Raw genomic sequence first — 60370 nt, 5'->3', positions numbered from 1 at the left:
AATGGTTAAAATGTGTGTGTGTGTGTGTGTAGCACGTTAAAAAGGCATAGCCTACGTATGCATATATACTCCAGAATCAGAAATTAGAATCAGAAAGGGATTTATTGCCAACTAAGTAGCCTATCATTTACAAGGGATTTGCCTCGGTTGTTGGTGCCTCCATGAACATATTAAGTATGAATATGAAATAAACAAACAAACAATAAATACAGAAACAATGCCTAGCCTACTTTTACCCATTGGCTTGTAACTGTATTAACCAACCATTCTGCTGAAGCCTCTGTAGGAGTTTGTCGTCTCAAAGTAGGCCTACATTATAAAACCAAGGGATTTTTATTTTTTGTCTTATATTCGCTCCTTTCTTTTGCGTGTGTTTTCTTTTTTATGTGTGAAAAGTGCTGTTAAGTTGAATTAAGCTGTGTGTGTGTGTGTGTGTGTGTGTGTGTGTGTGTTTTACTGCTGCTGTGTTTTAGTCTTTAAGCTCTCTATGCACTTTTCTGTTAACAGTGTAACATTCCACAGAGATGCATTTGAAGTATTAAGCTGATGATGAAGGGAACGACTGCAGCATGGGGTGTTTTACTTGTTTCAACATGCTGTGTATATATATTTGAAATGAATAAACACCCGTATGCATGAAACTTTCTGATTTCATTTAATGTGTTTCTCATCATCATCACAATTTATTTGAAGAGCACTTTAAAAAAAAACACCACAGTGGGCCAAAGTGCTGCACAGAAGAATAAATAAAAGACTAAAAATAGACAACTCACACAAGACGTAAAATACAAAGAACATGAGAAAAAATAATACCAGCCATACAGTAAAAACAAAACAACGAAATCAAGTAATTGCCACATCATACAAAGTGTCAAAAGCCATGGAAAAGAGGTGGGTGTTAAGAAGAGATTTAAATACAGAAGCCTGTCTAACACACAGAGGAAGATCCTTGTACAATTTAGGAGCCGCAACAGCCATGGATTGAGAGCATATACATATACTTAGATATTGGGTGACCATTTCACAGTTGTAAACTTAAACATTCTAAATGTGCCAAAGTTGACTTCCTGTTGCAGTGTGTGTGAATGACGTCAACTGACAGGAAGTCAACAAGTGGCCAGGATGTTGCCTAGCAGTGGAATTCCATCGAAAAGTTCTCAGAGATGTAGGGTAGGCAAGTCCATTATATTAAGGGATTTAAAAGCAAATAAAATCATTTAAAAGTGGATCCTAACATGTGCGGGCAGCCAGTGGAGTGAGGCAAAGAAAAAAAAAGTAGGCTACAATGAATGTGAATTAACATTTCTGCACTGTAAGTGTGCCAGCTGCAGTCCTTGGTGAGATGTTGTGAAAGCAGTTCAGGCGATTTAAAAAAGTTTACAGACAGGAGACAACAAGACACCATGAAGACAGCTACAGCAACAAAATAAGCTTTCTCAATACAATGCACAGCAACAGGAAGTAGCAAAAGATTAGTACAGTAATACATCAACAATGTCCACTATTCAGTACATGTAGCCAATGCAAGCAACACAAGCAACATAACACAGCCAAACAATGGACCTTTTTCACAGCAGACATGTTGACTTGTCATAGTAGGAGAAGCACAGCTGAAATTGATAACCTTAACGATGGCTCAATTCCATCAAGTGTCCCAGTAAGCTATTTCAGTGCGTCAGCATGCACAATACCAGGGCCCACGCCCGCCGACAGGGGGGGACAAACGGGTCTGTTGTCCCGGGCCCACAGTAGGGGGGGGGGGCCCAGAACTGGGCCCTCATTAAATTATGGAAGAATTAAAAATCTTTTTTTTAAATAGGCCTATTTGTGGAAAAAAATATGTAGCATAATATTTGAATTACATAAAAGCGTTTTATTTGTTTTCTTCCTAATTGTCCTGGAAATGGTGGTCAAGAACCCCCCCACCCCCAACATAAAAATGGTTTGGCCACTGATCAAAATTTGATATTGTCACTATATTTTGTCAAAATGTACGGTCAGCACAAGTCCGGAGCTCGGAAAAGGAAAGAAAAGAGAAGAAGAAAATAGAGGCCTTAGAGATTTTCTAAACAAATATTTAAAAAAAGGTGGTGACGGTGAAGCTGGAACTGTCAACGTAGAGCAAGGTAAGAAACAGCGCAGCCAACGTTTACGAGCCTTGTAACGTAACTTAACAGGCCAGCTCTAATGTTAACGTCCATTAGCTTGTATAAAAGCCTGACACAACACGTTAACTTTGACAGAAACAGTTGAGTTTGGTAGCTCCATCAGTAAGACAGAGAGAGATCCAGCTGCAGTCAGGTGACAGAGAGAGTGATGCGGGAGGGGCCCGCTGCCCCGCAACGGAGGGACAGAGTCAGGCTACCCGTGAGAGAGAAGAGAGAGAGATAGAGAGAGAGTGATGCGGGAGGGGCCCGCTGCCCTGTCGGAGAGTCTGAGCAGGATGGATCAGAGACTGATTACACACTTAATTTCAGTGAGAGATGTGAGGAGAGGAAGAGCAAGGGAAAAGGAGAGATCTGGCCGCGAGGGGGGGGGGGCCCATCTAAGATCTCGTCCCGGGCCCAGGCAAGACTGTCAGCTGGCCTGCCAGGGCCTCTCCTAAGTGGAATGCAATGATTGAGATTTTTCTTGGCGCAGCTACCAGAAGACTTCCAACTTTCAGACAGGTTGCTCACGTCACATTTACGTCGTCTCTCTCAGTTGGAGGCTGCGCAGTAACGCTCAGCGCTCACCGGAAAAGTGCTTCTAATATCCTTCACTGGTCTCCGTCCAGGGTGGAAGAAGAGATCCTTAAAGGTGCACTATGAGTTCCTGCATGACGTCACTTCTGTTGACGTTCCAAGTAAATACCAAACAAAACCGAGCGAGCTCGCCCCTCCCCCCATGTTTCCGTAACTGTCATGACTAACTGTCACTAACCCCCCAACCCCTCCCCCAACCATCTTGTCGGTGATTGGCTGGAATGTAGTTTGTTGTATTTTGGTGCACAGCCTGTGCCCCTAGTGTTTGTTTGACGTTTACGACCCCTGTGTTGTCTCCTGAGACCGGGCTTTTTCACAGTGTGTTCAGGGGGGCAGGCAGCTAGCGGATCAAGGAGAGATACCTATGATTTGAGACAAAAATGAAATCGCTCTGAAACCATGCAGAAACTCATAGTGCACCTTTAAGTAAAATTACTTGTACCACACTGTAAAAATACTCAAGTACAAGTACAAGTTAAAGTCCTGCATTGAAAATGTTACTTAAGTAAAAGTATGTAAGTAAATGTACTTAAAGAAATAAAAGTAAAAGTAGTAATGCAGAAAGATCCTCCCAACAGTTGTGTGTTTAATGGTCTAATCATTTTAGCTGGACTTGTAGGCTGTTATACTGTTGGGTAGTTTAATTTATAATAAAAATCATATTTGACCAACTGTTGTCTGTATTTTTTGCTGCTTTTAATGTCTTTTGTATCCCTGTACAGTGTTCTTGAGTGCCGAGAAAGGCGCCTTTAAATAAAATGTATTATTATAAACTACATGTGTTTTGTGGGCAAGTCTAATGTGTAAAGTAACTAGTAACTAAAGCTGTTGGTTTTTCTTCTTTTTCTTTCTTTATTCCTTGGTTGGTTATATATTCTAGTCTGTTGACTATGTGTTGAGGATGTCAGAAACGTTGATAAAAGGGGTTGGTAATGTAATGGATGCTGATGTTGTTGTTGACGATGGTCGTTGTTGAGTATATTGTGTCAACTTTGTAGGCTGATACGCACTTTTCCTACCGTAGGTTACTTTGCCGCTGCTATCCATGCTCCTTGTATTGGTATTTATTTGTCCTCGTACTTGTATGTATTTATGTGTCTTGTATGTGTTTATACTTGCCGCACACCTAATCGCCCTTTGGGGACACAAATAAAGTTGAAGTTGATGAATGTAGTGGAGTAAAAAGTACAATATATACCTCTGAAATGTAGCGGAGTAGAAGTACAAAGTGGCATTAAAAAAAAATACTCAAGTAAAGCTCAACATGTGTACTTAAGTATAGTACTTGAGTAAATGTACTTCGTTACATTCCACCACTGAGCAATACTGATTATATAAATTTTGACCCATGCAAACATGCAGAGCAGCAATAATGCAATAAGCAATGAGACATAGGGAATACATGCATGTGTAACAGAGTGACGCAGTGTGGTGTTGTAGCTGCAGGTTAGCATCAGCGTCATCAGATGGCAACTTCTTGACAGAGATAAACTGTTAGGTTGTTTTGGAAAAACTGGATCATTTGGAATTTCGCACGAGAGCATGCTGCGTTCATGTACTCCTGGGAAATTCAAGCTTCTGTATGTGAGAACACATACACTTTTGGAGAAATGAATGCTGTAGGAATGCCAATATGTTTACATCTCTTATAACCAAAAGCAGTGTGTATTTTTTCACTACTACCACTACTACTACTACTACTACTACTACTACTACAGGTAAGCTTCCAAGTTTTCCTCTATGCCAGGGGTCTTCAACGTTTTTTAGGCTAAGGACCCCTAAGCTGAAAGAGAGACCGACTAGGGACCCCCTACTAGTTTGCACATATATTGTATACAATTGAGTTGCATATTAAACTGGGCCGGATGGATGTAAATGAAATGAATAGATATGGATTATGTATACATAATGTTTTATTGTTAAATATACATGTGGAAGGCACAGTGAATCCCTAAGCTGTAACTGTATTGCTACCATAGTGGCTATACCTTAGTAAGCTTATGTTCAATGTGTAAATGAAATGTTTTATTTTCACAAACAGGCCAATTTAACTTTGCTATCAATATGTTGGATTCATATTGATGTACATTTTTAGACATTTTTAAAAACATAATTTGTCGGCCCCTCCTGCATTAACTCTGAGGACCCCCTAGAGGTCACGTACCCCCTGTTGAATACCTCTGCTCTATGATATATATATATATATATATATATATATATATATATATATATATATATATATATATATATATATATATATATATATATATAGCCTAAGTTTTAACATTAATACACTGGTGGGGAATTGAAGATTTGTGTGATTTATTTAAGCACTTTAAAAGGCATAGGTAGCCTCTAAACATAGTCTACTTTTACTCATTGGCTTTTAACTGTGTTAACCAACCTTTCTGCTGAAGCCTCTGTAGGAGTTTGTTGTCTCAAAGTAGGCCTACATTTTTTTTCTAGATTTTAGTTTTTAGTTTTCTTTTATATTATCTCCTTTCTTCTACTCTGTTTTTCTCTCTGTTGTGTGAATAGTGCTGTTAAGTTGAATTTAGTTGACGTGTTAACCGCCATTGTTTTAAATAAATGAATAAATAGAAGTAAATCAGCTTGTTAAGCCGCAAAATGTCTATTGTGTTTTTATTTTTCGGCACGATAATAGAAGAACTGACATTCTCAACGTCACGTGAACGTAGCATTGAGTGGGCGTTTCCACCTGGGCAGTTGGGCGGAGCCAAACGCAGACAGGTGTAGTGCTCAAACCTGTTGGAGGTGAGTCTCTCCTCCCTGTGCGTGACAAACCAGCAGGTTTCTGTCTGGTCAGGACGCGCTTTATTTTCCGTTTCTGCATCGGCTCAACTATTATTCCCACGGCTTCCCTTCATCTGTTTACTTGTTGCTGTCTCTGTGGAGTGGTTCGTCCAGGTGCTGCAGAGGACTTTGCACTCGCAATGAACTTAATGCAGTTTACAACTTGCATTAAACAGCATTCAACTAGTGGACAACAAGTGGAGGAATCTTGATCCTGAAGCATCATATATTGAATATTGCGATTTGAAGAGAAACACCTGTCGCACCTGCCTACCCGCTGTGGACTTTTTAGGCTTCCTGTCTGAACGTCATGCAGATATCGACAATGAACGCTTGATAACAAGAGTTGAACTTTTATACCGCTCAGAAAGGAAGGTTTGATTTTTTACTAACTATGGAGTTGACGGGGCAAAGGGCAAAGTGTCTGGCGCTGCTCTTACTAGTTGGTGAGTTTTTTTTCTGTTACATTGATTCATTAACATTGACACTTCACAGCTTCATGTCACCTTCAATGTCCGTGCTGTCATTTCTCTTGCTGTTTTGTAAGCTGTGGGGGTCCAGGAATGACAATATAACAAACAAAAGAAAGATATGTAGGCCTATTATCTTCTTGTAACCTACTTTTACGCAATGTCATTCCATTTTCTATAGAGTCACTCATATCCCTATAACGTTTAAATAACATTCATAACATTGGAAGGACAGAAAACAGAAGTAAGTAAACCGCTTTACAGTAAAACGAAAACAGGAAAGATGGAAATATATAGTATCTTTATATAGTGCTTCCTGGTAACTTACATTTCCTTTCATGTTGCTATAACAACACTTTAATATTCCTATGTGCACCTCAGTGAGTCTATAGTCACTTTTGCTTTTAAAGGAGTAAATCCTATTATATCTATATAATATTGGTTACTCATTGAATATTGATCCTAGTGACATGGTATGTGGACACCTCTAATCTGGGTTCATAGCGTATTTCTGCCTCACTTGTTATTTGATGTGTGGTGGTGTATTTCTTTTCCTTTGTCTGGAGATAAATGACCAAATATTAAGGATGATGTTTCAACGCTCCGGTTTTTCTGTAAAATTGACTGTTAACCGACCGACACTGATCTGTTTTGTTGTCTCATCTGAGAAAGGGGCTGCTAAAATAAGATTTTTGTCTTCATCCAGCTCCTTTTCCGATCATGGATATGTAATGTACTATAGAGAATCATCCATGGTTGGATTATAAGATGTGTCTATTTCCACGAGTATAATTAAAAACAATTTGAAGTGAAGTGAAGTATATGGACAGCCATGTCTTAGGCCTCTTAGTTCCAGCGAAGGGATAATCTGAATGTAACAGCATAGAATGGTGTTTTTAGACAGCAGTGCGCTTCCAACCTTGTGGCAACAGTTTAGGGTAGGCCCTCTCTTTTTTTTTTCAACCACCTGCTCATCAGCTCCTGTGCATAAAGCCATATAAACTATAAAAGTTTCCTTAGGAAGATAGTTTTCCCAGTTTGGTGTGGAACAGTCTATATCCACAACGTCCCACTTCCGGGATTGCTCCGGTGCCGCCGGAAATTGCGCCGGATGTCCTTTTCAGCCGGATGTCCCCCACCTTCCACTTTCTTTGTGTTGGCATTCTAAACTCCGGTGGATTTATTAGTACTATGGTTAACTGCTCCTCAGATCTCTGCAGGGTAAACCCAGACAGCTAGCTAGACTATCTGTCCAATCTGAGTTTTCTGTCGCACGACTAAAACAACTTTTGAACGTACACGTTCCACCGAAACAAGTTCCTTCCCGAGGCTATTTTGCAGCGGCACCGTCATTGTGTCTGCGGCTTAGCGCCGTCCCCAAGATGATTGTGATTGGTTTAAAGAAATGCCAATAAACCAGAGCAGGTTTTTCCTCCCATCCCGGAATGCTGTGTGGACTACCCAGACCGTTCTGCGCAGCGCTGTGGAGGAAGGTCTGGAAATGTGAGACTAGGTGTGGAAGAACTTAACTGGCCTGCACAGAGCTCTGACCTCCTGAACCGCACAGTCAGTGGTGGTTCTAGACCATTTCAAATGGAGGGGCCAGGCTGGGGCCACATTTTAGGGGTACCAAATATAATAATAATAAGTGTTACAAACCACCAACCCTCCATAGGTTTGGTTCTACAAAAGATTAATGATACAAATTGTTACGTGCCTAGACATGATAAGGACATAACACACATATAACAATTATATAGTATCCCCTCTTTGAGGATAAAGCTGGCCACGCTTGCATTAATACAGATGCTTTTGGAGCCAAATGTTCAACAATCACTCATGGGTGTAATGTTTTGCTGTCCACTAGGGCTGCACAATATGAGGGGACATTCTCATGTCAGGGCACTTTCAAAAACTACAACATAAAATAAAATTCAGCGTTGTTGAATATCGCATTAACGATATTACTTGTGATGAATAACCCGATATTAAAGTGTACTCATTTCTGCTGCTTTCAGTATTCTGCTAAAATACAACAAACTGCTTGTTGAATATAAAGCACATGAAAGGAAATCATTTCTAACTTTCTTTTATTGCACAAATTGAACATTGAATTGACTATAAAAGGCACCATTTGCAAAAGAACGACAGTTACATTAGAAAGGGCAGTTTTCTGCTGATGTTTTCTTTCAACTAACACAAAAAAATCTCTGAGTGTCTTTCGCGATGTGTCGCAGCCTTTCTCGATGTATTTATTGCGCCAGTTGATATCGTGTGTGTGTCCCTGCAGGTGTGGAGAAAGAAGCATAACAGAATGTGGCTCAGTCACATTCTTACTTCTAGTCAACATGAATCAGAACTTATTACCCAACGTGCATCTTCCTGTGTTTTTGTGACTAATTCTGTCGACGCACGACTGCTCTTGTCTCTTTCTTCAGTGGAGATTAAACTTAAGCTGTGCATATGTATATATTATGCACATATTAAAGTATTGTTTTTCTTTAATTCTGCAAGCACAAGTGTGGTAATGTTACTGTGATCCAGAGTGAACAGGAAAAGCTTGTATGGCAGCCTTGTGACTTTTGTGGGCCCGTGTTTGTCTAGAATGTGTGCTTAACCCTTTCTTTCAGCTCGGTGTTTATCTCTCTTGACTCTCACCTCTGCCTTCATTTCTCTTTGCCTTCCTCTAACGTCAGTCACACCTTCGTGTCTACCTCTGTCTCTTCCCTTTCTTTCCCTTCATTGGCATGAATGATTGAGGTGTTCTTCTTCTGTCGCTCTTTTACAACAACTCTGTCTCTTCATCTCTCTCCACTCCACAATTGGGTCCCCCACACTGTTGTTCTTTGTCGGCCAAATTGAAAGTTTTCCGTGTGAAGAGACCCGTTTCCCCTCCTCTCGGTGTCACCGTTTTGTCCATGTGTCCGACTACATGTGTGGGATTTTACCTGTGGGAGTCCGTGGCCCATGTTGGCTGTAGTATAATCATTAATTGAGCTCATGAATCAGTAACCACAGGGAAAAAGAAAACGTGTGTTCACCCCAGAAATCAAAGGGCAAATGTTTGGCTTTCCCTGTTTCGAGTTGATTGCTCTCACACACCTTTTTCACTCGTGTGTGTCTGTCCCACGCTGATTTAGATGTAGATGTAGACTTTTAACCAGGTGTGATAAAAGTACAGTCAGTCTTAGTCATTAGTCAGCACTGATGACAGCTTTGACAGTTCAACACCTCACTGATATGACACATAGTAACTAAGTACCTTTACTCAAGTACTGTACTTAAGTACAAATGTTGAGGTACTTTACTTGAGTCTTTTCATGCCACTTTCTACTTCTACTCCGCTACATTTCAGAGAGAAACATTGTACTTTTTACTCCACTACATTCTGACAGCTTTAGTTACTATACTTTACACATTAAGACATTTGCACACACAACACATGTAGTTTTATAAAACAATATAACGGCCTACGAGTCCAGCTGAAATGATTAGACCATTAAACACACAACTGTTTGGATCGTTTCCAGTTTCTAAAATGGGAGGATTTTTCTGCATTGAGTACTTTTACTTCTAGTACTTTTAAGTACATTTCCCTGATGATACTTTACATACTTTTACTTAAGTAACATTTTCAATGCAGGACTTTTACTTGCTACAGAGTATTATTAAAGTGTGGTATTAGTACTTTTACTTAAGTAATAGATCTAAATACTTCTTCCACCACTGGACATATATAGCCAGTGTACTGAAGCTACTAAAAGCCGTTATGTTGGGTTAATATTGAGTATTCTTTTATAATCTATTTATAATAATCTCTTAAAAAAAAAAAAAGAGTAAATTGTCATGCAAATTTTTTGATTTTTGGGGTGGCAGTAGCTCAGTCCATAGGGAGTTGGGCCGGGAACCAGAGTGTCACTGGTTCAGGTTCCCGTACGGACCAAAGTAGGGAGTGTGGATTGGTAGCTGGAGAGATGCCAGTTCACCTCCTGAGCAAGGCCCCCCCACCCACCGCTCAGGGCTCTGGTCCAGTACTGGCAGCCCCCTCACTCTGATGTCTCTCCATTTTGTGCATGAATAGGACCTGAGCATGTGTGTGTGTATTTCAGGCCTGTGAGTAGTGATTTCTAACAAACAGAGTGTAAATTGTACCCACTGGGGGGTCAATAAAATGTAAATTAAATAAATAATTTAATTCAAACAGTTAAACACCTGCACACTGTTAGCACTGTGTTTTGGTCATGGACTTTTGCCAGGCATTAAATTCATAAAAACATCTTTATACTAAATCACCAAGCTGCAATTTTAAACACCTGAGGCAATTACCACATCCATAGTTGATAAAAACATTAATAATATGACATAGATGGCATACTGTTACGTCAGGATCACAATACTATACAAATGAGAATAGAAAAGGAAAAGTTATATCCTGTAAGATATTAGATTTTTTAAATTTTTTTTATCAATAAGAATAGTTTAAATCGGTGTTATGTGATTGGACAAAAAAAAGTTCTCAAACATTTTGTTACGACAGCAGAATAATTCACTATCAAGGAATATGAAGTAAACAATCTAATATAACACAAAATATCCATGTGGAAGAACCTCTGAAACGGCACCTAAACCATCCCATAACGCTAAAACTCTCCACAGTATCACAGTAGCTCTTTCTAAACGTGTCTGTTAACAAACAGGGAAACATTTCTGCTTTTAAAGAAAGAATAAAGACATATTGTTCGACTTGTTTGCACTGTCGCCTCCCAGCATCAAGATCCTGTGTTCAAACTATTCCTCCATCTCCTTTGTGGAGTTTGCATTACTCTCTGTGTCTGCATGCCAAAAGACAAGCCTTCTGTAGGTGGGAATGTGTTTATCTTGTTGTGGAAGTTTCTGCAGCAGGGGTGGATTTAGAAAGTTAAAGAGTGAAACAAAATAAAGACAATTGAAGACTAAACCAAGTTAGATTTTTGTATTCCATTATAAACTTGCAAGAATATAGGAGTAACACAGGTTTCACAAAGGGCACGACAGCCCAATGTGGAAAATGTCTCTTCAGTGAGTGAACAGGAACACTGAGCTTAAATACATCTTCAGAGTGACAGCACACACACACTTGGCTTAACATGACTTCATTTCTCACAGGCAATCTGATAGATGATAAAGACAATCTAAAAACAAAGGAGACATCTCGGAGCCATTTCGTTCTTTCTCCTATGCCCTACTTTCACCCTGAGGTCACATGCCCTGTACATCTCAACTGGCAAGGGAGGAGTGAATGTATCAGGAGAGATAGTTTTAGGGTGAGCTTGTATCTGTTCAGACAAACAGGGCTCACATTATGTTCCAGACTTTGTGAGAGAAACTAAAACAGAAATAAGATAAAAATATAAAGAATCATGCTTAAAAATCATTTTGCCATTACAATCTGTCTACACACAAACCTGTCTGGGCTATACCTCACCTCTCGCCCCAATGCATTATGGGATAACCTCAAGGCCGCCTCCTGCCATCTTGAACAGGACCCGCTGTGTAGAAATGGATGGATTTACATATGTCTGCAATTGTAGTCTAGAAGGAAACAACATCATACTGAATCAATGTAGAAAATAAAGAATTAGGGCTGCAACTAGCATTAGTCCGTGAAGTTATAGAAAACAGTGGAAAATAGTCATCACAAGTTCCCAGAGCCTAGGTGATGTCTTCAAATTGCCTGTTTCATCTGACCAACAGTACAAAACCCAAAGATATTCAACTTACAATGTACAATGTAATGTTGGACAGTCTGGACAACTATTGGATGGATTACCATGAACTTTTGTATAGACATTCCTGTTCCCCTCAGGATGAATTGTAATAACTGTTATGATTCTCTGAATTTTCATTGAGGGCCACCATCAGGTCAAAATGTTCATTTATACAATACTTTATTTATGAAAACTAAAGACATTTCCCATCCGCTTTATCTGCACTTTGTGATGTAAATATGTTCTTTTTATACGATACCACCGATGGCGACTACATCATATCTGTTTCCAGCAAAACAGAATGAAAGCAGAACATCTATGTTATGTTGCTTCTTTACAAATAAATAAATGTCAGACTGACTGACTGACATGTGATGTGCATTCTTCTTAGAAAAAAAAATAGTTTTTAGAAATGTCTCATGATATATTGTCTCTAGAAGTTTATTATTCAGTTTTTGTTAAAGAAGAGAAAGAAAATCGCAATAATCAATACTATCCGATCGCAATACTTCTAAAAAAAAAAAAAAGCATATGGTCCAAACCCTAGTATTTAACAGAGGCTAACATTACCTTCCAATGAATCAATATAAGCACTTCACATCACTCTCCACATCCCTCTTACTGTACAATCTTTAATCTGATGATCTCCTCTCTCGTCAGTGGTGTGTGCGCAGAGTGGCTTTGTGGAGCCTCCCCAGGCCGTCACCTCCCTGCGCTCCTTCGCAGAGAGCCAGACCAGGCTCCCCTGTCACTACCAGGTGGACGAGGGGGAGAAGGTGGTGCAGGTCACCTGGTACAAGGAGCTCCCAGACGGCAGCACGGACCAGATCATCACTGCCCACTTCACGGACGGCCACACAGGTAGGCTACACCGAGGGCTTCACACTGGAGAGATACCAGTGGTGGAGGAAGTATTCAGATCCTTTACTTAGGTTAAAGGGATACGCCACCGTTTGTTGAAATAGGGCTTATCACGGTCTCCCCTAGCTGTAGATAGGTGGGCCAACGCATTTTTTGTGCATGCATTGTTTTAGTCCGGTGCAACACCGGCAGAGCCACCGCTAGTTAGCTTAGCGTAGTGAATGGAATCCTATGTTGCCGGTTAGCATGTTGTGAGTAAAAGTGAGCCAACAAAAGACAAAAAAACAACCTAATTACTTGCACTGAGACAAAAAATGCGTTGGTCCACCTTAGTATTGAAAGTAAAAGTACTCAATGCAGAAAAAACCCTCACATTTTTGAGACTGGAAAGAATCCAAACAGTTGTGTGTTTAATGGTCTAATCATTTCAGCTGGACTTGTAGGCCGTTATATTGTTGGGTAGTTTCATTTATAATAAATAATCAGATTTTATAAACTTCATGTGTTTTGTGTGCAGAAATCTTGATTTGTAACTAAAGATGTCAGATTAATGTAGTCAGAACATATAAAACATTAATATGAAATAAACAATAAATACAGAAAAACAAATATATACATACAAAGTAGCTGTTGCATAAGAAAATGAATGGGTTGAGTGTAAATTTTGGAGTTAATAAGTACAATGTATCTCTGAAATGTAGCGAAGTAGAAAGGTGGCATGAAAAGACAAGTAAAGTATAACATTTGTACTTAAGTGCAGTACTTGAGTAAATGTACTTCTGTGTGTTTCTACAGTAACCGTTAGGACATGAGGCCCAGTGCAAGCATCCTTAGGTTGCAAAAGCCCTAAAAAGTTTTTTTTTTTTCTTTTTTTTTTTTTTAAATTTTATTTTTATTATTAATAAAAAAAAACTTTTAATGCCAATAAAAATATACAATGTTCTACTCCTGAAATAGAACTTTTATTTGACTAATACCGTCTTTAAGCAAACATACTCCTTTAAATATATGTACTTGAATACAAAATAAAGTATCCTTTTTAAAATGTACTGCATGTAAATAGAACTTTGATGACTTGAAAGGCCAGATTTCTGTTCTTTATTTTACTGCATATGACCCATAGTTGCTCTTACACCAGCTGTGATCTATAATGGATGTGATTTCAACTATAGTCAAGAACTCTACTTAAGTAGAGCATGACTGAAATGAAAATAGTGAAAATGTTTTTGTTCTTTTTGTAACAATGGGGCGATTTCCTCCAACTAAAAGTTAGCCTATATACCTATAAATTGGCCCCTCCTCTTATCTGAGTAGTATGAGTTCAGCAGGCGGGGGCGTTCCAGTTTATTACAGCTGAGGCTGGAACTTTTTTCTCTTCAAAGTATTAATGGGTCATCGCTCTGTGATGAAACAGAGCACTACAGCACTACAGTGAGAAATGAAATGAGATCATTTCTGTTTGGATTATTTGCCTGTAGGGTGGGGTTTTGACGTCATTGGATAAGGCTGGTTTATCAGATGTCTAATAATAATGTATTTTTTTAAGTTAACACTTTGACTAAGTATTTCTCATTCTTCCCATATTGTTCCCATATTATTAACCCTTTGTGTTGGTTTTGGGTCTATTTGACCCATTTTCAAAGTTTTTTATATCATAAATATGGCTTTCTACAATCAAATTGTCCAAAAATAATGGATGTACGTTGTATGGAACCCATACAATATTCGGTAACACTTTACTTAAAGGTATCTATATAAGAGTGTCATGACACTGTCATGACACATTAACCCTAACCCTAACCCTAACTTGTCATGATAAAAACCACATGACAATTAATGACAGAAACGTTATGTCATAAACGTTTGACTTGCTTATAATGTTTATGACACGTGCATGACAGTGTCATGTCACTCTGTCATCTTCGCAGGTAAAATTAATGATTACTTCCATTGAATTTTACGTGTTTTATTCAATTTCATAGCATTTGAATATTTTTTTTTAAATGGTTTTAAAACAGTATCCTGACTAAACTTTGACATAAACCAGTCTGTGATCCACTCAGCATCCTCTGATCTCAACTACTAGTCAAAATAATTCAGAATTTCTGCTTTAAAAAAATAAATAATTTAAATAGCACCAAATTAAAGTTCCTTTTTCAATTTTGACCCTAAAGGACAACAAGTTCATGGTCGACGGGAAGACAACACAAGGGTTAAAGTGTGTTTTTGTGTGTGTCTGAGTGTTGTTTGAAGGGTGATGGACATGTTATCTGGCCTGAAGCTGAAGTCTCTGTTATGTATTCCAGAGTTTGGGCGTTACTCCGGCCGGGTGAGATTCGAGAGCGGGAGCCCCACGGTGAACTCGGCTCTGCTTATCCCCAGCACAGAGCAGTCGGACGAGGGCAGCTACGTCTGCCGCATCTCCACCTTCCCCAACGGGAACTTTGAGAGGCACATCACACTCACCGTTTGGAGTAAGAGTCATCCTCGTCCTCTCTCTTTCTCTCAATTCAATTCAATTTGCTTCATTGGCATGAATAAAGACAACATGTTGTTGCCAAAGCAGTTCACAGAAAATTCCTATAGTAAATATCACATATTAACAGGGTTTGAGCTGACTTAGAAAAAAAGGGTGCCAAAAATTCCTCTATGCAGAAAAAACCCTGATTAAATACATACAGTAGCCTACAGTAGGTGTCACATCGATTCTATACTGTACTGATTGCTTTACACCACACTACATTATAAAACTATTACATTACACATTATAATATGTTACAGGTTTGTATAATATAATTACTGTACAATACTAAACCAATATGTAATTTTGGGATCCTATAGTGGCTGTGAGTCCCTCAGGCTGTGGGAGGCAGATGCATATTTAGCTGCCAGTGGAGCTGCTGTCCCTTATCGTAGGAGAACTTCCAGCTTCTTTTCTGGTGTTAACGTTGGGGAAGTTTGCCATTTTTTGGGGGATATTTTTCCAAAGTGTAAATCTCTTAGTGAAGAGAATTTTTCACACTGGAGGAGGAAGTGCATCTCTGTTTCTACAGCAGCATGGTGGCCCAGTGGATAGCACTGTGGCCTCGCAGCAAGAAGGTTCCCGTCGTCCCGGGCCTTTCTGTGTGGAGTTTGCATGTTTGCGTGGGTTTCCTCCGGGTGCTCCGGTTTCCCCACCATCAATCACAAACAGAGATAGATTGTCTGTGGTTAGATGGATCTTTTAGGGTGCTTTGGGCTTTTTTTTGAAGCAGCGGGAACTGTAACAATCCTCCAGGGAGGGGAGAGGGCAGCCAACGAGCCTCTGGGCGGTGGTGACGACGATGTTGTTGCTCTGCATCCCAGTCCTGGATTCCTCAGTCAGATCCTGGTGGTAGATTGTTTTCTTGATTACGGTCTTCTTTGTGTTCCAGGATGTATTTAAGCTTCTTTTTTTAATACAACGATATTCTTATCTGAATCTCTTGAAGAGCTCGTTGCTCAAACTTGTCCCTGGCATACTGTACAATGACAGTGATGTCCTGGTTTTAAAGGATCTATGTTGATCAATCACATGTCAGTGCCCTTGATCTGGCTCAGATCTGGAGTTGGTCCCCGGGTACCCACTGCTCCCTTGAGGGATGGGTTAAAGTGCAGAGAATACAATTTCCTATATGTATGTGACAATAAAGTACCTTTACCTTACCTTTTACCTCCCCTGTTGAGCAGTGAGCACATATACACTCCTCTCTGGGCCGCCATGTTTCTCTCTCTGTGTCTCACCTTCCTAATCCTGTCAGAGCTGCTGTAATGATGTTTAAACCACAGTCATCTTTGTAGAGGAAAAAGCACTGCCAACCAGGGGAAATACAGCAGGTCTGCCAACGTGGCCACAAACACTGAGAGCATATGTAAAAGCTTCAGTGGGTTAAAATTGGGTTTATTTTTTTAACATTCCTTGTAATGGCTTAATAATACCAAGCGGAAAATACTTAACATGTAAGTTTGAAATAGAACCAAAAAGTAAAAATATACCCAAAACCTGCTTGTAGCAAAAATAGCAGATTTTCATTGGTGATTAGATTGTAGCTCAGCCAAAGCAATGTGCAGAGGGTGTTTTACAATAAAAGATAAACCGGTTCTAACCCCAGGGCTTGATTTAGTTTGCGATAAGTTTCCAAGTTAAGTCAAGTGAGCTTTATGCATACAGCACAGAACCACAAATATGCCACACAGGGCTTCACAACTTCTATCCTTACACTCTTTGATTCATAGAAAAACTCTGCAATAGATGTTGTATAATACAGAGCTGACACAAATAACAACAGTAAAACCACAATATGGAAAAACAGAATGACATATTGTGGTTTTATTAGGTAAATACAGTGCAACCGCACATACAAAAATGTGGATCAGACAACTTCATCGAGCAACTTCCACCAAGCACTACCTGTAAGACCTAGAATTTCCAGTGGGTCTTATCTCTGTAGAAAAATGTGTCTTCTGTCTTAAAGGTCCCATGGCATGAAAATGTCACTTTATGAGTTTTTTTAACATTAATTTTAGTTCCCCCAGCCTGCCTATGGTGCCCCAGTAGCTAGAAATGGCGATAGGTGTAAACCGAGCCCTGGGTATCCTGCTCTGCCTTTGAGAAAATGAAAGCTCAGATGGGCCGATCTGGACTCTTGCTCCTTATGAGGTCATAAGGGGAAAGGCTACCTCCCCTTTCTCTGCTTTGCCCGCCCAGAGAATTTGGCCCACCCATGAGAGAGAGAGAGACATCATGGCTTTCAAACAAGCAAAGTGGAAGTTGGTCAAGGCCACACCCCCACCCTCCACTTTGCCCCCCCCCTCTCTCCTCCTCAATAGCTACAGACACAGAAATGGCACATCCTAAGGAAAGCTCATTGTGGGACTGGCTCTAGTGGCTGTAATTCTGCACCAAGGCTGAATTTCGGGAAAGAGACTTCAGATACAGTATTAGGGGACCACTAAGGTCTATATAAAAGAGACTTCACATACAGTATTAGGGGACCACTAAGGTCTATATAAAAGAGACTTCAGATACAGTATTAGGGGACCACTAAGGTCTATATAAAAGAGACTTCAGATACAGTATTAGGGGACCACTAAGGTCTATATAAAAGAGACTTCAGATACAGTATTAGGGGACCACTAAGGTCTATATAAAAGAGACTTCAGATACAGTATTAGGGGACCACTAAGGTCTATATAAAAGAGACTTCAGATACAGTATTAGGGGACCACTAAAATCTATATAAAAGCATCCAAAGAGCACCATGTTATGGGACCTTTAAAACCACACCTTATCTACCTCGTGAAATAGATAAGGGGGATTACTAAACTACTAGTGTCAAGAAAAACAGTTCATTCCACATCCAAAGTCTCAAAACAAGTAGGTTTTCATTAGAAACAACTTCAAGTTCTGCAAAACTCTTCAATTATTTTTTTCAATTCACGCAAAAACACAATTTTGATTCAAAACCAGATGAAATGTTCAGTTTCTGCAGTGCTGTCATTGGCCCTTGCATAGATTGCAGGTTTGAGATCTCCTGCTTTTATCAGTGGAACCATACTGGCAGCTGTGGGGAATGAGATGCTTTTTTTTTTTTTAATGGATCCTCCTTCAAGTCCAACCGGCAGGGCTGCTGTCAGTTCTAAATGACTTTCTCATGTTGCTGCCACGCATCAACAGTGACAGCTCAGTCATAAACTTGTCCCAACACGCCACAGATCAGACTAACCTTCAGAAGTACACACAATAGTAACTAACAAACCTCCGGCACTGAATTCCCTCGACTCCTTAAACCTTTAACATTCAACCATAAAATATCGAATCCATAAGCTAAATTTGTCCATGTGCAAATGTAACCTACCTTCTGCTTTGATTCCATTATGTTGTGGATCTAAAAAAAAATCTTTCTAAAGGTCTTTTCTTTTGGTCCGTTCATTGATTAATAAGAATTGTGTGCATCTGAATGTATTTAGGTGGTTTTATATGGCAATGGGTCATGGTCTTCTCTTATTAAAAGATTACAATTTTCCTTCATTGGGGCTATTTTGTTTTTGGTGTGGTTATGGTATTTTCCCTGCATGAAAAACATCTTCCCAGAGCTCGCCTGTCAATCAAACACTGGGCTGGACTATGATGTCATGTATTTTAGAGTTTGAGTTTCTACAGGTGATGTCCTTTTTCTTTGTCTGTTAATCCATAATGGCTATTTCTGCTATCGCTAACTACCTGTTTGGTCTTCTGCGTTAATAATCCAAACACCAATGGAAAAGTCTTAGCAGGTGTTTACAACAGCAGAGGTTGTCATGACCGGGGTGTGGATCACAATCTTGTTAAACCAGTTGGTAACAGAGAGTAACACAACAGAAATGTACTTGTGGGAAAAATATCACAACAGGTGACATTTGCCTGCATGGTTTTTGTCGTCTTGCACAACTATGACGGACTTGATTGATGGTTTTAGTTCATCATTTCCTGCATCTGAAAGTTAGCCTCATGCTTAATGTTCATGTTTAGAATAGAAGAATAGAATAGTCTATATTGTCGTTATACATGTGCAATGGAATTGAATGCAGTCCTTTCAGTGCAAAACATCAGCAAAAGTGCAAAGCAGGTGAATAAATAAATATAAAAGAGCCTCTAAAGTCACCATAAAAATATATATAAAAGAGGTAGGTTATTGGTTAAAAAATATAATCAAAACACTGGCATACCACACAAACAAGACATTCACTGTACGACCCATCCTTAAAACTCCAAACTCAAGTAGCGTTAAGTGCAGTTATGGCTCTTGGATAAAAACGGTTTCTGAGTCTGTTTTTTCTTAATAATAAAAATAATAGCTTCAAATGATCGTGTTAAACCAGTTGTAACAGAGAGTAACAAAACAGAAATGTACTTGTGGGAAAAAAATCACAACAGGTGACATTTGCCTGCATGGTTTTTGTCGTCTTGCACTACTATGAAGGACTTGATTGATGGTTTTAGTTAATTTCCTGCATCTGAAAGTTGGCTGGAGAATTAGCCTCATGGTTAATGTTCATGTTTAGAATAGAAGAATAGAATAGTCTATAATGTCTTTATACATGTGCAATGGAATTGAATGCAGTCCTTTCAGTGCAAAACATCAGCAAAAGTGCAAAGCAGGTGAATAAATAAATATAAAAGAGCCTTCTAAAGTCACTATAAAATTATATAGGTTATTGATTAAAAAAGGAAATCAAAACACAGGCATACCACACAAACAAGACATTCACTGCACGATCCATCCTTAAAACTCCAAACTCAAGTAGTGTTAAAATTCAGTTATGGCTCTTGGATAAAAAAAATTTGAGTCTGTTTTTTCTTAATAATAGAAATAATAACTTTTATTTATATAGCGCCTTTCATGAAACCCAAGGACACTTTACAGAATTACTGTGGCTAAGCTAAAGGAGGTTGTAGGCTGTGGTAAATAGGTGGTGTTTCAGGAGATTTTTTAAAAATGTCTAAGGATGTAACATTTCGGATATCTGCAGGGAGGGTGTTCCAGAGGGATGGGGCTCTAGGATTTAATTATCCTGAAACGTCTTTCCAAAGGGCAGCTAAGCAGTTCAAACAGAGATAGATTGTCTATGGTTAGATGGATCTTTTAGGGTGCTTTGGGCTTTTTTTGAAGCAGCGGGAACTGTAAAGATCCTTCAGGGAGGGGAGAGGGCAGCCAATGAGCCTCTGGGCGGTGGTGACGACGATGTTGTTGCTCTGCATCCCAGTCCTGGATTCCTCAGTCAGATCCTGGTGGTAGATTGTTTTCTTGATTACGGTCTTCTCTGTGTTCCAGGATGTATTTAAGCTTCTTTTTTAATACAACGATATTCTTATCTGAATCTCTTGAAGAGCTCGTTGCTCAAACTTGTCCCTGGCATACTGTACAATGACAGTGATGTCCTGGTTTTAAAGGATCTAATTACAGCCACTTTAGGTCATTTTAGGGTAAAGACTAATTAGCTTTGAGCAGCTTTAGGAAGTATTAATTTAATCTTAATGTCGTAATTGTAGGGCATGTGTATTACAAAAGTGTCTTGGCTCTTCTGTTACTGTCTGTAAGGCAACACAATACAGTTGTGGAAGAAGATACAAAATCTAAAAACATAACACAATATACATATAACACAGTACCATTATACGCAACATAGAAAAGGTTTTATGTTGCAAACAATAAGCACATTATTAAACTAATATCTTCAGTTTGTAGAGAAAAAAAGCAAAAGTCAGTGAGCAAAGTAGTTCCATATTAGTTATCTGCAATGGGTAAACATGGGTGACCTTTTTGGTGTCAATACCTTCATCTTTATTATTATATATTCAAATAATTAACATATTATTTAATGGGGTGCGGATACAGGGTTTTTCCTGGCTCTGAATGGGCTTTGGGGGGGGTAGGCATGATCAGTCCGCGGCTCCGCGCACAGTCTGTCTGTGTTACATTATTTGACAGAAATCTATGCATTTTCCTGTTATTTCTGACAATTTGATAAACAAAAATGTATATTATGCTTGAGTAAATTAAACCCTAATTAACAAAACTGGTTAAAAAGATGGTATTAATATTTAAAGAAATCACCGGGATAGTCTGACTCTGGAGGTAAAACTGAGATCATCTCTTATATTCAAGTTTATGTTCTGCTTGTTTAACGGCTGTTTGGTAAACTTCTCTTAAACACATTTAGAGAGGATTTGGATTGCTATTTTTATTCTCAATTCTTATCATTTTGGTGCTGGTGATTTTCATTTGGGGCTGGCTAAAACCTCTTTGGGGTAGGTGGGCGCCAAAAATTCCTCTATGCAGGAAAAACCCTGGCATAAGACTGACATGACACTGACATAATTATGGCATGACACCTGTCGTGAACATGAAGGAGTCTTTTTAAATGTTCATGACATTTGGGAACATGTTGACATGTTGTCTTTAAGTGTCATTAGGTAGATTATGACACTTTTAATGCGTAATAAATTAGCATTGTTTGAGATGGTTTTGTTATGGCAACAGTCTGTGTTGTGACAACAGTCACGGACATTCAAAAAAACTCCTTTTATGTTACTGACCGGTGTCATGTCACAGTTAGGACAGTGTTTTGTCAGTCTTATGCACACCCCTTCAAATAAAGGGTTACCAAATCATTTAATGGATTTTCATTTTATACTTCAAAAAAATTAACAACATGGGTGCCCGGATAGCTCAGTAATGTAAATATAAGTGTCAAAGTCAAACATCAAACATCCATGTGAGGTAACAATAAGCAAAGCACATTTTTGAGTCTGTAATGGCTTCAAACTTACCGTGTCCCTCCTCTTCTTCTCTTAGTTCTACCCATCTCCTCCCTGGAGCCGGTGCTCCTGGTAGAGGGCCAGCCGTTCGGGGTGGTCGCCTCCTGTCGAGCCGTGGGCCGCCCGTCTCCTCGTCTCTCCTGGGACACCGACCTGCCCGGCCGCTCCCAAAACCGCAGCAAAGAGGGCGGGGCCGTGTCCAGCTATTACTCCCTGCACCCCCTGCGCAGCATGAATGGGAAGAAGCTGGACTGTCTGGTGTGGCATCCCGGCCTGGAGCAGCCGCGCAGGATCTCTCACCGCCTGCTGGTGCAGTGTGAGTACAGCTGATAGCCGTGCTGGGTTTTAAGGCCGAAAAACAGGTTGCCGTTTTAATTATAATTTGATTGTATGGTTACTGTGTTTAATGCACTGTAAGGAGACCTTAGGTGTCATGAAAAAATAAAATTGTATTATTACATTTTCTACATGGTAGCGCTTGTCTAAATGCAGAAATAATCTTATTGAGTTGAATTAAACATCAGAGGGAGGAACTAGGGCTGCACGATATTAGGAAAATATGAGATATGCCATAACATTAAATATCGCGATAACCATATCACTTGCGATAAACAGATATTGAAGTGTACTCAGTTCTGCCTGTCTGCTGCTTTCAGCATTCTGCTAAAATACAGCAAACTACTATTTATTGCAATAACGTTACTAATACAACACCACTGTAAAACTCTGATTAGCCTACCGCACGCATTTTGAGGCCGGGCTTACGCAATCACCTCTGCAGCTCTCATACAGTAGCTCATATTTGCGGAGAGTCTTGCAGAAGGCCAAATACACCACACACAGAAACCCATACGCAAACACACACACACAAACACAAAACAATGTAGCCATTATATCTGTAGTGACTTTCAACAAAACTAATATAGGCCTGTCTAAATAAGCCACTGAGGTGTGAACGGGTGAACTTGTTTCGGATGCGAATAATAAACCATTGCGTGATTGCCGTCCGTGGGAGCGTGTTGACAGTGTATATGTACGTACACAACTTACTTGGAAAACTGTGTGTTACTGGATGTTTTGCTCCTTTTTAAAAAGGTAAAAGTATTGTGTGGGCTATACTCTTGTCAGATATAACCCTTAAGAATGAAATCAAGTCATTTTCAGGCAGAAACAACCTTTCTGTGACAAGGTAGGAGCTGCAATCACTTTCTGGCAAGTACAAAAGTGTGTGTTAAGGGGTTGTATTGCTGCTTTAAAAAGGTATTTCAACTGGTAAAAAAGTACTGGGTGGGCTATCATCTGTCAGATATAAGCCTCATGAATGAAATCAAGTCAATTTGAGGCAGAAACATTCCTTTCAGTGACAAGGTAGGAAGCTGCAATCACTTCTTGGCAAGTGGAAAAAGGATGGATTGGTTATAATCTAGGGCACAGGGCGCTCCCGCAGACAGCAATCCCTTTTTGGCAGACCATCACTTTTTGGCACCACACCGGCGCCACTGATGCTACATACCAACTGTATACATAGTATGTACTGTTCTAATGTCACACTGTTTTGTAGTTAGTATACTAGAAATCAATATACCTGTACATTTTGTGCTAACAGGAAACATGCAGTACACCTTTAGATAGGCACCGATCAAACTGTGATCTTTGATTAAATGTCCATGTTAATAAAACTTGACAAAAGAGAATCCACAGTTCTTTTTGCCATTGTGTCTAGCTCTTTTATTTCCTGGGACAAACAGCGCGGCCATAAATGAAGCGTTTATTAGTATGCATACTGACCTTTTTGAGTATACCGAATTCTCTTTGTTTTTCAGTGCAAACACTCTAAATTCTCAAAACCTGCTGAGAGGTTCTGCAGTATGTAACAACTCGGCCTCTGCTTTTGACTCTCATAGCAGGAGCGAAAACTCACAACAACAATAATGATCATTAGTTGTATTTAGCCTAGGTGTGTCCGTAAGGAAGTCATACCACCACACAAAATATGACAGTGATGTAATCGGCCATGGCTTTATTAGGTTAGTAATGTGCAGGCTTACCAAGATGAGCTATCCTCGAGCTTGTTCAAACTTGACTTTAACTCGGATACCTTTCTAGCTTATAACTTAGTCAGCATTGCTATGTTCCAAATCCACACTACAAACTGATGTGCACAGGATATTTGATAATCTTTATAGCGTACTGTTTTTTTTTTACAGTTAGTATATAAGTAATAATGTATGTGCAATACGCACGCAGTATTGCTTTCACTTACTTTTATTTACATAATCACATGAAATTGTCGTAGTATTTTTTTTCTATGGACCCCAGGAAGAGTAGCTGTTCTCCAGCTAATGTCGATCCAAATACATAAACAAATAATCTGAGAATTAAACTTCTCAAATAAGTTTTCCAAAAATTAAAATACATTTTTTGTTTTCTGAGATCTTTCCTGAATAGTTCTACCACCATCCACAAGTTATTATGATTTTAGTTTTCGCAGTTGTGAGTTCCTCCTCCATTTCTTTTGTACATGCACTTTGGGTATTCCTAATTTTGTCACTTCTCCAGTGTGAACACACCGCATGGTTTGAATCTGCTTAGAAATAGAGTGGAGTATGGATCTATGGACACAGCGGTGGTTGTCCGAGTTCTGAGCTCGGAAATCTGAGGTCAGGGGGGCGTGTTTCTGACTTTGAGTACAAATGGAGCGCACTATTACTGTATGTTCAGCTCGACCTTCTCCACTGGGCTATGGGACGCTTTTCTTTAGCTCCTCCCGCTAATGGCTAATTTAACCTATGACATACCTCCCCTTCTAGCTATCCTGCAAGAGATATTTGTATAGCTTAACCTTCCTGTTGGGGAAAATAAATGGGTGGCAGTAGACTAAACATTAGACAATATTGGCAGGTTTCTGGGAAAGTGTATGAGTAATGCTTTGGTCCTTCACTATAACTGCTGGTGCAGTCGGAGAGAACGCACCTAAACTTCAGTTCTTTCTGTGTGCAACAGCTGCTCTTTGTCCAGTGTGATTTGACAGTTCAATGGCGCCCAGAGGAGTGGACTCGAGTCAGGGTCGAGTCATGAATGTGATGACTTTAGACTTGACTTGTCAAAAATCAAACATTGCAAACAGAGTTGCTACTTGACCTTAATGCCATTTGTAGTCTCGCATTGCCAGAGGGTCTGGCTAGTCCTCACAGCATTCCGGGAGAAAAACATGTTCTGGTTTATCGGCATTTCTTTAAACCAATTACAATCGTCTAAGCCCCAGACACAATGACGGTGCCGCTGCAAAATAGCCTCGGGAAGGAACTTGTTTTGGTGGAACGTGTGTACATTCAAAAGTTGTTTTAGAAAACTCCGATTGGACAGATAGTCTAGCTGGCTGTCTGGATTTACCCTGCAGAGATCTGAGGAGCAGTTAACCATAGTCCTCAGAAATCCACCAGAGTTTAGAATTCCAACACAAAGAAAGCAGAAGGTGACGGGACATCTGGCAGAATTTCAGGCGGCACCGGAGCAATCCCGGAAATATAACGTCATCGATATAGACTACATGACTTGTGACTCCATTTGGACTTTAACCTTTTGACTTGGAATGACCTAATATTCTCCCCAAGCCCAAAGATTAAAAATTACTTTATAAAAACCATTATGCAGAAATCAACCTTTTAATTATCCTGACAACAGGTGTGCAGTACTTGAATCAAGCACAATGCCGGAAGAGAAGATGCGTCTGGCAGTGCAGACCAGCAGACAGACATCACATAATACCTCAGATTGTCACATTCAGATGGAAAGACTGCTGGCGTCAGCAACATGCAAAAACATTCAACTCAGAAAGGACATATAATTGACATACTGTACCAGAACACACTCATTATTTCTTGTAAATTGAATATTACCGTTGGCATGAGATTAGGTTCGGTAAATAACGACTCAAAGCACAAAGTGAAGTACTTTGACTTGACTCAAGACTTCATAGCCAAGTCTTGAGACTTGAGTTGTGACTTGCAAAACAATGACTTTCTCTCACCTCTGCCAACTTTATCAGTGTGAGAACATAGAACAGTGCAGATGTATCTGACCAAAAATCTTCATTGGCACCTTCTTTTTATCTTAATACCTTTTTATCGGCACATTTAATCATTTGTTGTTAATTTTGGCAGCTTAATCTCTTTGTCTGTCTGTATGTCTGTCTCTGAATTAACAGTGTTGTTTCTGAGGAAACTTAATCTTTGGATGAATAAAGACAACCTCATCTAGTGTGTTTTAAAGTTTAAACACATTTGTTTAAATGACCATCTCTGCTGATAGAAATCCTAACATGCAAGGTTTTAGCTTTGCTCTACCATGTACCATACTGTATGGGTGAGTATTTAGCGGCACTGCATGCTTATGTCTGTGTTTGTGTGTCAGACCCCCCAGATGCCACCATCTCCTCTGGGACAGCGGACTGGTTTGTGGGTTTGGAGAAAGCTGAGCTGGTGTGCAGCAGCGGAGGATACCCCAAACCTCAGAACTTCACCTGGACCTGGTAAAGGCATTCATCAGTAATCTGACAATTACATGTTAATTCATCCCACTGTAATGCTGTCTGCGCTGCTAAATTGCTCTCTACATGGCACTGGAATGTGTCTCCAAACATACATATAAGCCACCGCTAACTCTCACACACACACACACACACACACACACACACACACACACACACACACGGACTACACACACCGTGAACAACAAAGAAGTGTGCTTCAATCTAAAGGTGGGCGTCTCACTCTCCTGGCTCAATTCAGCACGGAATAAAAGCTGCGGTGTCATGTTGCGCAATTTGAAGTTCGAAAAGGAGCGAGGGAGATATTTTCACATGAGGGAGGGAGTACGCGACACAAGGAAGAGCAGGAGACACATGCTAAGCACTTAATCATAGTGCCATGCTTTAAATATCACTCTAATGCCTGGTAAAACACAGGGTCTCTACTTAAATTAGAGACACTGTACCAGCCATTACAGCTCATCTGAACACACAATGGTAAATTGTTGTGTGCTTAGTGAAAAATATTTCAGCCGTGAGGCAATCTTGAGATATAAAGATTATTGTGGATTAGAGCTTTTCAACCCCCGCAGACCATTGGGCACGTTCATTCAGTACAAACTCATGCTGTGTGGACAAGCATTGTTCCAACCCACAGAGGCTTGTTTTTTTTATTATTATTTGTTAAAGAAATACTTCAACTTTTTGGGAAATGCGCCTATTTATTTCATTGTGGAGCGTTAGATGAGAAAATCAATACCACCTCTCATGGAAAAAATGAAGCTACAACCTGCTTAGCTTAGTTTAGCTTAGCATAAAGACTGGAAACGGGGGAAACGGCTAACCTGGCTCTGCCCAAAGCTAACTAAATACACGTACCTGCATCTCATTGCAGCGCTAACGTGATAATAGACTCACATACATTCAGTCAACAAAGTAAGTGAGCATTCTTGTAATTTTTGTGGGGTTTTTTCTCCTGTTTTTAATCTTGCTCTATAGCATTTTGGCATTTATTTAAACAATGTGAAAAGTGCTCTACAAATAAAAGGTATTATTATTATTCAGTCAACAGATTTCTTTGGCTGCTAAAGGTGGACAACTCCCTTTTTGTCTGTATCATTTTCAGCCATCTACTGTGTGTCAGATGCAATCTCCACCTGTGACTCTATTATAAAGGGCTGGTTAGAGAAGCTAGGTGGGGTTTTGAGAAAAGAAATGTGAGCCGGCCCCAGTTTGGGGGGTGAAGCGGCAGTTAAATAGCTGCAGCAGCACAGTGAAACTGCGGGCAACATGAGCCCTCTCGGCGGACCTGATCAGAAACTGCCTCTCCATTATGTGGCCTGTGATGTCAGCTGTCTGCACTGGGTGGGACTTGCTGGACTTGCATAAATCCCTCAAACCTAGTATTTATTCGGCCTATTCAGATCAATGGGTGCCAGTTGAAAGCCAAGCAGCAGGTTTTGGTTCAGGTGCAAGCTAATTGGGGGTTCCACTCCGCTGTGAACCTGATCCCGTGATGTGTGTGTTATTTAATCACACTTGAACACTTCCGTGGTGCGAGCCAGTTGCTGCATTTCATGCTGCTGATGTAAATCAGATATCATTAGATAATTTGTGTGTTTCCTCCTCTGACTCTTCAACAGAAACTGAACTGGAATGCAAGTTTGCACTTTGTTATCCTTTAGTCCACCAAAATGAGTGGCAGCTATTGTTCAGAGCAGTGGGTCCCAGGTTTCTGTATGGTTTAGCGATGGGTTCACATCTCTTCACACCTGACTGCCAATTAAAGGTGCAGTAAGCGATGCTGCGCAAAGATGGTTGATATTTGAACCCTAACCCTAACCCCCCCCCCTTTCATAAGCTTCACCCCCCCCCACCCCAGATTTATGGACAGATAACTACTGGTCGGCCGGCACATCCACATGCTGCCCCCTCCCAGTCACATGATGCTGAATTTGACTACAAGTTTATTGGATTAACATCACTTACTATACTATTTAATTGTGACATTTTCCTCTGATTATCCACAGGAAGGGAGGAGCTTTGCCAGATGGGGCGTCTGTGGTTGGCGAAAGACTTGTTTTTGGGCGGGGCCTCCGCATGGATGACAGCGGGCTCTATGAGTGTGTGGTCCAGAATGCAGTGGGAGTGGCAAAAGCAGAGTTTATGTTGACATTAACCGGTGAGTGCACTTTAGAGCACTTTGTTAGTGGTTAACATCACACGGTTTGTTATCTTTATTTATCCAGGTAAGCCGACTGAGAACAACGACCACCTGATCACATTCACCCAGTTACACATTCATACCTGGAAGCTGCCCGGTACAACCACAGTCTGATCTGCTGGCCACTCAGCAGCTCCTCTGGAGCGGTAGTTTTTGGGGATAAGGGCCTTGCTTAAGGGCACCTCAGTGGTGGTAATGAGAGAGGGAGGCTGCTCTTTCACTTCCAAACCCAGATTTATCTAGTCGGTCTGGGTATTGAATCAACAACATCCCGGTCACAAGCTCGCTTCTCTAACCTTCAGGCCACCACTGGCTGTGTGCTTTGTTGGTGTTGTAGAAGGAGGAAATGAGAGGAAGTGTACTTGAAAGTTACAAAAAAGAAAATCTCCTTTTGAGTAGCTGTGCAGAAGGGCTGCCCCCTTGTGATAATAAGACGGCATGAACAGATGCTTTCTAACTCAATCAGGATCCAAATTGCTGCACAAAAGATATCACTGTAGTTTTGTGGCTGTGTGAATGTGTTTGTGTGAGAGACATTCATCAAATGTCTTTCCATCCTCGTCTTTCTTCCAGAGACATCCCAACGCAAGGGCGAGTCCCCCATGGACAACATGATGCTCATCATTATCGGGGCTTCAGCCGGAGCTTTGGTCCTGGTCCTGGTCCTGGTGGTCCTGCTGGTCAACCGCTACCATCGACACCGAAACAAAAAGCTTGAGAAGGAGCTCAGCGAGAAAACGTACGCTCACCTACATTTTCTTAAAAAAAAAAAAGGCCATGTAGTAAGAGAAATACTTTTATTTATTCCCCCAACCGTGATCACAGCTGGACTGTAAATGCTGGTGTTGTATTTAAACTGTTTACCCAGCAGGGTTTTCCCTGCCACTGTAAGGTTTAGTTGCAGCACCCGAGCCGTTTTGGGCAGCACCTAAACCGAATGAATGTAACTAAAATACTTTTCTCAGATCTAATGACTGTAGTTATTATCTGCCTCTAGATTTTCAAATGTTTTAGACACAGATATGATGATTAATAACTGTCCAAAATGCTGTGAAAAAGAGACGTAAAACTACCGCAAAGGGACCCAAACCAAAGTCCAAAACTCTGTAATCTCTCGGCTATATTGAAAATGTGGGCTTGCCCTCAATTGTACCTCCGAGAACTGATTATGATTATGATGATGATGATGATTATGATGATTATATAAATCCAAATGCGCTGTCTTTTTTTTGTTTCCCTCCTCAGGGAGGAAATTCAAAGCTTCTCCCGACAAGCCTCCTTTAGGAGACTGAACTCTGTCAGCACAGACCCCAGAGTGCAGGTACACACACACACACACACACACACACACACACACACACACACACACACACACACACACACACACACACACACACACACTATTGACAACACTATTTTTTTTTTTTTAAATGATCAATGAGCATTGTCTCTGATAAATAGAGTCATAAAATAGAAACAATACACGTACAATCACTTACTTGACTCATTAGCAGGGACACACATTTGAATACATACAGTTATTTTTGATTTATGAAATGCCACACACGCAGATATACACTTTCTTACATGGCATACACGCACACTGAAGATTACAGGCTGCTGCAGATAACATGCAGTTTTCATAGACGCTTATTATTATTATTATTATTATTATTATTATTATTATTATTATTATTATCATCTTATTCTGGGAGATTCATTTTCATTTTATATATATTTTCCGTTCATGTTCACTAACTTTCTTTCGCTTTCTCTATTTGTTTTCCAGCCTGAAGATTACGCTCTGCTCAGAGTAGACAGCCGAATGAAAAACAGCCAGTTATCTCTGGTGAGTTCCTCCAAAAATGTGATGGAATGATTGATTTGGGTACAACAAAGGAACATGAGTGCTGTGATGCTATGGCAAAAGGCTATCATGATCTGAGGTTAGCGAGATTTATTCAGTAAACAGAAGACATGTTAAGTACAACAAGGACAGACTTGTGATAGCGATGAAAAACAAGTGATGCTCACTGAGCAATTACATCAGCCAAATCCCAAAATATGAACAACTGAGTTTGAGATTTTTTTTGTGTATAAAATCACAGTTTGGACAAAATTTTGTTTGGGTTTTTCATAGAGAAATATGTGAAAAAATGTGAAGATATATTATTGTCTAATATATTTGGGTTTTATTGAATAAAATATGCAATATATTTTCTTTGGCATTTTAAAGAATACCAATAAAATGATTTATCTGAAAAATAATCAAGGAGTTAAATAATCATGATAATATCAGTTTGCATAATAATAATTAGTTAGTCGCAGCGCTACTACTACGATTAGTACATCTAATGGTTGAGCAGAGAAATCCCTCCTATGTGGTTTGGGAGGATTTTCCTCAGTGAACACCACTAAAGTATTTCAGTAGTCTGGCTTTTTGAACAGCAACATCATGTTTAGGGGCTTTTCCACCCAGACATTCAAAACCACCTGGGGTAAAAGCTGAATATTCCAGTTTTAAATTAAAACGGTCAAATAATATCATAGCAAAAAATGCTAAAAGAGCCATCAGTCGCCAGCTCCCTGTTTACACCAGCTGTCTTTCCTCCATTATAACACAGTTACTTAATGCGAGCTGTAAACACAGCAAAAGATATTCGTTTTTAAACCAAAACGTAGCAATGTAAATATAGCCTAAGACAGAAAAAAAACGTTGTTATCAGTATTGTGACTGTTTGGGTCGCCTCCTGCAGGAACGAACCATGTACAGAGACAGCCAGTCCACTCTGGGCGGGAAGTGGGCGCCTGCAGGAGGGGTGGAGGTGGACGAACTGGGACGTCCCGTTGTCTGGCCCGACAGCAGAGAGAGCCTGAGAGGAGCAGAGATGGACGGAGACAAGGAGGAGCAAAGGAGGAGGGTGGAGTCCTACCTGAAGAACAGTAACATGTCACTGGTATGTCAGCATCTGAGAGATTAGGCTGCAATGCGGTCCGTTTGGTTTGTAACGTGTCACACGGTATCGTGTTTTGCCTACTGCTGGAGTCATGGAGACAGAGCTAAGAACTGCAAACAAAAAGTGGAAACGGATGACTACAGACATCCTCTTTATTCTGTCAGCCACTGTCAATTGTTCGTTATAAACAAATATTCGCATGGGAAGCTCTGTTCCTTTGAAATTATCACATTTTCTTTTCATTTATGTATTAATTTTGGACCAATGAATGCATTACAACCTGAAGTAGTCATGGTTGGCGACCTTAAACACTCATTCATTCAAGAAGTTTTTACAGATTTTTCTCTAGCGAAACGATGGCACTTTATGCTTCTGCTACAGAAGACCACCAACCACTCTGAGTGACTCTCACCACCTTAAATGGCTATTATGTAACTTTCAGTTTGTGTTGATCTTGGACAAAAGCGGCAGTGTTTTTTCCACACCTGCTGTCCTAAAGGTCTTCTCTCTTTACGGTGCTTTATTGCCCACTGTATGCATCGTTTGCAAGTGTTGCGTACGGTAACTTAGCCTACTTTGGATGTCTTGTGAGCTAAACCGGGTATCGCTATCACTGTTACGAGCCAAAGCATTAAGAGTTTGTTGTAGCAACCAGCGTAATAATAACTTAGATTATTATATAGTGCTTTTCATTAAACCCACGGACGATTTACACAAGTAACGTTACAGGGGGACAAGGGAAAAGAAAATAGTAGGCCAACACAAACACGGAGTAAAAGGAAAACCTCCGCGCTAAATGGAAGGGGGACGTAATTTAATGTTGGCTACCGGCGTACAACCGCATCACGCATTGTAAAGTTATTTTATGAATGAAATGGACACATTACATACTCGAGGGCCAATTCGGCGTCGTTTTTGAATCATTTAATGATGTAATTCTGTTGAAAACCCGACCGAGTGTGACTCACATTATCGTTGTCTTTAACTTTCCTTTTCCCTTTTAGCTTTTAGTATTTCTTTGTTTAATTTCCTTCTTTTCTGTGATGCTCCTACCCCAGTATCAGTCATAACTACAGCAGATAACTTCTAAAATAACATTTAAATACCATTAGGCCTATATAAAGACATCTCCTGCTTCCTTTTACCTGGCTCCGCTGGCGTACGCTAACACAGGCTTTCCTGGTGGAGAAATCTGTGACCCGTCTAACTAAAAACTGTATACAAATAGCGTTCTTTTCACTTTTCACTTCACATTTGCTGTCACAGGTCATTTAAGACCATTGTATGAAAAATGACAGAGGTTTAGAAACATTATAAAGTTACATATAGTCACTTTAAATAGGGTGGTATATGTTGTAGGGTGTGACACACGCTCCATGTTGTCATTTACATTTATACCTGTCCTCTTCAGTTTTTACCCTGGATACATTTTTACTTCATTTTGTTGCAAAGTTTGGGAATGTCTGGTTTAACCAGAGCATTTCCAACTTGAACACACCACCTTATTTAGGTTTTTGGAGCAGTTATTTTCAACCCATTTTATATCGCCAGTGACAGAATAAGGACTTTTGGATCTTGCCCCATTTAAATTTATGAAAAGTAATAGCGCTAATATTAGCCGTTTTTTTTTTTTTTCTTTATCAGAGAAAGAGTAATGTGTTTATATGCTGTTTATACCAGGACTCAGGTCTGCCCTCTTCCCTGGTTCCCCTGAAGGCCCAGCAGGATGAAGGCGGTGTGGGGCCCAGAGAGCCAGACCTGGGCCACATCACAGAGGGAGACTCCCCGCGTGGAGAGGACTGGCCTCCGCCACCCACCCAGGCGCTAGCCGAGGGACACGAGGATGACAGTGAAAGCAGCTCCTACCAGCTGTCAGAGGCCCTCACACATCACTTCTACTACAGTAACGGCGTCCTCCGGCCCAGGCCACACTCCAACGCCATTCTGCTGCACCCCAGAGGACAGATCGTCTAGAACGCAGACTCCCATCCAAAACATGACAGGAGAGAAAGTCTGCCTGCATTCCTGCAGTGGAAATGACCTTATTCTTTTTAAATGGGATGTTAGTTTTGTTACACATTGACTGCAGTGGGTAATTAGCCTCAAGAACCATCCAAACCTTTTTATTTTTTGCCTCTGGCTTGTGAGATTTTGATCCCTAACCCTATAATAACTGGGAAGTTTATTAATAGTTTTGGGTAATTTTATGCCTTTTATTAGACAGGAAAGGAGAGAGATGGTGAATGTTATGCAGCAAAGATCCCCATCCAGACTCCAGCCAGAGACATTGTGGTTCATGGCCACCAGGGTATCTCATTATTGGGACGTTTTTTGATAATGTTTTGGGGCATTTTATAGCTTTATTCAACAGACAAGAAAACTCGAGGAGCGAGATGGCGACGTTCTCCAGCCAGACTCGATCCTTTATTATTTCTCTGATGGAGAATTAGGTACACCGGCAAGATTTTGCCTTTTCACGGTGACGTGTAAATGAAAAATCTTTCTCTCCTTGAACGTGCAAGGAATAAAGGTTCCTGTTACATGAGGTTTACTGTGTTATCTGCAGCGCTAAAATCTTGCATCCACTGCTATGGGGACTTAGACATATTTTATATTCACAAAGTAGGAGTCCCAATGAATCCTCACTGCCAACTTCAGGTGCCTTGTTTTTTTAAACACCAAAAACATTCGAGGAGGAACATATGGACAAGAACACCATTTCTAAGCTCCAAATGCCTGGCCCAGTCACGAATAAACTGTACTCAAAGCTTTAATATTTTCAGCTTGGATGCACCTGTGGAGAAGAAGTCAGTGTGTGATTTTGTGCATGTTTACATAATATGTAAGGAAGAGTCATAAGGATATACTGTATGTTTTATGATCATGTCGTTAACAGCCACGTGCAACTAAAAAAAGGCCGAGCAACACAGACCAAGTAAATTGGTGGATGTTTATGGATACACGCAGCAAACTGCTTTCCATGACCAGGTTTAAACCATACCAGCAATACACAGCAATAAACTGGATGAAAGGTGCAGCGGATGAACTGTAAAGCAATGTTCTGTATCAAAGCACTGTCAGTTGTGTATATGTCGTTGTGTGAATTGTTTTATATTCTTTTAGTGTTTTTCTATGAAACTGAAAAGCTGACATGTAAAATGTTAAAATGTTTATTCACAAAAGTACAGCATGAGTCATTGTTCTCTATTGCAACCTGGGACAATTGAGCTTGTTTCCCCTCATACAGGAGGATAAAAGGCATCATTGATCACAGCTGCTGCAGTAATGTAGCATTTGTGTTAGACTTGTAGTAGATTTCCTGGTTTATCCTTGTTCGGACGTTTACATCCTTATTAGTTCGGTAATGATTGAAATAATCAGGATTGTGGATGCAAGTAGGAAAAAAAAGGTGGATTTTCCCAGGGTGGCTGGTCTCACTCTGTGTGACAGGGTGATGAGTTTAGTAATCTTGGGAACCTCTATTTAACAATGAGCTTTGCCATTTTGGGAAATATGCTTATTCACTTTCTTGTCGAGTGTTACGTACTGTAGATGAGAAGATCAATACCAGCCTCGTGTCCGCGAGTTCGGACTCTTTATTAATCCCAATGGGCAGTTCATTTGTAGCTTCCCAGTCCATACAATACTACCAAACGGTAGTTCAAAATGTTAAAGATGCCGGAGGAAAAAAGATATGGCGACAGTTTACAATAATAACTAAAGCATTAAATAAAAGCCAGGGTTTCCCCCAGAAAAGTTATTTAGCCTGGTGGCAAGTGTCTTTATTTTTGGCGAGGGCCCCGTCTGGGGCCAGTCATAGACTGATGGCAGCATTAAAGGAGAGCCCGATAGTTTCTGTGGTAACAGAATCATGGGCGAAATTTAAAATAAAAAAAAAGCTATAAGACCGATTCCATAGGGCCCTTCATTAAGTCAGTGCTAAAAGCCAAGTGGAGATTTAAAAATATGACGTCTAAGTTTCCAATCGAGCTACCCCACTATAACAGTAGTTAATAAAAACGACTTAAAAATAAATCAAACAATAATTCCCAGTGTCTTGGGGGGGCAACTTAAGGCGCTGACACACCCACGCTATTATCGGCTGTCTGTTCTGTGTGTTCCCTGCCGTCACGTTTCGGTGAACTATTTTCGTTAAATACGAGATCGTATTCCGAAAGAGCCGCCATTATGGTCTGGCTTTGAAATTCGGGAGAAGCCAGACCCACGTGACGTGTTCGTCCAATCAGCTGCCGGTTTTTATTTTTTGGGCGACAATACAGATTAGCGCCGCCTGCTGTTATGGAGACTTATTACGTCTCGCGCACGCGCAGAACGTACGCTCAAGTCGGCGCCGCTTTGGTGTGTTCCGAGGCACTTTTTTGACCAACTCGGGGAGACAGATCAGTCCGACTGGCTTTTCTGCCGACGGTCGGTCGTCGGGTTGGTGTGTGGTGTGTGGGTGGGCCACCAGGCTTGCAATACACTGGGGGAAACCCTGAAAGCAATACATCAGAGACAATAAATCAACCTCCTCATCTAACTCTCTTCCAAGAAAGCGACTAGGTGAATTTCCCAAAATGACAAACTGTTCCTTTAAGATGCTGCTCCTGTACTCAGAGCGGATACTTGGGGTGGAAGTGGACTACCTAAGACTACCTACAAGAGGACCTACATTTCCCAGAATGCTATGCAGCAAAGGCAGCTATAATGAAATGATGCAAGGTTGGATTCTTAAAATGCTAAGATGAGTCAGCACTTCCTGTCCTTTTCTTTGTTAGCCTTAGATACTCATGACTTTCCTTTACAAAAGGAAAGATATTGCCAATGTCTCACAATTTACAATAATGACATGGATGTGACCCAACTTTCCATTGCAGCAGTATTACAAAGACAACTCATCAGGACCTCATTATGTAATGGCAACTGTTACATGATGCCATGGTCTAGACAGAGTGAGTCCATTCTCATCTACTTGCTTGATTTTCACTGTGAGCCTGATAATGGACAGTGTATGGGGAAATGTAATGCTAAGGGATTTCGGAGGGGCTACAGTGATCGTTGTAGAGCTGCGCAATATATCTTTTTATCGCGATATCAGCTGCCGCGATACACACATCGCAAAAGGCTGTGATACATTGCAAAAGACACTCCGAGATTTTGTGTTAGTTGAAAGAAAATATCAGTAGAAAACGGCACTTTAGAATGTAACTGTCTTTTTTTTTTTAGTGGTGCCTTTTATACTCAATTCAACGTTTAATTTGTTTAATGAATTAACATTGGATGTAATTTCCTTTTTGTTGTGTTACTGAAAGCAGCAGAACTGAATACAATTTAAAGTGCTCATATTATGCTTTTGGCTTTTTCCCTTTCCTTTATTGTGTTATATATCTTTTTGTGCACGTTATAGGTTTACAAAGTGAAAAAGCCCAAAGTCCACCCCAAAGGGACTTCTCCAACAGAAAACACTGTTCACAAACTGCTCCAAACAGCTCTATTGTAGTGCACGTGTGGCACACCCTCATACTCTGCTTCTGACTGGCTAGTAGTCCTTACCTAGCTACTGCGCGTGTGCGACTCCCAACAAGGATGGAACAGAAGTGTGATGTCTCACTCTGTAGCTAAAACAGAGAGCTCAACACACAGGGTGAAAAGAGGAGCTGCAGCAATGTGCAGTACAACAAAAACATGGTGTTTTTTGAAGATTTAACCACATAAACATTCTCTGGTACAACCTCTTAATACAATTATGAACTTGAAAATGAGCATAATATGAGCACTTTAATATCTGTTTATCGAAAATAATATCGTTATCGCAATATTCAACAAATATATTGCATACTTTCCACATATCGTGCAGCCCTAGATCGTAGATGCAGAGGTTTGCTTTTGCAATTTGTGTCCTTGTGTATAACCTATCGAAGTCTATATCCATTTTTTTTTATATATCTCTTAACTGGCTGGGTTTACAAACAGTACTTAAGTGCCAAAATTAGTTCTTACAGTCCAAGCTACGTCAAAGTTATTGTTTTTCCAAAAGAAGTGCACAGTAAAACAGTCAGCTACATTACTTTTCAGTAATATCAAAATACTAAGAGAAATTTGTTAGTTAAAGGTGCTCGAAGCGATGTTGGGTGATGTCACTTCTTGTTGACGTTCGAAGCATCGTCAACTTGCCCCTCCCTCCTCCCGTCCCCTCCCCCTCCCTTCCGCACACTAACCCCCCAACCCCCACCCCCAAATCCTTCTTGTTGGTTATTGGCTGGAACAGTTTGTTATGTTTTGTGGTGCAGGTTGGCGCAGTTTGTTTTTGTTGCCGTTTGTGGAGTCTGGGCTGTCTACAGAGACCGCGTTTTTTTTACAGTGTGTTCAGGGGACAGGCAGATAGCGGATAGAGAGGAGATGTTTGCTGTATGTGACAAAAAAAAACTGTTTTAGCGTGACATCGCTTAGAGCACCTTTAATCTAGACATGAATGCCACACAGATATTTCTAGCTTTTCTCACTCAAAATTCAAAACCTATTGAATCAAACTGCATTTTGGGATAGAGCCTCTTTGTGAGTCCGCTGGTGAGTGCGAAGGTTGCTCCTCTGAGAAAAACACTTGCCACACGTATCGCATGTGTACGGTTTCTCTCCGGTGTGGATTCGCTGGTGGATCTCCAGGTGGCTGACGCGATCGAAGCTCTTGCCGCAGAACGGGCAGATGAACCATTTCTCCTTGATGCGGCGACTCGCTATCGTTTTATGCAGCTCCGGGTCGTTTAAAAGGAAGAATCTGCCGTCCGGGTTAAAAGCCGACGCGTTTTTAGTTTGGGGTTGTTTCTCTGCGAGGAATCTGATGGACACTCCTCTCTCGGGGTGATTATTTGCTTCTATGGGCTGACTTGGCTGAGCTTGGCTAAAAGTCACAGGAGCTCTTGATTTACTTGACGCACCTTGTCCATTGTCCCTCGCAAACCTGTCAGAGTACGCCGTCTCTGCCGAATGATCAAAAATGTCCAAAGCATTCTGAATGAGCAGGATTTCCGAGTCCAGATTTTGGGACAGCTGCTTCGGCTCAAAAAAGCAGTCCGAGTCATCGGCGGTGTCGCTGTCTCCCACCGAAACCGACGACCACTGCTGGCTCTCTTGTTCTTCCATAACCTCGGCGGGCTGGAGGTTCACTTCCATCTCGTGGTGCCCCGCTCCGTCGCCGACGCTGGGATCCGAGTCCACCGTCTGCTCCACGATCTGGACGTCGTCCTCGTCCTCTAGCTTGACTATCAAGTCTTCGTCGTCGTCGTCTCTGCCGTCGCTTTCACACGCGCCGGACTTGAGCTGCTCGCACTGTTTCTCTTCCGTCTGGGATGGCGGTGGCGTTCTGTGATTGGCTGAGGTGTCCGCCTTCTCTCTGATGCTCTGATCACAAGACAGTGTCTGGACTGAATCTATAATCGGCCCTGAAACAACAGAGCAGGTGCATTTTTTTTATTTTTCATTACATGCATTTCATGAATTGAGAGAAAAAGTAGCAATTCAAATCCTCTTTGACTGTGTTTAATACACACTAAAAACTCCTGGGTTATTTCTTCAACCCAGTTTCTGGGTTATTTGTGTTGGGTTAAAATTATGGGTTATTTTTTCAGAGAGTAACCATTTTCTGGGTTACAGGGTTGTCTCTCTCTCTCTCTCTCTCTCTCTCTCTCTCTCTCTATATATATATATATATAATGTATTTTTTGTTGGAAAGGTGTATTTTATGGAGTTATTATATTATCATGTCAACATAGTTTATAATATGAACAATCACACTTGTGTGTTGTGTACATTATGATAAAACAGTATCACCAGTATTTGTAGGAGAAATAGAGCGACACACCCTCTAAACATGGACTAATATTTTGACCCAATTACTGGGTTGTTTGGGTTTCCGGGTTATTTTTCAAAGAGTAACCCATGTTCTGGGTTACAGGGTTGTCTCTCTCTCTCTCTCTCTCTCTCTCTCTCTCTCTCTCTCTCTCTCTCTCTCTCTCTCTTCTCTCTCTTTTTATATATATATATATATATATATATATATACAGTGCTCTTGCGAAAGTATTCGCCTTTTGAACTTTTCGACCTTTTGCCACATTTCAGGCCTCAAACATAAAGATATAAAACTGTAATTTTTTGTGAAGAATCAACAACAAGTGGGACACAATCATGAAGTGGAACGAAATTTATTGGATATTTCAAACCTTTTAAACAAATAAAAACTGAAATATTGGCGTGCAAAATTATTCAGCCCCCTTAAGTTAATACTTTGTAAGCGCCACCTTTTGCTGCGATTACAGCTGTAAGTCGCTTGGGGTATGTCTCTATCAGTTTTGCACATCGAGACTGACATTTTTGCCCATTCCTCCTTGCAAAACAGCTCGAGCTCAGTGAGGTTGGATGGAGAGCGTTTGTGAACAGCAGTTTTCAGTTCTTTCCACAGATTCTCGATTGATTCAGGTCTGGACTTTGACTTGGCCATTCTAACACCTGGATATGTTTATTTGTGAACCATTCCATTGTAGATTTTGCTTTATGTTTTGGATCATTGTCTTGTTGGAAGACAAATCTCCGTCCCAGTCTCAGGTCTTTTGCAGACTCCATCAGGTTTTCTTCTAGAATGGTCCTGTATTTGGCTCCATCCATCTTCCCATCAATTTTAACCATCTTCCCTGTCCCTGCTGAAGAAAAGCAGGCCCAAACCATGATGCTGCCACCACCATGTTTGACAGTGGGGATGATGTGTTCAGGGTGATGAGCTGTGTTGCTTTTACGCCAAACATAACGTTTTGCATTGTTGCCAAAAGTTCGATTTTGGTTTCATCTGACCACAGCACCTTCTTCCACATGTTTGGTGTGTCTCCCAGGTGGCTTTTGGCAAACTTTAAACGACACTTTTTATGGATATCTTTAAGAAATGGCTTTCTTCTTGCCACTCTTCCATAAAGGCCAGATTTGTGCAGTATACAACTGATTGTCTCCCGCCTCAGCTGTAGATCTCTGCAGTTCATCCAGAGTGATCATGGGCCTCTTGGCTGCATCTCTGATCAGTCTTCTCATTGTATGAGCTGAAAGTTTAGAGGGACGGCCGGGTCTTCGTAGATTTGTAGTGGTCTGATACTCCTTCCATTTCAATATTATCGCTTGCACAGTGCTCCTTGGGATGTTTAAAGCTTGGGAAATCTTTTTGTATTCAAATCCGGCTTTAGACTTCTCCACAACAGTATCTCGGACCTGCCTGGTGTGTTCCTTGTTCTTCATGATGCTCTCTGCGCTTTACACGGACCTCTGAGACTATCACAGAGCAGGTGCATTTATACGGAGACTTGATTACACACAGCTGGATTCTATTTATCATCATTAGTCATTTAGGTCAACATTGGATCATTCAGAGATCCTCACTGAACTTCTGGAGAGAGTTTGCTGCACTGAAAGTAAAGGGGCTGAATAATTTTGCACCGCCCACTTTTTCAGTTTTTTATTTGTTAAAAAAGTTTGAAATAGCCAATGAATTTCGTTCCACTTCATAATTGGGACCCACTTGTTGTTGATTCTTCACAAAAAATTACAGTTTTATATCTTTATGTTTGAGGCCTGAAATGTGGCAAAAGGTCTAAACGTTCAAGGGGGCCGAATACTTTCGCAAGGCACTGTATATATGTATATATATATGTAATGTATTTTTTGTTGGAGGGGTGTATTTTATGGAGTTATTATATTATCATGTCATGTCATCAAGAAGAAACTCCTCCTTCCCTCTCTACCCCCGTAGAAGAACAAAGCCCCATTATGGGTTATTTTTGACCCAGGAGTTTTTAGTGTGTAGCAATTTACCAAACAGCATTAGAACAAACAGAGCATAACCTTGAATAGGAGCGCTTATCTCAGTTTTACCATCCAGAGTCAGGCTGTGTTGGACTCTCCCTGTGATCTTAACGGTGTGATGTAAAAATGAGTATTCATTTTTAAAGCAGTTTTGTTGATTGGGTTTGACTTACTTAAACATTATCAACATTTTTGTTCATTAAATTGTCAGAAATAACCGGCAAATGCTTTCAGATTTCTGTCAAATAAGGTAACACAGACTCATTGCCTTTACTGTAAAATTAAATCGAAAATCGTAGGCCTATGTATCGTGGGTTTTTTGCGACAATTTTTAAAATAGATTTTTTTCCCTAGAATCTATATATATATTTTTACCAATGATTCACCTATAATATATTCTGTTTATTTGGTACCGCTGACGGCGACTACATCCGTATCTAAGAAAGTCCATGTTATGGTCTTCTTTACAAATAAATTAATGTCAGACTGACTGACTGACACGTGATGTGCATTCTTCTTAGAAAACAATTAGTTTTTAGAAATGTCTCATATATTGTCTCTAGAAGTCTATTATTCAGCTTTTGGTTTTGTTAAAGAAGGAAAAGAAAAATCAATACTATCGAATTGCAATACTTCTAGAATCGCAATAAATGAAAATCGCAATACAAATCAAATCGGCGCCCATGTATCGTCGAAGAATCGAACCGGCACATCGTCCCAGCCCTAAGTTATATAATTAATTAAAACATAACAAGGTATTGGTTATTATGTATCATGTAGTCAGTAGTCATCCTTACCATCACCGGTGGGCGGCAGCAGCTGGGTCTGCTGCTCTCTCTTGGAGGAAGATGATGAGGTCGGATTGGTAACGTTAGTCTGGGCCTGAGACAGCACCGTTAACCGCTCGTTTTCCATCATCATCACCTTTCTGTTCAGGGCTTCAATCTCGCTCTCCCTCCGGCGGAGCTCGACCTGTACGAGGGCGAAACCGTCCTCCCACAGCTGGCTGATTTCCACCACGGCAGCTTTAGCTAGCATCTCCATGATGGAGGTTAGCTTGCTCTGGAAAGCCACACAGTTGGCCATGTTGCCCCGGACCAGCACCTCCGCCAGCTGCAGCGACGCGACACGACGTTACACTCTAACTTTCTATGTGCGACAGATCACACGACAGTGACTATTCCGCCCGTTGTAGTTTACATTACGGTTTGTGTTTGAGGCGAAAAACATGGAAGTGTAACAGGAAATGCTGGTGGTCATGTGACGCAGGACATACAGTACGGTGCTGATGGTAGGACAAAATGTCTCAGCACGACTAAAAACTAAACAACATTCAGCGTTTGGGCAGTACAACCAGGCTTCAAAATTAACATTTTCGTCTACCAGCCAAATGGCTAATGAATGTTCAAATATTACCAGCCATTCAATAGATTACCATTGGTTTTTTTGGCTTGTGAGTGAAGCAAATCTACTAGCCACTTGCATATTTCACCAGCATTTGGCTGGTAAACGGTGCTAATTTAGAACCCTGAGTACAACGGTTAATAAATGGTTTATAACAAACTATAATGTTGTTGTGAGCAGACATAACACATTAGTTAAGTGCTTATTAATAAGTTCGTCAACGGTTACAAATCTGGCTTTTAGAAAACCAAAGCTGCACTCACTTTTAACTGCCTCACACATTTCATTATGTGTGACATTTACATGTTCTGTTTTATTTTGTCTGGACTGTTGTTGTCAGTGTTTGTCTTGCCTCTCAAATTATGAGGGTGTTGCATGCTTACTGTTTTTATGTTTTATCTGCCTGGGGACAATAGATGAAAACTAGCTATGGTGCTAACTCTACATATTTACATTGTGTACTTGTACTGATGTCCATTAATATGCACTGTCCCTATCTAAATAAACAATTAAATCCCTAACTGGTGTGTAAACAGATAATAGGCTAACTGTTTGGAGATATAACATACAACAATTGTAACAATGTAAAATATGCCTACATATTTCAGCATAGTTTACATTTATATCATATTTATTATGTTTGTTAATAAAGTATTCACAGTGTTGGGGAAGCTACTTTGAAAGTATAGCTTTGCAAGCTAGCCTACCAATTAGTTCACATTGGAAGTTGAACCAGCACATCATGTGATACGTGATACGAAACTGTAAGAAAATATAAAACATAAAAGTCCCATGTCAAAAAAAGTGCCACTCAGTTGAGTTTATGCAAAAAGTGCCCACTTGTTCATAGATACACCCCAAAAATAAATTTATACACCACTATTTATGGGAAAGTGTAAGAATACTGTGTCCATCAGAGGTATAGGTGGAGGTATTGCACCAAGCTGGATTACTCAGTTAGTTATAATATTAAAATGAAATAAAAAATGGACAGACAGTTATAACCAGTTTACAACTAGTTGTGCTTGTGCACAAACACTCTGTGAGATTATTATTTTGTACATGTTATGTATAATAATGACGCATTCTTACACTGTGCATCATTAATAGAAATTGTATACATCAGTTATTTATGTGTTTCCGTAGGAGACTATAATTGTTGACAAATTTAAATTCTCGTATATTATTGTAGTGTGTTATAAACAATATTAAGTGTTTGTATACTGCTTTTAAATGGGGGATTAAAGTGAAGTGTTACAGTCTGGGGTAATTTGAGATAACAAGTCTTACTTAGGAATAGGGACCATATACTGTAATGTAAAATATATTGTGTTGCATGTCGAGTTGATGGTTGTTATTTTTTACTTTAGTGGTGCACACTTAAAACATTAGTAACAAATCTCCCAAAACAATTGGCACAGTGAATCTGGGGGGTTGGGGGCTCCTGGTAAGTTGCATGCTTTGCCCTGCTGGTGTTCCAGCTTTGTATTTATTTTAAGATGGGCTTCTATGAATGCCCTATGAACACTCTCTGGCAAATCAACACGCCTCTGCCGTAACAAAGAAAGTTCATCCAAATACGCATTGAGGGACAATAACAACAAATCATTTTTAAATGTTAAACATTCTCATAAATAAGACTACTCTATAAGTATGATCCCCTCCATCACAATGATGAGAATTATCTTAATTGTGACATAACAGGTCATACAAACACTTGGCATGGTAGAGCAAATGTGTATTGACCTCTCCCAGAGTTGTTAATATTTGTCATGTAATGCTTAATAGTCTCATCAATTTGATTTCTCACATGAAATCGTACGAGGTACAATTCCAGTGAAATGTTTATCCCAGATACTGTTTGTTACTGTGGCAGGACACACTTAATAATAATAATAATAATAATAATAATAATAATAATAATAATAATAATAATAATGTATTAATCCCACAAGGGAAATTACAATGCTTTCACTCTGTTATTAGAACACACATTACACAGAGTCCTGAAATACACACACATGCTCACCTATACATGCACCAATGGAGAGATGTCAGAGTGAGGGGGCTGCAGCCGTCGATGGACAGGTACCCCGAGCAGTTTGGGGTTCAGAGGACAGGAGAGGAACTGGCACCTCTCCAGCTGCCAGTCCACCACTATACTTTGGTCTGTATGAGGACTCGAACCAGCGATACTCAGGTTCCCAATCCAACCCAACTCCCTGCAGACTGAGCTACTGCCACCCCCAATTAATGAGTGGCTGAGATGAATGCACCAACAAGTGCTCCAAATGTAGAGAACCCTTTCCCTACAAAGTTATCACCCAAACTTGCACCAAACAAATGTTTAAAGCGATGGCTGGCGATATCCTGGTGTTTAATGTGTATAGCAGTGCTGCCTGACTTTGTCCACTAGATGATGCTCTATTTCCATGAGAGCATACAAGCTGAGGTCAAAGCAGCTGCCCTTTGTAGGAAAAATTCTATATAACTTATTTATTGGTCAATCAATTCCCCCAAATGTATTTTAGTCACTCTCAAAGTTGCAACACTTTTAATCAGTGGCCTCTTAAAGTAGTCTTCCAACTGAAAAAATAATAATAGGTTAATAAAAATGGCTATGCCTTTTTAAACATCAAAGAGCTTTGGTAAAACACAATAAAGATGGAATTTAACAAAAGCAGGGGATTGCTGAGATTTCACTTGTTAACCAAAATTGAACCTACTTTGCAGAAAAAGTTTAAAAAAAGTTTGAGTGTTTGAATTAATTTTGGCTTAAAATGTTTGAGTGACTTAATGTTAATAATAAAAAAGATTGCATTCAGTATTTGAACTTTTTTTCAGTTTAGCATTTATCATAAAGTAATTTGTCTTCATCTTATCATTGTTCTTATGTATTATTTTGTCTCTCTACTGTTTGGATTGCTTCTGGCTCTTCTCATTATTTTCCTTCTGTTATGTTGTTGTATATGCATCTCTTTGACCCTCTGTAAAGCACTTTGAACTGCATTTATATGAGAAGTGATAGACAAATAAATTTGAACCTGCACTTGAAAACTCATTCACGATCAAAGCTGATGATTCTACTCCTTGTGTCCATTTCATCTTCTTTATGGGTGAACTTCAAAACCTACCATTTGATCGTATCATTTTTTGATTTCATGTTTTAGTTTTATTTTGAATTCTGTGCATTTTATTTTGTTATTTTTTATTTACATTAACCGTTTGAGAGTTTAACGCGCGCGCGCCCGCACACACAAACACACACACACACACACACACACACACACACACACACACACACACACACACACACACACACACACACACACACACACACACACACACACACACACATTCCTGGCTATTGATTGGTTAATTTACCTGCCAATCAAATGTGGGCGGTGCCAGTGGGAGTTACTCGGGTGTGAGCGAAGGGAGACGACGGAGCTGTCAAACAGCAACAATCGCCTGAAATATTATCCCGGGCCGCGGTACAACAAACACCGTCCTTTGCTCTTTTGTGGAAACAAGGACGACAGAAACAGACTTCGAGGTCACTTTGAGCCTTTGGGTATATGGACTCTTAAGCCGTCGGCGACGAAAAACTTCCCGTTTTGTGTGTGTTAGTGGTGCTTAGGCTAATGTTTGTTAGCTTTTCTCTTAGCTTAGTTTTGTTGACAAACTAGCCACAGAGTGCGGGGCTGCGTTACCAACTTCGCTGTTTCGGGGGGTGTTCGTTTGCCGTTTTCAACACACGCTAGCCGGGGGAAAAGGCATGGAACTCAGCTTAAACTGTTCTTCCAAACGACTCTGAAATAACAACAGGTAAGTTAAGTCAGCTAAATTTTAACAACGAGTAACGTTACAAGATAATACAGGCTATTGCTGCTTTTGTTTGTTTACATTTTCTGTCTGGTGGTCTGGTTCACCCAACAAATTAAAAGACGTTATAATCCAACATTTGATTCTTCATCTTACCACCTCTACTTAATATGACTCGAGCTGTTTTGGCAGCATTGACTCATTAACTGCCCATCCAGATAATGGGCAGTTTTTCCCTCCTGCCCCATGGACTTGTTCATAAATCCTTGAAGAATGACAGGTATGCACCGGCTCATATATCTTGGCAGTTCAACACAATAGATTGTGGTCAGATAAGAGGCTTCTATTCACTGTTATTCAATGTGACCTTGCTCAAATACTTGACAAAGATGGCTCTTTAAGTGAACGGATATCTTTTAGCTATGTCCGTCGCTCAATGTAGAAGCACACAATTATTTTAAGAAAATTTTATTAATAGTTTACTTAAATGGTCAGATGTTCTCATGTTTAAAATAGGGTTATTCGTTTTTTATTTCTTCTTTTGTGATGCAAGTAAAGGCTACGTACACACAGTACGCGTTTGAAGAAGTAACTCTCAAACGCATCCACGCACGCCCATTTATTACGTCTTGCCCTTCAAAGAGCCTGTCTGCAACCTGTCATTATAACATCGCTTAAGTTATGATTTATTGCTGACATTTTCTATTAGTCTGTAATCCAGCGGGACACAGCTGGATAGGGTTCACTCCCCAACTACTGTTAAAACCTTTCTGCCTGCGGCTGCTTTGGAGATGTCCCATCTGTTTTGGAGGAGCAACAAGCCACATTTTACAGACCAAAAAAAAGAGCCAGCTTTTAAAATTCCACCCTCTTCCATGCACAGTCCCTTTGCTGTGGTGTCTTAAATGCATGCCCTTTGGATATGTAGGCAGGGTATAGTTTAGAAACAAATATAGTAATGAACACTGGTGGTTTGACTATTTTTAGTTTTGTATCCCTGATCACTTGCATCAAGAAGATTTCCTGCAGCATCGTTCATTGGGAGTTATCATATTGCGCAATATTACAGTGTGATAAGATCGTATTTTGTAATAGTATAATGTTGTTTTATAGTATGTGGCTGGGATTGTCTTCCCCTATAGTTGGGGCTGTTAGTTGATGGACTGATGCTAGCTAGATGATGTCTGTTATCATTGTTCACCGCAGAAGTGGGTGTACAAATTCCTTTTGGTGGTCAGTATACTGCTTTAGGCTGGAAAGATCATACTGAAGGAATATAGATTTTTACCTAACGACAGTATCTTGTACAATAACAAAGAGTTTGACATTTTTGTGTGTTTGCATCATTTGCATGACTGATATTCTAGTAAGTGTAGGACGTTTGTGTTTAGTCAGAATCGGCTGCTTTGACCGCTGATGTGGGAGTGTAGCTCTTCTCTTTTGCTGATAGCTGTTTTTGAAACAAGGGTGAATTTATGTCTTACTTGCTGACCTATTTTTGTCTACTCAGATACATGGACATAGATGTGTGTGTGTGTCTCTGTTCCCGCTCTTGGATCGGACAGCTACTGAAATGAGAAAGCGTTGAACTGGCCCCGGTACTTGTGGCTTGCATTTTTCTTGGCACTGCCTGGCACTTTTATTTCTCCCGTATGATTTCAACAAGGCAGAAAATGAGTTGTCATTGGAGAGAAAAAAGGAAAGTGGAGGGTAGAAAGCCTTTTAAGGATGTGGCTGGGACAAAGAATGATGTCAGAAGTTGTCCAGTAGGTCCGCTGTAACTCTGTAGTCTACTGTCTGTGATGTAATGCTAACGGACCAAGGCAGAATCTGGCTCTTTCATCTCAATGCTGTTTTTAGTATCTGAGCTTATGAGACATCTTCTTGGCCTTGACTTTTGTGCCTCTGCTTTGGTTTATTGTAGTTCAGTTCTGTTCTGTACATTTCTTTTAAATTTGCCGCTGTTGCTCTACACTGTAATAGGTTTTGCTGAACATTTCCGGTTGTGTCTGGTGTACACACATATTGTGAATTTCTAAATACACCTGACATATGTGATGCAATGTGTTAATGCTGCGTGTGGGGACAGAAATCTCAGAGTACATGATGGCAGGCTTTGTAGTATTGACAATGTTATGCATAGTTCAACCACAAAGGAAAAGCTTGTCTGTAAATGTTTACCTTATGTCATTGCGTTTGAAAAGCAGCTGAAGTTAAATGACACTGCAGTGCAACTCCGTCAGCTTGCTGTGACACAGCTGAAGTAGATAGAGTATAGGGCTGCAACTTTAGTAAAAAAAACAACAACACCCATCACAATTTCCTAAATCCCAAAGTGAGATCTTTAGAGGTCGGTTTTGTCCAACAAACAGTCCAAACCCAACACACATTCAAATTACAATAATGGATCAGTGAGAAGCAGAATACCTCACTATGAGGACACTGGAGCTAGGGACTGTTCTTAAAAATTAACTTGATTAATGATTGATTATCAAAATGGATGCAAATTCATTTTCTGTCGATCTGCTCTTGCATTACAGGTGGGGGTTTTCTTGTAAAGTCCAGTGTTACTCCCTAAAGTTGAGTTTTACTCCACTTTTCTTTCAAAGTATTGGAAAAATAATTCTAACTGACTCAACATGTCTTATCAAGAGATACTGGAGTAAACTGTTCTTAAAAGTTAGATGTAAAAGCCACATTGTTTATGAATGTAGAGAACTTTCGCCACACACCTTCTTTCCTGTTACCCTTTGTACCCTGTTGATTTTGTTTTGAATGGCAGAAAGGTCCAGGTCCTGAGCTATTCCTTGGCTAATCTCCCATAATTGGACAATCAGCCCCTATTACAGCCATTACATTTGGGCCTGTTGAGCAATAATGGCTTGTCACATCCATCCTACCGAGGCAAGGCCCAGTCTGCAGCTACAGCTGCTATTAAATAACAAAAACTTTTAAGAAAGAGTTGGTCGCTTTTCCTAAATGTGTGAATGGGATCATAATGGGTTAAGTCATCTTGATTCTTTTCTGTGACAAGGAGTCACAAAAAATATGCATGCATCCTTTGAGGCATAACTATGAGTATACAGTATCAACAGTATACCCTGCTGCCATTATACTCTTCTTTTATGGAACCACATACATTGCCCTACGCTCATTTTTCTCTTTACCTTCTCTAGGTCTCCAAGGGCTCCCTATACATCTGTCAAACATGTGAAAACCCTCTCATCCAGGTGGACTCCCCAGTTACAAGCAGTGAGGAACTCGACTAGTAGGAAACATCTTGGATGCAGCCAGCGTGTGTCACCAGGGCTGCCCTAAACAACATTTAAAGCTGAAGTCTATGTGTGTGACATATTTTCTCCCAGGACACAAACTGAGTAAATTCTGTGCTGCCGTGGAGCTCTCGGCACCATTAAAACAATCTAGTCCTCTTGTCATGTGGGTACATTACAGAAGAAGGCCCATTTACCCTCACTGGTATCACCATCTTTCACATCACCATGGACCGGAATAAACGCAACTCCATCGCTGGGATCCCTACGAGACCCGAGCGGATCAGTGAGGACAAAGATGGTATCGGAGGGGTAGGGGTCTGCGAGATGGCCATGGGCCCGCCCTCACAGGTCAGTTGTTCTTTATTTTTACGTGCAGAATGCATTATGGCCACTTCGTTATACAGTCATTTACATTACAGTATACAGGGTTCCTGTGCAGGTATTAAGAGTTTCATCAAACGTATTGATAATTATATTGTTTTCACTTTCTTGCTATCTTTGGATAGAGAAACATATGAAAGAGACAAAAGTGTAGAGTTCTGACACACACACACACACACACACACACACACACACACACACACACACACACACACACACACACACACACACACACACACACAACACACACACACACACACACAGGGTGTGTGTCGGTTCAAGTCTGGGTCAGTTGTTGTCCACAGGCAGGAGATGAAGTCAGTCATAGATTATGGGAGGTTCTAGGAATCACAACGGAATAACATGCCATCAGTTGCACAATTGTGTGCACGTGGAATAATATTAAAACAAACTGACCAAAAACATGTCTGTCCATGAACCATTTCACACTTTTTTTTAAATCTGTGTCTTAAACTATTCTGTGCGCTTATCTACAGTAATTGTATACTCTGTTTTACTCGATGCAGAGAGACGTCAGATGTCAGGTAGGGATGCACCGAATATTCGGCCACCGCAAATTTAGGCCGAAAATGGCCCAAAAGGGCATTTTCGGTTTTTGGCCAAAATACTTTTATCACCGAAACAATACGGCCGAAATGTTGTGATGACACAAACAGAAACCGCGACCTGCACGTGTGTCAGTACCAGTACCCGATCCGTTCCACCTGCACGATCCGTTCTGCGAATGCGCAAGATGTTCGCGCATGCGCTGTGGTACGAGGATTTACGACACTACCCGATCTCTTCCGACGCTAGCCTCCAGCTAACGTTAGTTTAGCTAATAGCTAATTCGGCGGACCGCTAGGTGATTATAGCCATAGACAGTATATAATGGACCAACAGACCCCGTTGCTCTGGACGGAGACCAGTGAAGGCTATTAGAAGCACTTTTCCGGTGATGGCCAGCTTTACTGCCCAGCCTCCAACTGAGAGAATGTGACGTGAGCAACGTGTCTGAAAGTTGTAAGTCTTCTGGTAGCTGCGCCAAGAGAAATCTCAATCATTCCCAATCTTACAGAGACAGAGAGTGTAGGTATATGTAAGACGATAACATAGGCACAGGGTAATTATTGCTAACGAAAATGCTAGTTAACATTAGTAATTAATCCTAAACAGCTCATATAAGCCAAACTGCCTGCAAGCTTATCCTGTACTATACGGTAATTCCTCTACTATGTGACACAATCGTTAGCCTATTTTTATAAAAGCGTCTACTACGGAGCCATAACGTGAGGTACAAGGTAATGGAGCCTTTTATACATTGTCGTGTTTCTTTAGAAATAAACAATGGACAAATAGAGTCTTCAGATGTATGTCTTCAGATGGCTTCAGATGTAAAGTTATTCGCAGTCAAGTGACGTAAAAAAAAAATGGCGGTCAGCGGAATGCTAACAGGAGGTGATGTCCAGGTAGCAACAAAATGGCGCCATAGATGGCTCGAGTTCTGAAGCGAAGCTTACCCCCTTGATTATAGCGGGCTGCCGTTAGCCTCCACCGGGAAGCTAACGTTAGTTTAGCTAACGGTTAATTTGGCTAACCGCTAGCTGATTGTAGCGGTCTGCCGTCAGCCTCCACAGTTGAGCTAAAGTTAGTTTAGCTAACAGCTAATTCGGCTAACCGCTAGCTGAGACAGCATGTAAACTTTAAAAGACCCTCAAAATAAAACTTGAAAATAAACGTTAACATATACAGCAGCTGTTACGTCAGTTCTGCTTGTGCTCATTTAAAATACAATTACTCAATACTTGTCTTTATTGTTATTACTGTAAAGTCTTAATTTAGCTGTAGCCTGCTTTCCCCATTATGTTTGACTTAACGTTATTTTAGACTGAATCTAGCTGTCCGTTCTGCCTGCACGATCCGTTCTTTCGGTGTTTCGGTTTTCGGTCTTGGTTTCCTCTTTTTCGGTTTTCGGCCAAGGATTTTCATTTTGGTGCATCCCTTAATGTCAGGCTTTCTCCTCCCCTTCTGCTATCTCTGCTATCTATTTTGCAAGGGCACCGCCGCTGCATCCGGGCCTTAGTGCCGCCCAAGTCGATTGTGTTTGGTTTAAAGAAATACAAACATCCCCTTCACCAGAACATTAACTCATGCAGCCAGACCATAATCCAGATAGGTCTGGCAATGCCAGATTAGTAATTGTCAAATAAATGCTAACGCTGTTGATTGAGTTTTAGAATAGATAAACAATAGAATTCATGTTCTTGGAAGGTTTTGGGGGTTGCGGGGTTGCTTTGAGACCTTCTAGTTCTTGTCCCACTTAACCCTTGAGTTGTCCTTCCGGGTGAAAATTGACACTTTTTTTGACACGTTTTTGTGACTTATTCAGCCACTTTAAAAACGTTTTTGTCTCTTTTCAACGTTTTTTTTCAATGTTCTTGTTGCATTTTTTGGCGCTTTTTCCCTCACTATCACCTGTGTACACTAACACCAACTTATTACTACTGTTTTTACACTCCATTTAGATAATTTAAGATCAGAGGATGTTTATGGATAATCACAGACTGTCAAAGTTAAGTCAGAATAATGCTATAAAATTAAATAAAACACCCAAAAGTCAATGATAGTTGTGAACTGATCCTTCATTTGACTTGTGAAGTGTTTCATGGAACCATCCATGTTGATTTTGGGCAATTTGGTTGAAAGAAAACCCCAATTTCTGCTATAGAAACATTGAAAACTTGAAAACTTTGACCCGTTTTCAAGTTGAGGGTTAAAGCAAAACATTATCAATCTACCTTTATCTCATTTTTCTGCACAAGCAAGTTGCATCAGCGGTCCTACAGCGTATCCATCCGATAGAGACTCCCTCTTAACTTGTTGATACCAGACTGTTCTTTCCTTCCCCAGGCGGGCAGGGTATGGCCATCATCCTACAGAGCCCTCATCAGTGCCTTCTCCTGTCTTACACGCCTTGATGACTTCAGCTGTGAGTGGATTGGCTCGGGATTCTTCTCTGACGTCTTCAAGGTGAGTGGAGATTCGTCATTACAGTTTTTCTCTTTTCTGGGATTCCTCAGGCTGTCCTTGATTTTCTTCTACCTTGCTTGACTTTATCTTCGGCCCCTTTCCAATCCTTTTATTTTGTTCTTAGCTAAGGTTGCATAATATATATATATCTCTCATTAAAAGAAAGTTCATTAAAAAGAAAGTTGGAAGTTATTTCGTTTTTGTTAGTTTTAAATTCAACAAGCAACTTGTTGTATTTAAGCAGACTACTGAAGCAGCAGAAATGCAGAACTGAGTACACTTAAATATCTGTTTATTTAGTAATATCGTTATCGCGATATTCAACAATGTTATCGCGCATATCGCATATTTTCCTGTCGTGCAGATCTATGCTTATTTTCTACAGTATTCATGCCTCACTCTATCCATCCATCCATCCATCATCCAGAGTGTTTTATAATAGGTCAGACAGTCTCTCAGGTCACACACGCACTCATTTGACCTCAGGATTGATTGATTTCCCTGCTACGTGACAAAAGCCACGCTAGTTCCTTTTGCCCATTGGTCAGAATGAATAGTCCTAGAAATAAAAGGGAACTTGTTGTGCAAGGCCGTCACAAGTAAATGTCATTTATATGTGTTAATTTGATCTTGTCATGTTGATATTCTTGGTGGGTCAAAGACTGATTATATATCTTGGGCTTCACTCACTAGTCTTGACCAGGCAGTTTTAGGTCAAGCAATCACTTCAAAAGACAACACTTAAACACAGAGCTGTTAACCCTGTTACTTTGTGTCCTCCCCCTCCAGGCATGTGAATGGGAGTCACACAAGCATGTTTGGCATTATTAGTTTGGTTGGTTAGGTTTAAGTGAAGCCTCTCTTGAAACAACCACCAGCAGATACATTTCATTTCCTTTTCTTTCATCATTTCTGTTTTCATCATTTCTGTTTTATTAACAAGGCCACCGCACCATGACTGTGTGAAATGTTGGCTCAGTTTGGGACTGATAAGCAGCGTGAAAAGGACTACTGATCTAGGGAAAGGAGCTGAATTGCACTCGTGTGGAATGAAACGATCATAGACTCGATAGACTGATAGCTGATTCGATTTGAAGTTGGTTTTGTTGTGACTTCTGGATGCGTCCATGCAAGACTGACCACTTGTTATGAAAAGGGTTAACACACAGACTCAAGTTGACAAGTATGGGGGAAGGGTTGTGGTCTCTTAAACATGAAGGGGAATAATCATGGCCCAGGAAGTTTTGGATGACATTAAGCCAGGCTCACTTTCATTTCACAAAATGTGTTGTATCAGATTACATTTTAATTTACAAGGGTTTGTATTTTCTTGTCACTCTGTGTGTATTGGAATTTTTAATACGGTCTCATTCAGCGCACAACAATAAGCCCTCTACTGTAACAGTAGATCTCAATCGGATTGGTGAACTGGTTTGAATTACAGTTTCCACTGTGTCTGGAATGGCCGATGGTAAAGATCTGTATTAGAGCAAAACTCGTGGCATATTTGAATTGATTTTATCAGCTATGTTTAGCCTATAATAAGTCATTTGGTTATGCCGGCTGTCTGAAACACTCCATTGTGGGCTGTGTAAACACTGGAGCTTATTCATAACAAACAATTGCCCACAGTTTCAAATAATGATGTCCACATTTACAGCATGTATCAGTGAGGGAAACTAGTATGGCCGCTTTGGATTAAACAGGAGTCCCTTTGCTATTGTTCTGCTGTTTTTAAAATGGCATTTTAACTAGGGTTGGGCATCGTTTAGATTTTAACAATTATTTTTCAATTCTGATTCTTCCTTTCGATTCCGGTTCTTATTGATTCTCGATTTTGATTCTTTGAGGGGGGGGAGTTAAAACGGGTCACATGCTTATTTCACAGATAAGAGAAAAAAAATATTTGTATTCAATGGTGATTTACAGTTTTACCGGGCTTTTTCGACGAAAAAAAAAAAGAAACCACACTTTAGAGCCCCGCTTACTGTGCTCCATGGCTGCAACATAACACTATGTTAAGTTTGGAACCGCTGATCAGATTCGAAATGACACGATACGAAATTATTACAATAAACAAACAATTCCATTGGAATCGTTATTTTTGAAACCATTCCAAGTTGGAACCGATTCTCGATGCCCAGTCCTAATTTGAATTTAGTATTTTGTTGGTGCTGGACTGAAGAGTCGCTGTCCAAATGCTGTCCATAACTGTCGGCTGCACTAGTCACATTCTGACCTTCCTCTCTCCATAGATAATATACAGATTGTATCAAACACTTTAAGCAATGATGTCCCAATCAGTTTTATTGACTTACACTTTATTGAACTATACAAAACAATAAAATAATAAATGATTGTTTCGGAGAGGAAAGTTGTGATGCAGGCTGTAAGTATTCTAGCATATCTTGGCCGGTTTAAAGCTATGTGTGCACCGTGCAGCTCTATTATTTAAGAAAATGTAGGCTAACAGTTGGATGATTACTGTAATGGATCATTGTGAGTATTAATTGATTTGATTAAAAAAAAACACGTAATATTAGCTGCTTTGACCCTGTCTCTATCTTTCTTTGTTTAATCTAAATCTAGGATGGAGCACTTATGTAGGGCTTTGTAATGAATCAAATTTGAATCGCGATAACGATATCTGCTCCTAACGATCACAAAGAAAATATAATCGAGAAGAGCAATTGTTTTGCACACTACATTTTGCAAGAAAACTCTTATTTTGTCTTGTGTTCTAAATACAAAAAACAAGTACAAACGGGAAAAGTATGAAGGTAAAATTCACAGTTCAAGGCGTTTTCACTGTTGATTTAAGTTCAACAAATGCAACATCTTTCCAAAAGTCAATGTCGTGTTAATTCATCATGATTTCAATATTGAGTGAAATATTCTTGATTATACTTTTTTTTTTCCATAATTGAGCAGCCCTAACTTTAGTGCATATTTTAACGACCTTAGCCAAATTAAACTCTAATAAATGTTTTGGTTAAAAAAGATTAAAACTTACAACACACATAATCACATAAATTCGTGGATTATGCTTCCCGTGTGCCATTTATTATAGGTACCATCTTAGCCTCTAGGCATTAACAGATACATACTGTATCTGTTAATGCCTTTTTTTTCTGTGAGAGAGGGTAATGCATAGGTAAACGGAGAGAGAAGAGGAAATGGAGCAGAATGAAGAAAAGCTTAAAGTCAAGGAGGATGACCGACACAGACAGAGACAGAAACAAAAACAAAAAAAACGGTGAAATTAATGGAGACAGAGGTTGGGGCTAAGAGGAGGAGGAACCGGAGGGGGAAAAGCTTTTGATGTCGGAGAGCTGGGGTGGCAAGACTGTTGAAGGGGGTGAGAAATTGGAGTTGAAATGAAGTTTAATGGAGTGCAGTTGTGGAGAAGAAGGTTCTCTTGAGGTTTTCTAGAGCTTGGTTTAGCGGGAGGAGAAGAAAAGGGAGAAAGGGTTTGGAGGACAGGGACACTGGGAGTATATTCTCCAGAAATGTGCAGTAGTGAAAAGAGGAGATGTTGTGGAAGTGAGCGGGCAAGACCATAGAGCTGAAAGGCCGGAGACGGGAAGGGAAGAAGAAGTTGGGTTTGACTACTGGGGAAGATGAGGATTAGGGACGCCGGTTTGATGGAGGCCACAGCGAGGAGGAGAAAGAGGGGGATCAGATGGGGGGGGATGTAAAGAGTGAAGACTGGGGGGTCGGAGGAGGATAGATGGATGTGGGGGAGGAGTGACCATCTGTTGTTTCTGCTGTCCTGCGGTGGAGACTCTCAGCTCTTATAGCCAGGCCCAGAAGAGAGAAAAGAGAGAGAGAGAGAGAGAGAGAGAGAGAGAGAGAGAGAGAGAGAGAGAGAGAAGAGAGAGAGAGAGAGAGAGAGAGAGAGAGAGAGAGAGAGAGAGAGAGAGAGAGAGAGAGAGAGAGAGAGAGAGAGAGAGAGAGAGAGAGAGAGATTTTCCTGAGATCTGGAACCATGGACTCATCACCCCTATTTTCAAAAATGGCGACAGATTGGACCCTAACAATTACAGAGGCATTTGTGTGAACAGTAGTCTGGGGAAGGTTTTCTGCAGTATTATTAATGCCAGAATACTGTCCTTCCTTACCAAGCACAATGTCTTAAGTAAAAATCAAATTGGCTTTTTACCAAAATATCGTACATCAGACCACATTTACACTCTGCACACCCTTATTAAAAACTACACCAAAATTAAAAATGGGAAAATATTTGCATGTTTTATAGACTTTAAAAAAGCTTTTGACTCAATATGGCACGATGGGCTTTTTTATAAACTTATTGAAAGCGGTATAGGGGGTAAAGTCTATGACACTATTAAATCACTGTACACAGAAAATAAATGTGCAGTAAAAATTGGCTCCAAAAGAACAGAATTCTTTAAACAAGGGCGTGGAGTGAGACAGGGATGCAGTTTGAGTCCAACACTCTTTAACATTTACATCAATGAACTAGCAGCGATGTTGGAACAATCTGCAGCCCCAGGTCTCACACTTCACGATTCCAACATCAAGTTCCTGCTCTATGCCGATGATCTGGTTCTGTTGTCCCCAACAGAAGAGGGTTTACAACAGGGCCTGTCCGTCCTAGAGCAGTACTGTCAGAAATGGGCACTGACAGTCAATCTGAAAAAGACCAGTGTTATGGTATTTCAGAGGAGAGCCAGATCTCGGGGAAATAGACAGAGTTACAACTTCACTCTGGGCAACACCAGACTAGAACAAAATGGATCATATAATTACTTAGGGATTGAAATTAGTGCATCAGGGAGTTTCAACCTGGCCATAAACACACTATGTAATAAAGCTCGGAGAGCTTTGTATGCAATCAAATGCAAATTTGGAAAAACAAATATCCCCGGAAGAATTTGGCTAAAAATCTACAATTTTCTGATAACCCCAATAATGCTTTATGGAAGTGAAGTTTGGGGCCCGATTTCAAAACCAGAATTTAAAACATGGGATAAAACTCCCACTGAAAAATTACAATTGGAATTCTGTAAAATGATTCTAAGAGTTTGCCCAAACACCCCAAACAATGCATGCAGAGCAGAACTCGGTATATTCCCTCTGAAAATTCAAATCCAAAAAAGGTCAATTAAATTTTGGCAGCATTTAAGTCAAGCTGATAAAAATTCGATTGCATACAAAGCTCTCCTGAGCAACCAGCAGAGTTCAGATGTCCACCCCCTCAACCAGCTGGCTCACAGGTACACTGAGCTAAACATGGTCAGTAGTAGTAGACAGACAGGAAGAGAGAGAGACAGGTACACTGAGCCTCAGAGCCACCACAGACACAATCCTCAGTTTTCAATCAAAAGATCTGAAACTAAATTAAAAGACGAGTATACAGAACAATGGCAAAATGAAAATAAAATACAACACAAACTCCTCTGTTATCAATCCCTGAACAGAGATATCAAATTGGCCGAATATCTCAGAACAAAAAATCCAAAAGAAATACGAATTTTAACAAAATACAGAGTCAGTGACCATGAGCTTGAAATTGAAAGAGGTCGACATTTAAAAGTGTGGAGACCAAGAGAGGAACGAGTCTGTACACACTGCCACCAGGATATCGAAACAGAATTACATTTCCTATGTACATGTCCCAAATATGAAGGCTTAAGAACCAAATATTTCCAAAAATTTGAAAAACATATACCAGGCTTCACTACCTACACCGAGGACAAAAAGCTTCCTTTTTTATTAGGGGAAGATAAAAACACGACATGGCTAGCAGCTAAATATGTCTTCTCCTGCCACAATACAAGGCAAAATAGAGAATTGTATAGGTTATCATTTATTTTCTAATTTATTATTTTATTTATTTGTATTCTTCTTTTTATATATTGTTTCAATGTACCCTCTGAGGGAACTGCACAGAAGTTGTTTAGTATCTGCATTTATATCATAATTATAATATGTTTACTTGTATTATTATTATTATTACATCAGATGTATTTACTCCTTGTCATTTTATATGTATGTTTGTTCTTATGCTTTGGCAACACAGATGTATTTTTAGAGAGAGAGAGAGAGAGAGAGAGAGAGAGAGAGAGAGAGAGAGAGAGAGAGAGAGAGAGAGAGAGAGAGAGAGAGAGAGAGAGAGAGAGAGAGAGAGAGAGAGAGAGAGAGAGAGAGAGAGAGAGAATCTGAATGACTACTATATATAGATAATGTTAATAACTTTGCACTTCACGGAGATTTCTCCAGCTACAAATTACAGTAAAGCAACAGTCGGTGGTGGAAGAAGTATTCCGATCCTTTACCTGAGTAAAAGTACTAAAACAACACTGTAAAAATCCTCTGTTACAAGTAATGTTACTTAAGTAAAAGTATGTAAAGTATCATCAGGAAAATGTACTTAAAGTATTAAAAGTAAAAATCCTCACATTTTAGAAACTGGAAACGATCCAAACAGTTGTGTGTTTAATGGTCTAATCATTTCAGCTGGACTCGTAGGCCGTTGTATTGTTGGCTAGTCTATTTTACAATAAAACATCGCATTTATTATTCAGATTAATGTAGTGGAGTAAAAATTACAATATTTCTCTATGAAATGTAAAGTACCTCAAATTTCCACTTAAGTACAGTACTTGAGTAAATGTACTTAGTTACATTCCACCACTAACAACAGTTTTGTCCATTGCCTTTCATTGTTAATGCCTCCTATATAATCCATATTGACTTTTTTTTTCTGCTGTCCTCGACTAAAGAAATTCTTAGTTTAATAACTCATTAATTTATCGACAAACTGATTTAATCAACAGATCTGCAAATCTCAGTATTTCTCCGCAAACAATCGTGCAAAAGCACCACTTTAGATCTAGTGTTTACCAGAGAGGGGCCCATACGTTTCTAAGTCGTTAGCATGGGGAAAAAAAGCATAAACAATGACTAAGGAAATCTTACTCGACTAAG

General features: G+C 40.1%; 3 protein-coding genes across 4 annotated transcripts in view; 2 read left to right on the top strand and 1 right to left on the bottom strand.

Annotated features, from left to right (window-relative positions):
• Positions 1–5526: 5526 nt before the first annotated feature.
• nectin4b (nectin cell adhesion molecule 4b) lies at positions 5527–34849 on the top strand. 2 transcript variants are annotated; one of them, XM_039815996.1, is made up of 11 exons: positions 5527–6004; positions 12436–12636; positions 14943–15110; positions 21993–22271; positions 26369–26486; positions 28514–28665; positions 29281–29446; positions 29953–30028; positions 30497–30556; positions 31464–31664; positions 33381–34849. In XM_039815996.1, exons 1-11 carry the CDS (start codon positions 5953–5955, stop codon positions 33636–33638), a joined length of 1731 nt encoding a protein of 576 aa, XP_039671930.1. In that variant the 5' UTR covers positions 5527–5952; the 3' UTR covers positions 33639–34849. The 2 variants fall into 2 exon arrangements, with proteins under 2 accessions (XP_039671930.1, XP_039671929.1); XM_039815995.1 differs by having other exon boundaries at positions 33345–34849.
• Positions 34850–38037: 3188 nt separating this feature from the next.
• Positions 38038–42896, bottom strand: LOC120568452 (sal-like protein 4). The gene is made up of 2 exons (XM_039816005.1): positions 42299–42896; positions 38038–39103 (listed from the first exon to the last, which is right to left on the bottom strand). Exons 1-2 carry the CDS (start codon positions 42585–42587, stop codon positions 38190–38192), a joined length of 1203 nt encoding a protein of 400 aa, XP_039671939.1. The 5' UTR covers positions 42588–42896; the 3' UTR covers positions 38038–38189.
• Positions 42897–46321: 3425 nt separating this feature from the next.
• Positions 46322–60370, top strand: part of tesk2 (testis associated actin remodelling kinase 2) — a 53793-nt gene continuing 39744 nt past the window's right edge. Inside the window, exons 1-4 of the mRNA XM_039815994.1 lie at positions 46322–46733; positions 49907–50072; positions 50184–50353; positions 53297–53416. Coding sequence (XP_039671928.1) covers positions 50231–50353; positions 53297–53416 — 243 coding nt within the window. The 5' untranslated portion in view covers positions 46322–46733; positions 49907–50072; positions 50184–50230. The remainder of the gene's footprint in view (positions 46734–49906; positions 50073–50183; positions 50354–53296; positions 53417–60370) is intronic.

The sequence above is a fragment of the Perca fluviatilis genome, chromosome 11, assembly GCF_010015445.1.
Source record: "Perca fluviatilis chromosome 11, GENO_Pfluv_1.0, whole genome shotgun sequence".
Lineage (NCBI taxonomy): Eukaryota > Metazoa > Chordata > Actinopteri > Perciformes > Percidae > Perca > Perca fluviatilis.
The sequence above is the reverse complement of the archived record's forward strand: the minus strand, read 5'-3'. Positions and strand labels throughout refer to the sequence as shown.

What these genes read in the sequence shown, in the direction of transcription:
- LOC120568452 (XM_039816005.1), bottom strand. Translation starts at nt 42,587, where the DNA reads ATGGCCAACTGTGTGGCTTTCCAGAGCAAGCTAACCTCCATCATGGAG. An exon ending in GCTGCCGCCCACCGGTGATG is followed by an intron (nt 39,104 to 42,298) that starts GTAAGGATGACT and finishes CTGTTGTTTCAG; the next exon opens with GGCCGATTATAGATTCAGTC.
- nectin4b (XM_039815995.1), top strand. Translation starts at nt 5,953, where the DNA reads ATGGAGTTGACGGGGCAAAGGGCAAAGTGTCTGGCGCTGCTCTTACTA. An exon ending in GTTTATGTTGACATTAACCG is followed by an intron (nt 28,666 to 29,280) that starts GTGAGTGCACTT and finishes TCTTTCTTCCAG; the next exon opens with AGACATCCCAACGCAAGGGC. An exon ending in AAAACAGCCAGTTATCTCTG is followed by an intron (nt 30,557 to 31,463) that starts GTGAGTTCCTCC and finishes CGCCTCCTGCAG; the next exon opens with GAACGAACCATGTACAGAGA.